General features: G+C 34.6%; 9 protein-coding genes and 2 pseudogenes across 9 annotated transcripts; 6 read left to right on the forward strand and 5 right to left on the reverse strand.

The window, feature by feature from the left end:
- The first annotated feature begins 8,268 nt into the window (after positions 1-8,268).
- Positions 8,269-8,928, forward strand: LOC120186504. The gene has a single exon (XM_039190408.1). The coding sequence runs from the start codon at positions 8,330-8,332 to the stop codon at positions 8,876-8,878; it is 549 nt and encodes a 182-aa protein (XP_039046339.1). The 5' UTR covers positions 8,269-8,329; the 3' UTR covers positions 8,879-8,928.
- A 521-nt stretch (positions 8,929-9,449) lies between these two features.
- Positions 9,450-9,902, reverse strand: LOC120186499 (ATP-dependent zinc metalloprotease FTSH 2, chloroplastic-like). The gene has a single exon (XM_039190405.1). It carries the CDS (start codon positions 9,853-9,855, stop codon positions 9,592-9,594), a length of 264 nt encoding a protein of 87 aa, XP_039046336.1. The 5' UTR covers positions 9,856-9,902; the 3' UTR covers positions 9,450-9,591.
- Positions 9,903-9,907: 5 nt separating this feature from the next.
- LOC120186478 lies at positions 9,908-11,171 on the reverse strand (annotated as a pseudogene).
- Positions 11,172-13,648: 2,477 nt separating this feature from the next.
- Positions 13,649-17,119, forward strand: LOC120186509 (leucine-rich repeat receptor-like serine/threonine-protein kinase At2g14510). Its single transcript, XM_039190412.1, has 9 exons — positions 13,649-13,872; positions 14,010-14,562; positions 15,287-15,747; positions 15,827-15,962; positions 16,050-16,121; positions 16,201-16,269; positions 16,397-16,468; positions 16,733-16,804; positions 16,890-17,119. Exons 1-9 carry the CDS (start codon positions 13,779-13,781, stop codon positions 16,927-16,929), a joined length of 1,569 nt encoding a protein of 522 aa, XP_039046343.1. The 5' UTR covers positions 13,649-13,778; the 3' UTR covers positions 16,930-17,119.
- A 1,771-nt stretch (positions 17,120-18,890) lies between these two features.
- Positions 18,891-19,369, reverse strand: LOC120186479. Its single transcript, XM_039190382.1, has one exon. It carries the CDS (start codon positions 19,335-19,337, stop codon positions 18,891-18,893), a length of 447 nt encoding a protein of 148 aa, XP_039046313.1. The 5' UTR covers positions 19,338-19,369.
- A 5,388-nt stretch (positions 19,370-24,757) lies between these two features.
- Positions 24,758-28,624, forward strand: LOC120186480. The gene is made up of 7 exons (XM_039190383.1): positions 24,758-24,775; positions 24,938-25,476; positions 25,574-25,655; positions 26,167-27,639; positions 27,876-27,974; positions 28,382-28,450; positions 28,536-28,624. The coding sequence occupies exons 1-4, from the start codon at positions 24,758-24,760 to the stop codon at positions 26,338-26,340; spliced, it is 813 nt and encodes a 270-aa protein (XP_039046314.1). The 3' UTR covers positions 26,341-27,639; positions 27,876-27,974; positions 28,382-28,450; positions 28,536-28,624.
- Positions 28,625-35,595: 6,971 nt separating this feature from the next.
- LOC120186534 (long chain acyl-CoA synthetase 6, peroxisomal-like) lies at positions 35,596-40,575 on the forward strand. Its single transcript, XM_039190432.1, has 24 exons — positions 35,596-35,750; positions 36,258-36,318; positions 36,407-36,484; positions 36,611-36,682; positions 36,771-36,852; positions 36,956-37,061; positions 37,157-37,233; positions 37,378-37,422; positions 37,522-37,608; positions 37,762-37,851; positions 37,952-38,031; positions 38,147-38,240; positions 38,339-38,427; positions 38,514-38,602; positions 38,686-38,815; positions 38,904-39,022; positions 39,098-39,221; positions 39,306-39,392; positions 39,479-39,582; positions 39,667-39,752; positions 39,858-39,944; positions 40,034-40,120; positions 40,214-40,307; positions 40,381-40,575. Coding segments are annotated over exons 1-24 (2,091 nt in total). The 5' UTR covers positions 35,596-35,629; the 3' UTR covers positions 40,383-40,575.
- A 1,844-nt stretch (positions 40,576-42,419) lies between these two features.
- LOC120186481 lies at positions 42,420-44,889 on the reverse strand (annotated as a pseudogene).
- Positions 44,890-46,493: 1,604 nt separating this feature from the next.
- On the forward strand, positions 46,494-50,699 carry LOC120186488 (stress-induced-phosphoprotein 1-like). The gene is made up of 8 exons (XM_039190390.1): positions 46,494-46,848; positions 46,970-47,063; positions 47,178-47,228; positions 47,318-47,491; positions 47,738-47,917; positions 48,078-48,197; positions 50,019-50,152; positions 50,403-50,699. Exons 1-8 carry the CDS (start codon positions 46,691-46,693, stop codon positions 50,476-50,478), a joined length of 987 nt encoding a protein of 328 aa, XP_039046321.1. The 5' UTR covers positions 46,494-46,690; the 3' UTR covers positions 50,479-50,699.
- Positions 50,700-50,901: 202 nt separating this feature from the next.
- LOC120186487 (perakine reductase-like) lies at positions 50,902-52,769 on the reverse strand. The gene is made up of 7 exons (XM_039190389.1): positions 52,655-52,769; positions 52,382-52,552; positions 52,076-52,279; positions 51,835-52,007; positions 51,656-51,752; positions 51,417-51,570; positions 50,902-51,303 (listed from the first exon to the last, which is right to left on the reverse strand). The coding sequence occupies exons 1-7, from the start codon at positions 52,706-52,708 to the stop codon at positions 51,119-51,121; spliced, it is 1,038 nt and encodes a 345-aa protein (XP_039046320.1). The 5' UTR covers positions 52,709-52,769; the 3' UTR covers positions 50,902-51,118.
- A 2,704-nt stretch (positions 52,770-55,473) lies between these two features.
- LOC120186498 (transmembrane emp24 domain-containing protein p24beta3-like) lies at positions 55,474-58,395 on the forward strand. Its single transcript, XM_039190404.1, has 4 exons — positions 55,474-55,753; positions 56,641-56,830; positions 57,664-57,771; positions 58,241-58,395. Exons 1-4 carry the CDS (start codon positions 55,544-55,546, stop codon positions 58,372-58,374), a joined length of 642 nt encoding a protein of 213 aa, XP_039046335.1. The 5' UTR covers positions 55,474-55,543; the 3' UTR covers positions 58,375-58,395.
- Positions 58,396-61,019: the final 2,624 nt, after the last annotated feature.

Raw genomic sequence — 61,019 nt, forward strand, 5'->3', positions numbered from 1 at the left:
TTTTCTTTTATTTTTGAATTCATTCTCTATCTCATTCATTCCAGTACTTCATTTCTAATTACTCTCAAAATTAGTTCTTGACCGTTCCGTGTGGGATATTATCCTCTCACACATGTATATCTTCTTCTTTCAGGTTCCCAGATAACGATAATGTGGGCACTGATCCAGAAGTGGATTTTGAATCAACCATTTGTCTTGGGGAATTTGATGAATGCGATAATGAAGAGGAGTACAACTTGCCTACCGAATTGTTGAAAATGATAGAAAAAGAAGAAAAGCAAATACTGCCACATGAGGAGGCGATCGAAATCTTGAATTTGGGCACTGAGGAAGATCGAAAGGAGGTTAAAATCGGCACAACTCTTTCGACTGAAGCAAGAAAAAACCTGATAGTCTTACTTCAGGAGTACGGAGATGTGTACGCTTGGTCATATCAAGACATGCCGGGACTAGACACTGATATAGTAGTTCACAAACTGCCAATCAAACCAGAATTCAAGCCTGTGCAGCAAAAACTGAGAAGAATGCGACCAGAAATGCTCCTTAAGATCAAGGAAGAAGTCAAGAAGCAATTTGATGCCGTTTTCTCCCAAGTGGCCAAATACCCTGAGTGGATGGCCAACATAGTGCCTGTGCCGAAGAAGGACGGGAAAGTACGTATGTGTGTCGATTACCGGGACCTTAATAAGGCCAGTCCCAAGGACAACTTTCCTCTGCCACACATAGACACTTTGGTGGACAATACGGCCGGGAACGCATACTTTTCGTTCATGGATGGATTTTCGGGGTACAATCAGATCAAGATGCATCCCGAAGACATGGAGAAGACCACTTTCGGATTAAAGAATGCTGGGGCAACATATCAAAGAGCTATGGTGACCTTGTTCCATGACATGATGCACCAAGAGATCGAGGTTTATGTCGACGACATGATTGTCAAGGCACAAACCGAGAATGAACATGTCGAGAATCTGAGAAAGCTCTTCCAAAGATTGAGGAAATTCCGATTACGTCTAAACCCTAGCAAGTGTACCTTCGGGGTGACATCCGGGAAACTATTAGGCTTTATAGTCAGCAGAAAAGGCATTGAGGTTGATCCTGATAAGGTTAAGGCCATCCAGAGTCTACCTCCTCCGCGAACACAAAAGGAGGTCCGAGGTTTTTTAGGAAGATTGAATTACATAGCCCGATTTATATCTCAGCTAACTGACAAGTGTGATCCGATCTTTCGCCTTCTCCAAAAAAACAGCCCTGGAACATGGGATGGAAACTGTCAGATTGCATTTGAGAAGGTAAAAGAGTACCTGTCCCACGCACCTGTCCTGATGTCCCCTATCCCAGGAAAACCTCTGTTTTTGTATCTATCCATATTCGAGAACTCCATGGGGTGTGTCCTGGGTCAACACGACGAGTCTGGGAAGAAGGAAAGAGCCATCTACTACTTAAGCAAGAAGTTCACCGATTGCGAGGTCCGATATCCTCCTATTGAGAAGGTTTGTTGTGCCCTGATATGAGCTACAAAAAGACTTCGACAATACATGTTGTATCACACCACTTGGCTGATTTCCAAGTTAGACCCACTAAAATACATGATGGGTGTACCTGCTCTATCCGGAAGGTTAGCCCGATGGCAGATGCTTTGTCTGAATTTGACATCGAATACGTGAGCCAAAAAGCGGTAAAAGGCAGCGCCATATCCGATTTTTGGCAAGCAGAACTGTGAGAGCTATGAGTCGCTGGACTTTGATTTCCCAGACGAACTTAATGGCCGTATCTTTAGAGAAGCAAGCACTTCGGCGGACAGTTCCTGGAGAATGCACTTCGATGGGGCATCAAATGCACTAGGACATGGCATCGGGGCAATCCTAGTCTCCCCAGAAGGGAGTCACTACCCATTTACCATCAGACTGAACTTTGATTGTACCAATAACATGGCAGAATATGAAGCCTGTCTTGGGAATTCGGGCTGCACTGGGCAAAATATAAAGACTTTACGGGTATATGGAGACTCAGCCTTGGTAATCTATCAGCTCCGAGGAGATTGGGAAACCAAGGATATAAAGCTGTTAGAGTACCGAAAACTAGTGTTGGATCTGCTCGAAGAGTTCGACGAAGTCACCTTCCACTACGTGCCTAGAGAAGAAAATCAAATGGCTGACGCTCTAGCTACCTTGGCAGCCACATTCAAGGCTGGCGGGGAGTCTGAAATGATGCCAATTAACATGCAGTCGTATGAGTACCCAGCTCATTGTTACTAAATTGAAGAAGTGAAAGATACTAAGCCTTGGTACTACGACATTCTGCAGTATATCAAGCATCGGAGTTATCCAGAAAAAACCACTGAAATCGAGAAGAGAACCCTTAGAAGGTAGCAGATATTCCTTGACAGAGAGGTTTTATACAAGAAAAGCCATAACCAAGTTCTGCTAAGGTGCTCGATGCTGAAGAGGCAAAAATGATAGTGGAAGAAGTACATGATGGAGTTTGTGGAGCACATGCAAATGGACATATGATGTCAAGACAAATAATGAGATGCGGATATTTTTGGTCCACACTAGAGAGCGATTGCATCAACTATGCTAGGAGATGTCATAAATGTCAGATTTATGGAGACAAGATAAATGTTCCACCCCATCCGCTTCATGTAATGACGTCACCATGGCCTTTCTCTGTGTGGGGCATGACGTTATCGGGCAAATCCATCCGAAGGCTTCGAATGGTCACCGTTTCATTCTCGTAGCAATTGATTATTTCACGAAATGGGTAGAGGCTGCATCATACGCCAGTGTCACTCAATCCACTATTTGCAAGTTTCTGAAGAAAGAAATTATATGTCGGTATGGTCTACCCGAAAGGATTATCACCGATAACGCAACAAACTTGAACAACAAAGATGATGTGCTGCTTGCGAACAGTTCAACATAAAACATCACAATTCCACTGCTTACAGACCAAAGATGAACGGAGCAGTAGAATCAAACAAAATATTAAGAAGATAGTGGAAAAAACAACTGAAACCTTACAAAGACTGGCATGAGAAGTTGCCTTTTGCTTTGTTCGCTTATCGAACCTCGGTACGAACTTCGACTGGGCAACTCCATTTTCACTAGCCTAGGAATGGAAGCAGTGCTACCCATTGAAGTCGAGATTCCGTCCCTCAGGGTCAAGCCATCATCATGGTCAAATCTATCAGAAACGAATGATCCGAGTACATGACAAAAAGGTGCGCCCGAGAATATTCCGTGAAGGGGATCTAGTGCTAAAAGAATTTGGCCAGTCCAGAAAGATTTCCAGGAAAATGGACGCCAAATTGGGAAGGACCTTATGTCGTGAAGAAGGCTTTCTCCGGAGGAGCCCTTATCCTGGCTGAAATGGACGGACCTGAGCTGCCACATCCATTAACTCGGACGCAGTCAAGAAATACTTCGCTTAGGATGAAAACCGAGAGGGCGTCCTAAGTTTGAAAAAAAAAGGGAGAAGAACGTTTAGGGTGAAAACCCGAAAGGGCGCCTTAAATTGAAAAAAAGAAAAAAGAAGAGAAAATAAGGTGGGTTCAAGATGAAAACCCGAAAAGGGCGTCTTGCAACTAAGGATGGGTCCAAGTTGAAAACCCGGAAAGGGGATTTGGATATCAACGGCGGAAACATCCGGCACATGAATCTTCTACGAACTCAACAAATCGGAGAAATGTTGCACCCTCCCAAACGTTGTCGCATTTTCAAAGATCCTTTGGCAAAGGCTGCATTCAAAATCACCAATCGGCTTTTCAGCTCAGAAGTGCCCACGTTATCGAGATCTAAGACATTCATTTACACATCATTGTGTATTCGTCTTCTAGAATGTTTGCCATGTATTATTTGTTCTTCTCCTCCCTTATGAATAAAGACCATCTTTCCCAATTCCTTTCGAGCATCTTGAATTAGATTTAAACCTAATGGTTTATTTATTTTTGAAAGATAATCGCATATTACTGTACAAAGATTCATTGAAAAGTACAGGTACCCAGAAGCCGATCAAGGCTCATGCACATGCTTGAGATGGTTGAGGAGCATCTCCAAAAAAAAAAAAAAAACCCCAGAATGGGCACGCCAGATTCAGACATTTGAAAAATTCAAGATCAGAGATCGGAATTTCAAGCTTTCAAAATCAAAAGTCAACAACGACAGGCCACCGGAAATCAAGATTTCTCTCCAGAGCCCATAATAACATATGTTGCCCATACATTTTAGGCATACCTAAGAGCATGACATCCATACCATCGCATATATGCATATCTTTGCAGGTTTTACCCAGAGCCAATTTCAACTTCACAACGAGGGATATTGGACTCCAGACAACGTAAGTTCAACTTCACGACGAAGGGACCGCTGGTTGTCAACAAACATTTCTTAAATTCAGAGCCAATTTCAACTTCACAACGAAGGATATTGGACTCCAGACAACGCAAGTTCAACTTCACGACGAAGGGACCGCTGGTTGTCAACAAACATTTCTCAAATTCAGGGCAATTTCAACTTCACAACGAAGGATATGGACTCCAGACAACGCAAGTTCAACTTCACGACGAAGGGACCGCTGGTTGTCAACAAACATTTCTCAAATTCAGGGCCAATTTCAACTTCACAACGAAGGATATTGGACTCCAGACAACGCAAGTTCAACTTCACGACGAAGGGACCGCTGGTTGTCAACAAACATTTCTCAAATTCAGAGCCAATTTCAACTTCACAATGAAGGATATTGAACTCCAGACAACGCAAGTTCAACTTCACGACGAAGGGACCGCTGGTTGTCAACAAACATTTCTCAAATTCCGAGCCAATTTCAACTTCACAACGAAGGATATTGGACTCCAGACAACGCAAGTTCAACTTCACGACGAAGGGACCGCTGGTTGTCAACAAACAACTTCTCAATTTCAGAGCCAATTTCAACTTCACATCGAATATATGGACTCAAGACAACGCAAGTTCAACTTCACGGCGAAGGGACCGCTGGTTGTCAACAAACAACTTCTCAATTTCAGAGCCAATTTCAACGTCACAACGAAGGATATTGGACTCCAGACAACACAAGTTCAACTTCACGACGAAGGGACCGCTGGTTGTCAATAAACAATTTCCCAATTTCAACTACACAACGAAGGATATTGGACTCAAGACAGTACCAGTTCAACTTCACAACGAGGATGTCATTTCATGAGTGACAAACCAGTTTCAACGTTGGACCTCAACCACGGAGGATATTCAATATGGTCGAAATTCGTGTCTTTTAATCTTTGCTCTATTGTCGTTACACGACAATGAGCAAAGAGGGGCAGCTGAAGACACTAAATTCATCAGATTTAAATAATGTTATTTCTATAATAATTTCTAACCACATTACATAATATACATACTTAATTTTTTTTTTTTTACACAGGCCCTTTACAAATAAATGATAACAAACGGCCCAAATACAAGTGACCCAGATCCAACGCCTCAGCAGCCCAAGGCACGTGACCAATAGGCTAGGGTTTCCAGAAACCCTAGCCGTTCGTTCCTTCAACTCCCCATGACTGCACGTTTCTTCTCTCCAACGGATCCGAGTTCTCCGGCACAAGACTCTCGGCCACCAAACGAACGCCAATGAACGTGTTTTCACAAAAACAACCAAGTCAGAATCGTGGATTATCACCACAAACAAACCGAGTTTTACTCAGATTAAAACTCTAAAAATAGCCTAGGATTATCACTATAAAGTCATGTAATTAGAAGCTTTTAGGAAAGAAAAAAGACACACAAAAATACTGGAAATCACGAGAGCACACACAGGAAATTACTCAGCAAAAAAACGAGCCTTGTAAACGTTTCAAGAAGAAATAAAAAGGTGAAAGTTTATACCTTTTTTACTTCTTTCCCTTGCATGCGTTATGTCCTTGTCGTTTTTCTCGAAAAAAAAACAGAAGATTTGGGGCCGATGAACACACGGGAACTGTGATATTCTCTCTTAGATCTACGGTTCCCCGAGGCTTGGTTGGAAAAAATACTTTGGTTTTTAAAACGTGCGGGCGAAGAGCTTTCAAAAAACCAGTTTTTTTTTAGTAGGTTGCTGCCGATGACCGGCGGCCGTCGCCGATCAACGACGGTGGCAAGGCGGCGAGAGGAGGCCAGGGCGGCCGATTTCTGGAATACATAGCCTTGTTCTTCGTTTTGAAGAACAAGGCAGAGGAAATGAAAGAGAGAAAGAAGTTCTCTCGTTTGGTGAAGAGAGAAATGAGCGAGATTAAAATTTTTTTAACTTTTATAGCGGCTCTTGACCCGCGCCTGGACCCGACCCGGTTTTGATGGACCCGCGTGTTTTTGCAAGAAGCGAGAGATTTGCGTTTTGGTTCTCCAGTTTCAAAAACCTTTAATTTGGTCCTCTGAATCGATTATTGAACCCGAAATCCTTGTAAATTGACCCTTGAGTTTATTTCGTTTTCAATTTAGTCCCTACTATTATTATATACTATATTTTCATTATTATTATATTTTTCCTTTATTTATATATATATATATTTTATGTATATTTTTATTTTATTTTATTATACATATATATACACATAATCATCGTTATTATTTTAAGTATTATTGATAGCGTATATAAACATATATTTTTTTTCTTTTATTATCTGTATATTTATTTCTATTCATTTGTTTTATTTAATAATATATTTGATATTTATATATTTTTCGTGTTTTTTTTACATCATTATCGTTTTCATTTTATTCTACTTTATATTTTTCATTTTATTTTCATTATTCCTTTTTTTATATGTACATATTTGATTATAGTTATTTATTTATTTTAGTTTTGTAGTTTTTATTTATTTATTACTATTATATATATCTTTTTATTTTTTCCATTGTTTATATCTTTATTATTATTACCATCATATATATTATTTTTATATTCTATTTTCCTCATCTTATTGTTTTCCATTTTACCTTAGGTGTTTTATTGCATTCCTTATCTAATATATGTCTTGATCTTTTAAGGGTACAATTTAAGCAATCTAAGGTAAGTAATTTGGATCGTCATTTTACATTTTAATTTAAATTTACAACTTTCTTAATTAAAGACAACTGGAAATTACGTAGTACCAAAAGGGCAGTTCAAGGGTGCTAATCCTTCCTTAGCTGTAACCGACTCCCGAATCGACATATCTTGGTAAGACGCAGATCAGGTAAGATATAAGGTATCCGATTAACCTATTTATTTTTAACTAAATAATCGGTGGCGACTCCAATCCATTTTTCAAGTCGAAGCCCAATTCCGGGGCTCAACCGAAAGACGGTTCCGACAACATGCATCTCATTGTATTTCACATTTTTATTCTTAAGCAAAATTATTCATAGATTTTATGTGAATATATATATATATATATATATATATATATATATAATATATATATAAATACTCATGTACGAAAGAGATAAAATTAACTATGTTGGTCATAAAATATAAAAGAGGTCACAAACGAACCCTAAATATGTCACAATACGTACAAAATCCTTACTCTAAACATGTCACAATTAATCAATTTATTATTAGAATTTCAAGCATATAACTTATAAATTCATCAAATAATTTTAGTAAATAAGGGAATGTTATTCTTCACAAGAGGTCTCGAGTTCAAATAATTATATATGTAAGACATATATTGTTAATTGATTAAGAAAATTATGAACAAATATTACCTTATAATCACCCTAGACTATTAAAAAATAATTTATTTTAATTAATAATGAACTTGTAATGAATAATAATGACTGATCATTAATAAAATAATAAGAAATAATTTCTCAGATTTTACATGAAAACTCAAAGCTGAAATCCTAATTACAACCTCTAAAATTTATTGAAAACATCACCTTTTTACCGACAACTAGTTGATCTAATAGAAGGATACTAGATTCCTCGTGCAAGATCAAATGTTCAAATCTTAACGATATGTACGGAATAAATTGGGTTGAAAGCGTCCCATAATAGACCTATGTAAAACACATTTAAATTAGTCAACCAATAAATTGAAGGTTAATTAAAATAAATAAACATCACCCTCTTTACCTACCTTGCCCTACCTTTTTCATAAAGTAACCTTCTCATACAAAAAAAAAAATAACCAATTTAAAAAGAAAGTGTAGAATCTCATGAATGTCACTAAAATATTCTTCTCCCTTTATTCTTCCTCCACTATATATCAACTCAATGTTGTCACCTTGTTGAATGTTGAGTTCTCTTATGCAAACCCTTTCTTTTAACCCTAAAAAATTCTCTGCAGAATCTTCAGCTAAGAGAAATTGCAATGAAGAAGCAGAAGAAAACCCAGTTTTCCATTCACAACGCTACCCTTCATTTGCTTGCCGGAATATTATTATTCACTTGCAGTTTATTATTCTTCCCCGATATTCGTTCTCCATGTTCATCCATGAAGCAGTTTCTTTCAATCTATCTCCCTAGCATCTGGTCTTCATTTTCCGACCCTAAGTGCTTGTTTATAGTGGTTAATGTAATTGTCCTCGTCCTCGTCGGTGAATCCGGGGTCGTCGGTTCGAACAAATCTCCTGCTGGCGGTGACGTTTACGACGAATATGTCGAACGGAGTCGGTTTCGAGTTCGGGGAACCGAAGCCGGCTCGAATGAAGATAAGGGGATGGATTGTGAAGAGGAAGTGGTAAGATGTGAGTCCGAGTCGGCGGTGGAAGGAACGAGTGAGAATATTGCAGAAAAGGAAGATGAACAAGCGGTTGAATTGCCTGCTGAGGAGCTTAATAAAAGAGTTGAAGAGTTCATTGCTAGGGTTAATAAACAAAGGTTGATGGAAGCTCAGTTATTGGTGTGTTGTAAGGCATAATTATTGTTATAAATTTAAATCTAAAATATATTATGTCTATTATATGATTATTTAAGATTTCGATTAAATTTTTTAAGAACATCATAGATTATATCGATTTTTCTGTTAAAATTTTGAGGTTAAATAGGAGCCAATTTATATTTATGCGATGTATAAAATAAAAAGTATATTATAATTGAAATTAGATCAAAATCAAGTGAAGAATCTTAATTTTAGGTCAAGGTTAGAATTAGGGATGATTATGAGTCGGATTTTTTACCACTCGAGTTTGATCCAAGTATAACACTTATCTACCCATCACAAACCGGATTCTCTACCATCACAAATCGAATATAGAGAAGTTTCACTTTGATAAGAGAGAAATATTATAACAATTATCTCGGAACATATAAAGATTAATTAAGATTAGTTATAGTATTATTCTATTTTTAGTCTTTAACTCTATACCTAATCTAACTTTATCCTTAAAAAATATCAAACCGAACTCGAACTTTTAAAAGAAAAGAATCTGATCCTATCGAGTCAAGTCAGATTAAAACTCATTAGATTCGGATCAAATATCCGTTTAGGGTCCAAAAATCTACACCTTCTCATTCATAAATTCAAATCAGTATACATTTTCTGATTACTTACATATAATGAAAGATTACAGATTTAGTGTGTAGTATACAAAGCGAAATACTCGTACAATACAACTTGTTAAAGACTCCTGCTTAAACCGAGACCGGAGAGGGTACCGAAGGAGGGACCCGGTTTTCAGCTGGGATTTCAACGAATTCCGAAAGGATTGCCCTGAATTCGTCCCTGCTCATCGTTTCCTTCTCGAGGAGAACTTCGACGATCTTGTCAATGGCTTCACGGTTGTTCCTTATGTGACTCAATGCGATCTCGTAAGCACTGTCTGATAGCCTCTTCACGGCAGCGTCGATATCTTCAGCAAGTTTTTCCGACATTGAGTTTCCTGCCATCATTCTCATAATGACATCTTGACTTTGGGCTGATGAGTCCGTACAGATAATCCGACGAAAGGGACTTGACCTATAATAAGCTTAACACAAACACCAAGCACCGGCAACTAGGCCATCTACTCGGTGGTGATTGAGCATTGTATTTGAAGAAAAAAGAATGCACCATGCTACAAAAATGCATATAATGAACTAATTGTGCACGATTTCTAATAAAAAACTGTTAAGCGGCACGGAATGACTCGTGAATTTTACGGATGTTCAAAATCGAGCTTGAAGTGGAAGGTTAGATATGTGCAGTTACCTGTTTAGCCAGACCGATAATCTGCTGCAAATCACCAGCCGCACCTGTTGTCACCTCGGGCTCACCAAATATGACTTCCTCTGCCGCCAAGTCCACCAACAATTCTTGCAAAGAGTCGCTGCTTCGAGATCAGGGTGGGATCATCTGAAGGAATGAACCAGGTAAGACCGCGTGCCTGGCCACGAGGAACTAAGGTGACCTTTTGAACAGCGTCATGACCCGGTGTCAAAGTTCCAAGACACGAAGGTAAAGAACAATAGTAAGTTTCTAAATAGTCATTCGAATATAAAGACTCGGTATTAACAGATAATACGAACAAGCATGCATAATGTGAAAATATAAACCCCAAGAGTAAATTAAGATGCTCTCATTTCACTCGCCCGCGTATGGCATGGCCAACCTCGTGGTATGCAACCAAGCTTTTGCTCTTTCCATCTGTCATAACCGTGCCTTCCATTCCGGCCAAAATCCTATCAATTGAATCGTCGATTTCTTTAGATGAAATCGCAGTCTTGCCGCTGCTCCATTAAAACCAGGTGTTCTCATGGCTATAACATCAAACAATACATCAGCATCGAACTTCTTATTGCTACCATGAACCTTTAGTATCTATGTTCTGCCTCTGATATCCGGAACATCGACAGTGACCTGCACCAAAGCATTATGTCGACTACTTTGTTCTCCAGATTATAAGAATGATACAGACAATAATTATATATTCTTACCTGTTTATCAAACTGTCCTGGCCTCAATAAGGCAGAATCAAGAATATTGGCCCTGTTGGTTGCTGCAATTACGATGATACCTGTGTTACCCCCGAAACCATCCATTTCGGTCAAAAGCTGGTTGAGAGTTTGCTCCCTCTCATCATTCCCTCCACCAATACCAGTTCCTCTTTGTCGTCCAACAGCATCAATTTCATCCGCAAAGACGATGCAGGGGCATTCTCTTTGGCCTTCTTGAAAAGATCACGGACTCGAGAGGCACCGACACCAATAAACATTTCAACAAACTCGGAACCTGAAATTTTTAACACTTCAAGCTCATATTTATATGCACGAAATCAGTAAAAACCAGCAGTTCAACAATTTACATACAACAAACTTGCAAAAAAAATTAACACTTCAAGCTCATATTTCATCAACAATGGGACTCCCATCTCAGTTCACCTGAAACACCACAAACAAATCCTGAAATTTTTAATTAGACCAAAGAAAATCCGAACTTTCTTCCCCAAAGCTTCAAATAATAGAAAACCCATCCGAGGGGTTCTAAATTCAGCCAGCTTTTCACAAAGCAAATGGGAATTCAGAGGCAATATCAAGAAAATATAAGATAGACCCACAAATTCAATCACTAGAAACCTTCATTCAAAACGTCGAACCATACAACATCCCAATTCCCAAGCAAATACTGCATCACTTTCCCTCGGAAACTTAGTACAGTCAAAGCATGAAGAAAGTTACCTTTGAAAACGGAGGACTGGAATGAATGATGAAAGGAAAAAGGGAACCCAAAACGAGACTGATGAAAAGCTTAGCTCTGGGTCGGTGTGGAGTGGAGAAATGGGTTAAGGGAAGCAATTGGACTGGGAAATAAAGGGTGAGAACCGAGAGCGGATGTGGTTTGGGAAGACAATACGTGGCGCTCTTAGAATGAGTGGGTGCTTCTGTATCTTTTAATTTTTCACATCTGGACTGATGTAAAGGAGTTATTTTTGCTCTTTTGTGCGGATCACAACCCAGATTTTATCGTAAATGACGGGGAATGCTGTTACGTATATAATTCCATATCAGTTTTATAAATTGGTGGGTATAAAAAATTGATTTCTTTTCCTTAGAAATTTGTTTTTAATTATATTTTTGATAATATACACAAATGGTCCCTGACCGTAAGGTATTATTTTATTACGTTATCGACTATTTAAAATTACAAAATGATCTTCAAATTATAAAGTGTTATTTTATTGAGTCTCTCAATTATTAAAAATTACAAAATGATCATCTGACTATTCATTATGTTCCAAATCTGTCATTTTTTTTGTTAAAAATTGATGGTAGTCTGAGTTGAACGTTAACTTGTTGACTGTGATATGATAAAATCTGATCCAAAAATCTCAAACGACCATCATATCACAGTAATCATGTTAAAAATCAACTTAGACAACCGATAATTTTTAACAAAAAATGATGAGTATGGAACATAATGAATAATCAGATGACTATTTTGTAACTTAAAAATCAACTTAGACAACCGATAATTTTTAACAAAAAATGATGAGTATGGAACATAATGAATAATCAGATGACTATTTTGTAACTTTTAATAGTCGAGAGACTTAATAAAGTAATATTCTATAATTATATGATTATTTTATAACTTTTAATAATCGAATGACTTATTGAAGCAATACCCTATAGTAGGGAACCATTTGTGTACTTTACCCTTATATTTTTAAGGAATAATGATTAATTTACTCCTAATATTTGATAAAATAATCATTTTAATATTTATTTTTTTAATTACTTTGACTCATAATATTTTATTTTAAGGTAAAATGTAACATGATTAAATAAAAATTATTAATTAACTAACCGTTAACTCTTCATACTGACTTGAGATATCCTTATGAATTCAAATGTTGATGTTATATATTCGGGTGTGATGTTATGTTAGTTAAAAATAATTCAATAGATTCATATTTGAGACGATAAAAGATTAATAGTGTAAATCATAAATGAATCGAAGATATACAATTAAATTTTGTAATTAATTTAATTTAATTCTTTTATTATTAATTTCATTTAATAAATTCAAGAAAAAAATTTATTATTGATGGACTTCCAAATTTTCAACTATTATTTTATTATTCTATTAACTTAATTTAAATGCTATAAAAGAATGGTCATATGATAAATTTTTTAATTAGATAAAAAAATATCACGTCTTTATAATTAAAAAAAATTCATTCGACCCTTGTATTATTTTTTTCTCAATTTGACTATTCAATTCAGAAAATAAATCGAATGTGACCCTTTGATCAAAGTTTTTCGTTATTAACCTAACATGGTAGTTCACGGTGCTGATGCGAGATTTACGATTCTGACATAACAATCCACAATAGTTGATAACGTGATAGATGACATGAAAGAAAGCTAAACTGGTAATTCAAACACGACAAATAGATTATCATATCAGCACTGTAACAGTTAAAAATCACAATAAATTCGTTTTCTGAATTTGATGATCACATTGAAATAAAAAATAATAAGAGATTCACATTAATTTCAATAAGGTAAGACCCTTCTGTAAGATTTGAATAAGGTAAGACCCTTCTGTAAGATTTTACTTGTGCTAGTGTATCAGCATTATGTAACAACTAAATTTAAATAATATACCAAATTCCCCAATCTCTGACCTGAGCTGGCCGCCCAAATTTTTCCCGCGTTTAAATAAATAAATAAATAGAAATTCCTTTCGTCTTCTCCAACTCCACCTCCACCTTCTCCCCGACTCTGTCTCTTTTCCTTCATATTCCTTTCTTCTCTCCTCACTCACCCCATTTTCTTATTCAAAAAGACGTTCCCAGAACACCCAAATCCCTAATTCTTTCATTTCCTCTCCTTCCACCATGGCCTTTCCCTTCCTCCTCTACCTTTCCTTCCTTTTTCTCTCCCTTCCCGCCCTTTCCTTATCCCAACAACAACAGCAACAGCCCCCCAAAGGTAAGGATTTGATTTGAATATTTTGTTTTTAGGAGGAGTCAAAAGTACAACCTTCCCGTTTATTTAATGGGAGACGAGGGCTTAATTTAACTTATTAGTATTCTGAGGTGCTAAAGTGGAAAATTACCATTTTTTAGGATATTTAATTGATTGCGGCGCGATCGGGAGTTCCATGATAGACGGCAGAGTATGGCTTACCGACGACGGTTTCATCTCCTCCGGAACGGCAAAAAACTTAACCGTTCCCAACCTCGTCCCAACTCTCTCCACCGTCCGATCTTTCCCTATTCGGAACGGTCTCCGGAGGAAGTTCTGCTACGTGGCACGCGTCTACCGCGGCGCGAGGTACTTGATCAGGTCAACTTACTACTACGGCGGGGTCAACGGGTTGGATTTCCCTTCGCCTCCCGTTTTCGATCAGATTGTGGACGGCACGTTCTGGAGCGTGGTGAACACGACGGAGGATTATTCAAAAGGCCTGTCGTCGTATTACGAAGGCGTGTTTGAAGCTAAAGGGAGTACCATGAGTGTGTGCATTGCTTCGAACACGTATACGGTGTCCGACCCGTTTATTTCGAGCTTGGAAATGCTGATTTTGGGGGGCTCGCTTTATAATACTACGAATTTTGATTCTCATGCTTTGAGGTTGGTTGCTAGGCACAGTTTTGGGCACAATGGATCCATTATCGGGTAAGTCAAAGTTTTATGGACCAGGTATTTAGCTATATTAATATATACATATATATATTGTCAGAATTTGACTCTTATTTTAGAAAAATTGAGAAGTTAGACCACTTGTTGATGAGTATGGGAACTTGAACGGTTTCTTTTTTGTTAATTTGTTGAGTATTGTTGAGGGTAACAAGTTTATGTTGTCCGCCGTGAGCGGTTCATTCCTTTTAGTTTGAGGGAGAATTACGGCCGGTCAGAAGACGGTCGTTAACTAGTGTTTCTGTATTACAGGATGATTGTCAGAGGTGCCAGGCCCCGTTTTAGTTGTGTTTAGGGGTATTTACAATAGATTTTAGTATGTCCGTCGTATGGTTGGATATTTGTAGGTCGGTAGGTTATTCCTATCATTCTGGCAAATCACATGGGTGTGTCAAAAGTCTTGTCCGGAGGTCTCGTCTATTAAACAGTAACTGCCTCGATGACTTATCCGGGAGAGTGGGGTTCTTTGGAGGTTCCGGTGGACGGAGGGATCGATGTGGCGGAGAACTTGTGATTTTCGGAGGTCGTTCTCTGGATAAATAACAAGTATAAATGGATTAACTGCTGTTTCTTTATCCGATCACATCGACGATTTATCGACAAAGTTTAACACTATTATCCGATTGCACTGACTTCTCGAATTATTGAAATTTGAAGTTGGAGTTGTTTATTGTACTTTTTTTGTGATTTTTTTGGCAACCAGATACCCTGATGACCAATTTGATAGATATTGGGAGCCATATGAAGAAAATGTGTCTGTTATAGCAAGCAATACGGTCCCGTCAGTTTCCGGGTTCTGGAATATCCCCCCTTCAAAAGTATTCGAAAGGGCACTTTCAACGGCTCGATCGGAATCCCTGGAGTTGAGATGGCCGCCTTTCTCGCTCCCAAGCTCGACTTATTACATTGCTCTGTATTTCGCGGACAATGGTGATTCGCCGGCCAGCTCCAGGGAATTCGACATACACATAAATGATATAAGGTACTATAACAACTTGATTGTGGGTTCGGAAGGGGCTGCCGTCTTCGCGACCAGATGGCCTCTTCGTGGTGCTACGAAGATAACTCTAAGTCCTGCTGCCGATTCGAATGCTAGTCCGTTGATCAATGCCGGGGAGATTTTCGATGTTCTCCGCCTTGGAGGAAGAACTCATACAAGGGATGGTATGTTTGCCAACTATTATTTCGTACTGTCGTGTAATTTAAATCATGAACTGATTGAACTTTTAATATCTTGCTGCAGTAATAGCTTTAGAAGGAATGAAGAACAGTTTGAGGAACCCTCCACTAGATTGGAGTGGTGATCCTTGTCGGCCCCGTGATTACTCGTGGACCGGAGTTCGATGCTCCGAGGGTGAACGAATTCGTGTGATTTCTTTGTGAGTTAACTAAGATGCAGCGTTTTAAAGCTATGCATTTATCTTATCGTTGCTCAAAATGGTTATTTTATCTTCATTTGTTTCCAGGAACCTGACTGGTATTGGTCTTTCGGGGTCACTGTCACCAAGCATTGCCAATTTAACAGCACTGAGTAGCATGTAAGCTGTTAAACTAAATCGCCATCGATGAAATTCGGAGATAATAACATTCTAACTGAATTTTCCGTTCCTTCGACAGTTGGCTCGGTAATAACAGTTTATCGGGAGTAATACCGGATCTCAGCTCATTGAAGCTACTGGAAACACTGTAACTTCATTATTCTATCATCTTTTCTCTCTTCGATTCATTTGGCAGCCCAAACAGTTGGTAAATGAGCATTCTATTATAGCTTTTTTATGAACATGTATCTAATATGCTCCACTTTCTGTTTAAGGCATTTGGAAGAGAATCAGCTCACTGGAGAGATTCCATCATCACTAGGAGACATTGAAAGCTTGCGTGAACTGTAAGTCATCCGCTCGATATCCGGCATTCATATCCTCGTGACTTTCCGTAGCCTGTTACATCTATAACTATCTTTACCTTTAAAGCATCATATGTTACCTTAAGCATATTTGTATTCAACACTCACCCGGAGTCCGGATAACATCGATGGCAGATATGCATGTGATTTTAAGTGTACCTCTCCATCTATACTGTTCTAGTGGCTAGCCCATCTGAAAACCTGTTTTGACCCTTTGTTCCCGACTCGGTTCTCTTCGTCTTGTAGGTTCTTGCAGAACAACAATCTGACTGGCCGGATACCCGATACCCTTGTCGGAAGACCGAGGCTCGAAGTTAGGTGAGTATCAATTTACAATAGTCTTGTACACTTGCATCTTTAAACCTTGACTTCAAACTAAAACTAAGCTCTGGATTCGTTTTAGGACTTCCGGGAATCAGTTTTTGACACCACCACCTTCTTAAGTATATTATACATGCGTCCAGAGGTAACTTCACACAACTCGAATGGTCGAAATAGTCGATTTCGGCCCACTCGAAAAACTAGTCGATATTCGAGTTGGTTTGGCTATACTCGAATATCGAAACCAATCGATATTCGAGTTGGTTTGATTCTTTGTTTACTTGAAATCTAGGTCGTTGTTCATCATACCTCACTAACTCTTTTCTTTTTGCATTGTAATTTTATGAATGTTTAATATTGTTTATGCATGGTATAAACACTTATGTAACATCATTTGGTTCGGTTTTTTCGGTTAATTCGATTAGAAAATAATTAAATGTAAAAATTCAGAAGAATAATTAAGTTTGTTTTTATTATGTTTCATGGTTTTCAAAAGTTGCAATAGTTTGCGCCATTTCTATTTTTAGCTTACCGGTTCAAGCACTCCGGTCGGACCGCCGACCATTACTTTGTGGGATTGTTGGGTGTTAACAATGACTCAATTATGATCAACAGAAGTTGGTTTAAGTGATAAGCAATTTGATATCGTTTAAGTAAATTTCAAATTCGAGTTCTTGTGTATGTAAAAAAATATTTGTTGAGCACCCATCAAAGTCAGGTGTATGATGCGAATCAGTTTCCAGATTAGTCAAGATGAAACTTTGAAATCAAGAGGGCAATCAAAACAAAATAATAATAATAATAATAATGACTCAATCATGAGTTTAGGATCAGAAGGGTGTTCATCTTCGAGAAATTTTAAATTCTTATGTAATTGATTATATAAAGTAAGGGTAAATTATATAAGTATTTCGATTATAGGGTATTATTTTATTAAGTGCATTGATTATTAAAAGTTATAAAATAATTCTTTAATTATAGAGTCTTGTTTTGTTGAGTTTTTTTACTTTTAAAAATTATAAAATGATCACTAGATTATTCATTATGTTCTAAATTCGTCTTTCTCGTTAAAAATGAATGGTATTTTGAGTTAAATGTTAATCTATTGACTATGATTTGATAAATTATGATCTTAGAATCTCAAATGACTATCATATCTTAATTGGTATGCTGACGCCAGCTTAAACAAATGCTAATTTTTTTAACGAAAATAACGAGTTTGGAACATAATAAATAGTCGAGTTTGTAACTTTTAATAGTAAAAAGATTTAACCAAGTAACATTGTCAAATGATCATTTTATAACTTTTAATAATTAATAAACTTAATGAAATAGTACCATACGATCAGGGATCATTGTGTACGTTACTCTTAAAATATTTTATCTTAATGGTTTAATTTTACTCTTATGAAAATTTTAATTATAACATTTGAAGTTTTCATCTTAAAAAAGGCAAAAATACATATATGAAAATCGAATATTAACAGTGGAACCCTAAAATTTCATGAACTCTGCACAATATTTAAATGTGATATGATTCAAATCAATATATTAAGAAATCTCATTTTTACTTATATTATAAACTGTAAATTTAGTATTTTTTTTGTCGGTTTTAGTATTTAAATTTTTTATTTTTGTAAAATCATATCTAAAGTTTATTTTTCATTTCATTTTAGTACCTATCGTTAAAAGCTTAATACGTTTAGTATCTAAATTATCAATTTTAATTCATTTTAGTACTTAAACTTACAAATTTTTAAAACGTAACATTAAATTTTGAACGGATTACTAAAATGAAATAAAAACTAAAATTTTCATCGGTTGAGTATTAAATGAATCAAAAACTAAATTTTAGGTATTGTTTTAAAAAAATAAAAAATCTAGATACTAAAAGATTAAAATTAATAATTTAGATACTAAACATGTAATTTAACCTTACTTATATAATCAGTATCTTATTAGTGAGAATCACACTGTGCTTGAGAAAGATACTCACAGACTCCAAACATGAAAAATATAAAATAAATCCGAACGAAAAAAAAAACTTTAAAATGTCGTATCAAACTCTACCTTCATTGATTTTTCACTTATGTTCAAATAACCATTTCCTCGTCTTCACACTGCTCCTCGAAGACGACGATGGCAACATAGAAGAAGCCCCCTGCTTCTTCAACCTCAGCAACTCCTTCCACAAAACCGTGCATCTCGGCGGCCTCGGTGACAACTCGTCATCGCCGACGACGAACCAACTCGCCCTCCTCTCCTCTTTCTTCACCGCTTTTCCCCCCTCCTCTTCGTTAACCTCTTTCCCTCTGAATCCGGTTTTACCGTCACGCTCCTCCCGGCACCGCCGCAATACTCGACAGAAAAGCTCGCCGGCACCACCACTGCCGCCGCCCTTCTTCTTCAGCTCCTCCTCGGGTCGAGAATGCGGGTTGATGGAGATGACGTTGCTTTCGTCGAGGAAGAAATCGCTGGAGAATGAGATCCGGGACGTCGAAATCGGTTCGGTGGTTGATTTCTGGGCCATTTGTTTCAGGATTTCTGGGGAATATATGAATATGTGATGCATGGGCTTTGTGATTTTATATAGGATAAGAGGCTCTTGTGCTTTAAATTCTCCATATTTGCGACTTTGGAAATTGGGGAGGACGATGAGATTATAACAATTGATTGAGTAATGTTGTCTGCTTAAGACGGAACAGGCTAGCTAATAGGATAAGTCGAAGGGTATAAAGCTTTGCCTTCTTCTTTCAAAGCAAACTGAATTTAAGCAAAGATTTAATTTTATAATCATCATTAATTGATTAATTAACTCACGTTACATAGATTTAGTACGAGAGAGAAAACTATGCGTTTAGTACTTAAACTATCAGTTTTGATCCGTTTTAGTATTTAAACTTTTAATTTATTTTCAAAACTATACATAATGTGACATTTTTATGAGTAAATTACATCATTCATCACTTAATTATATTCTCGCTCTTATTTTGGTCATTGAAGTTTAAAAATATTCAATTTAACCACTCAACTTTCAAATTGTTCATGTTTTAATCACTCTAATTTATTTAATTAATAATATTTTGTGACATTATACTTTTATTATTTTAGTAATATATAATTAAAATAAAAAATAAATTTGAAAGTTAGAGTGATTAAATTAGGAGTAGTTTAAAAGTGTAGTACTTAAATTTAAAAAAATAAACTTCAATGACTAAAATAAGAGTAAGCAGATAGTGATGAATGGTGTAATTTACCCATAAAAAAGTGCTAAGTTCTAATATTTATGTTGAGTTTTAACAGTGAGTACTAAAATGAAATAAAAACTAAACGTTAGACATTAAATGATATTTTTATCATTATATGTATTACCTATGAGTTCTCGTTATTGATATAAAATTTTAATGTTGATTTATATATCTAATAGTACACGGAATCAATGATAGTCCAAGAGAGGGGTCCTTTTATTCTTCTCGCTAAAAATTTTAAATTTTTTTATTTTTTAGATATTTTATTTACATCTTTAATTAATAATTTGTCTCCATCCTTAAAATATAATAAATTCATCCTCCCAAAAATAAAATTATATATTTATCACTACAAAATAAAAATAAAAATAAAAATATAATATTTAAAATTAGTTTAGTTTTTTTTTTAAAAAGTTATAATAAAACTATATGATTGAGAAAGTACATTTAAAAATTTATTTTTTACGTTTGATTTGAAAAGTGATTTTTAACTGTAATGTTAAATGGAATATATTGTTAATGTAATTGGATTTGTTAGCATCATGGATGATAGAAACGTCGTTTATTTATTATCATGTTGAATTTTTTTTTTTGATATTTGGATCAGATTTGGATATGCGATTTTGCATTCGTATATGATTTTCTCGCGTCACTTGATATTTATTTTTATTTATCGGTGGTATTTCAATAACTTGATCTTTTTTATTGTTTTTGCGTCGATGTCATCAGATTTATTCATATATACCTTTTATCGAGTTTATTTGATTAAAATTTTTAACTTTCCCCTTATACAATATTTGTATTATCTTAAGTTGTTAGTTTATTGTGTTAATGATTATAGAAAAATATCCTTAATACATGTTTAGTTTACGGTCGTGGTCGTAAAGATTCATTGTAACCTAAATATTTTTTACTTTTAATCATTGTTTTGAAAACGAGACCGGACCGGCCGGTTCAATCGAGAACCGTTGCCTAGTCCGGTTCAAACTAAACTGGTTGAACCGTTATTAGTGAACCGGCCAGAACCGTTGAACCGCTCGAACCGGACCGGGTGAAAACCGGGAAAAATCGGAAAAAAACTGCCAATTTTATTTTTTTTTAAAATTAAACCAAACGACGTTGTTTGTTAAACGAGCCAAGTCGAACTCGAGTATTGCTGAGCTCGACTCAAACTTTAAAAGTAAGCTCAACTCGACTCAAACTCACGAACTAAAAATTATAAAGTTCAACTCGAACTCGAAATATAATATTGAAACTTGAACTCGAAAATGCTTGAACTCAAAAAAAATTTAGAAGCTCGATTGAAGCCTAAAATTCGAGCTTGATTGAAGTGAAAGAATAGTCCACTCTATGCTCACCAAAAGGCTCCATGATTTTAAATATTAAATTACCTCTATTATTTATAGAAGTTAGTTGGGATGCTCTTCTATGTTTCTTAGCCATGTGGATTGTTTTGTTCTCATATTTTCTCTTTAGACTTTTGGAATATTCTTCTATGTTTCTTAGCCATGTGAGATTGTTTTTTTTTTAAATAAACCAAACAATATCATTTTGTTATGATTTTTGAGCCCCAAATTTATTTTTTAATTATAGTTATATAATTATATTTATTATTTAATATGTTTTATCTTAAATATTATATTGTAGTTAATTTGAATCATTTTGTTTCACTTGATTTTATGGTTTTTAACTCATATATGTTATGACTTGCTTTGAATATGACTTGTGATATACAAAATTATTTTTTATTAAATATTTTTGGTATTTTTATTTAATTTTTTAAATAATTATGACGTCGTCCGGTTTTTCCGACCGGTCGAACCGGTTCAACTGATTGAACCAGTGAACCGATAACATGCCTGGTTCGCTAACTGGTCCGGTTCGCTAACCGGTCCGGTTCTGAAAACTATGCTTTTAATAAAACTAGCAATTTTTATATTGTCAAAAAAATATACCATATTAGATATTTCATTAAAGTATAGGTACCAGTATTATCCAAAAATAATAATTTGATTCTTGATTGGCCCACAAACAAATTAAAAGCGTTTAACTTTGCATTGATTATTGCACCTAAAATCCATTTAAAATTACTTTATTTTCTCTCTATTATTTCTGACAATATTTTCAAGAAAGGTTGTCAATTAGGTATTTATATTTATCCACCATAAATTAAGTGTTTATAGAACCATATAATAAAATGGACGTGTGAGACTTTTGGCTACCACTAATATGTATGGGTCGGATTTCTCATTCGATTCGAAAAATATACAATTTTGTTTGGAATTTGACCCAATTCAGATTTAGGACAATTTTATCCCACTCGAAAACCAGTTTTTCTTATGAGGTAAAATCTAACTCCGACATGAACCTATTCAAAATAAATATATTTATAAAAACATTAATTTTCTTTGATAAAATAGAGGTTTAATTGAAAAATAATACATAGAGAGATATTATTATAATTATCCCTAAATATATGAGATATGATTATATTATTTTCAAATCGGGTTGAATCAAGTATTTTTCGTCCTAAAATCAATCCGATCCAAACTTATATTTAGAAAACCTAATTCGACCGGAACTCGATTTTTTCTATAAAAAACCCAACTCGATAACAAATATATTATTATACTTATATAAAATTTTAAAATTTAATAACTTATTCTTAGGCCCATTTGGTCACGGGGACCATTAACTTATTTTCGGCTGATTTTGGGGAAATAGGATTCATTGGGTCTAAAGTCATAGGCTGACAGTATGAACACTAACGCGGGTAAACGGTGCAAAGAACTGGATAAACTACACATTTAGTAATTAAAATATCAGTTTTACTTTGTTTCAGTATTTAAATTTTTAATAAAATTATATATAATATTTAATTTTTGTTTAATTTCCGTACCTATTAAAATTAACGTTAAATTTAAAAAAGTTAAAAGTTTATGTACTAAAATAAATTAAAATTGATAGTTTAGATACTAAATGCGTTAAGATGATGGGTATTAAAATGAAATAAAAACTCAATGTCAAGTATGAATTTGGAAAATCAATAATGTAGATACTAAAATAGATTAAAATGATATTTTAAGTACTAAACTCTGAATTTACCCCAAATTTTAATATGCATAATTTTTCATATTCAGATACATAATTATAGATAATAATTCTGTAAAGGCGTAGCTTCCAAGTCCAAAATTAAAATTAGTCCACCAAAATTCATTAAGTTATTTACGGCAGTAGAGATTTCTAATTAAGTCAACTCTGGATCATTATGGTTGGCGTACCTTACACATCGAACTCGGGGTCGAACTTGAGATATTTAAGAATAACAAATACCCATTTGACTATCGAGATTGTTTATTCATGACTCTATATTATTTTTGTTGTTCTTTTGGTTTTTAGGGTTTTGTCCCGATTAGGGATAGACATGGGACCGAACTTGATGGGTTTCAATCCGATTCGATCTAATCGGGTCAGATTTTTTTTAAAAAAATTCAGGTTCAAGTCGGGTCGGATTTTTAAGTTTATGTTCGGGTCGAATTCAAGTTTAGCGTAAAAAGTACCCGACCAGACCCACAAAAACTATAATTTTACCTTATATATATGTAGTGATAATTGCAATAATATATATCTATATATTATTTTCTTTTAATTAAATTACTATTTTTATTGAATAAAAATAATATTTTTTGATAAATATATTATTTTTGGTCGGATTGGGTCGAGTTCAGATTTTACCTCAAAAAACAAGGTCAGGTTCGGGTCGGATGGAATGTGTATATTTTTTAGTTCGAGTGGATTGAAAATCCGTCTCGACCCGAGCCATGCTCATCTCCCGACTAATCCGGACTAAACGACTTCGCGTACCTAACTTTGATCGGTGTGCCTCTCAGCGGTGTTTTTCTGTATATATAAAAACTCTAACTCGAAACTTATTTAAACGACATCAGCGTATTTTAATTTGATATAATAGAATTTCTTGATATAAATCGATATCATCGATATTGGCCAACATTATAAGACGAAAAACAATAATCGCATCAGTTATAATTTAATCACTTCATTAAAAACTAATGAAAATTAATTAAAAATAATAAACAATTTAACCGAAATGAACCATTGATTATATTAAACTAAAAGGGGTTAGGTTTCAAATTAAGCAAAATTATAAATACATACACTCCATATGCTTTGAAATCCTATTTTTTCCTCTCTCACCGATTGCCTTCCTTTTATTCAAAACCCCAACTCATCTGATTTTGGGATCTCAAATCACGGTTACTCGATCTTTTCTATTTAAATTCAGGTGATAATTATTTTAATTTTATCTTAAATTTTGTTTTCGTTTTGACGATTAATCGACAGTTTCTTTGGAAATCTGCGTGAAGAAGGTTGATTTTTGAATCCCGAACTTTGATATAATATGTACGTCAAGATTTTAAGATTTTTCTCATGGTATCAGCTTTTTCTTCAATGTTTTGGGTTTTGCGTGTGTTTGATTCGGATATTGTATTTTTTTTTTATGTAGAAGAAGCTTCGAATTTTTTGGGTTAACTTGGATCTTTTTTGTTTTTGGTTCCTTGAATTGTTTCATTATTAGGATTTAGGATGCCCTTCTTACTAGTGTTAGGTATGGTTAGAGCGAATGAAATTGATAAATATCTTCCATTAGAAGGGAAATATAGCAAGATCAAGCATCTGAGGAATGGATTTGCTTGGTAGGGTAAATTGATTGACCAAATTCTAACATGTTGCTTTTTAAAATGTTGTTTTGAGCCTAAAGGTTCAAACTTCTATTTTTATGCCTTAAAATTAAGGGAAAAAGTAAAACAGGTAAATGGGAGTAGCATAATTTTGCATAAAGGTATGGTTATGCCTTTATCAGGTTTACTTCAAAAAAAGATATAAGGAATTTCTTTTACACGGAATTGTCACTTGCAATAGAAATAACTACAATACCCACAGTTCCGATAACTACAGGAAAAGGAATGGGAACTGGAGTAGCGACACTACCAGGATTTTTAACCATGCCCATGAGTACTTTGGGCAGTTTGGGGAACATAATAGAGGTTATCAGCATGCACAACCAAATTGTGCTCCTTTGAAAAGAAGAAAGTTTTCTGATGCTTCTTGGGGAGACAGTGGCAGAAACTACCCGCCATATAGCAAGCATTGCCTGGCTGCTTCATTGGAATCCAGTAATTTCATTCATCCTCCTATAAGATCAAATGCTGAACCCTCTACATCTGTCAGCAATAAACGTGATAGACCATGGTTGGATGATGATGAATCCGTCTTCATGTCCAAGGATGAGATTGAGCGATGTTCACCTTCAAGAAGAGATGGTATCGATGCACTTCGTGAAACACATCTACGCTATTCTTATTGTGCCTTCATTCAGAACCTTGGTTTGCAGCTTGAATTGTGAGCCATCAATCTTGTATTCTATTTCGTTTACTTTGTTCTTAAAATCATTTATGAAATTTTCCTTGTCATAATCAATTATGTATTGTGTTTGCAGGCCACAAACTACCATTGGCACTGCCATGGTAATGCGTCATCGGTTTTTTGTTTGGAGATCACATGCTTGCCATGATAGATTTGTGAGTTTCAAATACTTATGCTTAAGGAATTTATTGCTCCCTTATTTATGAAAAATTATCCTTTACACCACAAGTTTAGTTTTCAAACTTCAAAAGCAGCAGGCTTTAAAGGTTAACAATGTTTCAAAATTATGTTATAAGCATAAGAAAAAAATTGTTGTTTGTGTAACTTAAGTTATGTTCCAATCTTTAGACACCTTTTTATTACTGAATGCTATTCTTAAACCTTTTGTAAGTTTGATGCTCTCTTGCTTGCTTGACCTTGTTATATTTTCGATCTTGATTGTTGTCACACATATATTCTTAAATATTAATTTATGAAGCTATTAGGGTTTAGGTCAAGTTGTATTTTGCCATTTTTTAACCTCAAGGGAAGTTTTCATTTATTTATTTTAATTAAAAAAACAAATTATAAGTGATTTGTATGTGCTAATTGTCTTAAAATGAAAATGTCAATGAGCATAAGCAGGGCCATATATGCTAGTTTATTAACACATTGCCTCTGTTGCAGTTAATTGCTACTGCTGCTCTTTTCCTTGCTGCAAAGTCTGAGGAGACGCCTCGTCCTTTGAACAATGTGTTGAGAACTTCTTGTGAAATACTCCATAAGCAGGATATTACATTCTTATCTTACGTGCTCCCTGTAGTAAGTAATCTGGAAGTTCTTCTGATTTTTCCTTGCTAAGAAATGTAGATAAGATTTAGCTCTTTAGCAGGGTAAAAGTGAAATGCTTTTAAATATATTTGCCTTTTTATTATTTTCATCCTTGAAAAACATATTCCAACCATGATTAGACTGCAGCTTAGTGGTAGTGAAGCAAATTTGGATGAAATTCATGTGCATCAGCTAAATGTTAGTTTAGACTCTCAGCTTATTTTCTTTAAGCATTAAATTGTGCATTTACAGTTCAAAACGTTTTAGAAACAGCTTGTGATTGATCCTGCATTAGCATGCTTCAGAAACATAAAATATTATGGCTTACATAAAAAGAGCTTACTATAGAAAGTTGGATAGAACACATTCCATTTATGCATTCTGATTCACATGACACCGTGTTTTAGTGCCTGCTATTTTTATGGAGGAATACTTTCCCCATAATCAAGAGTGCATCAGATATGCTTGGAAGTTATTTACCGTAATCCTTGTTGGTTCTTCCACTGCCATACCGAGATGAGGGGAGGTTAACCTTTTTAAATTTGAAGAAAAACATATTTATTGAAATTATTAATACATATATGAAATGTGCCTGCGTGTGTGTATGCAGCTGTGTTTTTACCCAGTCATCAACTATTTATTGCTGCCCATAGTAGGTTCCCCAGTTTCCATATTTTAAGTTTTTTTTTTTCAAAATTTTTATTCTTTTTGACCCAATTTCTTTTCTATCCCTTTCTATGTTTTAAGTTGTGGTTGGTTAACAAGGGGCATCAGCTTCGTTCGAAGCATTCTTTCGAAGCATTCTTTCGGGTAATACATATATATTATATGTTACAAGAGTAGGTGTCAAATATAGCCTATTGTGTCATGTCTTACCTTCCTTAGATTTTAAGATTTCTTCATTTTCCTTATTTTTTGGTTTCCCCTTGAGTCGTGGTTTACTAACAAAGGACATCTGTATATACTATTTTAAAATGGTGTACATAATAATACAGATATATCGCTCATAGCGTCATCTCTTGCCTGCCTTAGTTCTGTGTAATTGGTGTTGTGGCACGTATGCTCGTTAACCATGAGCAGTGACATGCTTGTTGACAAGCCTGTTCCGATGACTAATGGGCTAAAGAGCCTTGCTTGATATCTACATTGCGCTCTACTCTGTCCTGTGTTTTTTTGTGTGTATACTACTGGACTTAGAAGCACTGCAGATTGGACTGGAACTGATTTGTTCTCTAGATGGATGTAACATAGTTGCTATAGTTTTCATACTCTGTGAGCCATGGTGCCAGAGATTCTTGGAATATATTCTACCTGGTGTTGCTTCCATTGGTAAGGAAAAATGACTTGTTCTTTTTCACTTCAAATCACTGTTTCGATCATATCTTGTAGTAGTATTTTTTGTTGACGCGTGGTTGTGGTGATATGTGCCAAGTTCTTGAAGCCTTTGCCTGTTCTTTTCATTGTTTATGTCACTCCGCATCTAATAAAACAATGATCGATGTCATGCTCTAACTTTCTTTCTGTTAATTTTATTGAGGTGTTGAGGTGTGACATCTATTTTGCAGGCTCAGGAGCTCATTGTGGCTTCAGTTCAAGCCCCATCACATTGCTGCCGGAGCTGCTTATCTGGCGAGAATTTCGAACAACTCCGACTATTCTCCAAGGTAATCCTTACATTATATTTGCAAGCATGTGAGAATCCACAATGTTTTTAATTTCGAAGACTTTAATCGAATGTAACTCGAGAATGTCACGTGTAAAAGTTAAAATTACGTGAAACTAATCTGAACTTACGTGATTATCAACTCTAACTTTTTTGTATGCTTATAATAAAAAATGGTTGTCCATTGTTCACATGTGTAATGGGATAAGGGGAGGTAAGATAGTAGGCTGTCTCCAACACTAGGTTGAGAGCAGCTTCCGTAGGAGACCTCCGAATTATAAAATGCCCTCTATGGAACTCGATCCCACGACCTCAAGGTTAAGAACCTTTTGCTTTACTAATTGAGCTGGATGGTCATTTCCTATTGCTTATAATGCAATGTGATAAATCTCCGTTTGATGCTTGCAGATGTCGCGCAGCAGTTGATGGAGCTGTTCTAAAAGGACGATAGTGTACATCTACTTTTCGGATTTATCGGTTACGTAGCTTTCGGATTTATCGCTCACTTAGGTTTCAAAATTACCTTTTATATATATATATGATTTGGTCAAGGTATGTGCAGATAAATGTAGTGATGACTGTGGGGATCGAGCGTGCCCGTGTTTCTGTTGGATCTCGACCAAACGGCGCGCGGAGCGTCCGATGATAATGAATATAAAAACATTTATTAATTTGATCATAGCTAACTTTATTAATCTAATGATCATATTAATATTTTTTAAATTGTAAATAATTGTTTTTATTAGCTTTATCAATCACAAGTTATTAATTTAATAAAAATTTGAATATTTATGGGTTACAAATTATAAATATAAAAGTAAAAATATTATTTGATGATAATAGTTAATTATGTACCTTAAATAGTAAAAAATTATTTTTCCATATTATAATATAATAATAAATTTATAATCTAACAATTTCATCAATTACATTTGTAACTTACGAGTCAGGTGAATACCAAATCCGGTTAATATCAAATTAATTCAATAACAAGTTAGATCATTTATTAGTTGAGTCAATTATAGGTCAGGTTGATAACATATTAGGTAATATCAATCATTTATCATGTTATTTCAGGTTTGGGTGCATAATAGGTCGGGTTCATTTATCACATTATGAGGTTCAATTCGAGTTTAGGTTGTTCTTAGATAGGGTTTAGATTCAAAATTATCAGGACCAACTCAAGTTCAAGTCAAGACAAATTTGAACTCGAATTGATTTCGAATCGCCACTACCTCAGGTCACAACCAGTTCTGATTCAAATTGATTTCAATCAGTTTTATAGATGGGGTAATTTTTTACAACCCTGTACGGCTGTACCAAATGTATTTAACGCCTCGTTGCAAAATGAAAACGCGGCTAACGTTATTTTTTAAAAAGAAATTCGGTGAAATTTTATGAAGGTATGTAAAACTCAATTTTACTGTAGTGTAAGAGAATCCCTCCCAAACCTAAAATGACAACAATTAATCCCAAATGCTACAAGCATAGGTTAAATTAGACTGTAAAAACGTATTCTGCTGACGACCGTCATAAAAATTAATAATCTATTTTAATTTTAAAAGTTTTAAAACATCAAATTACTCATAATTTTAAAACTTAAATAGTGTAAATGTTAAAATCTCAACAACCCTCCGTTTACTCCCTTACTGCAAGACCTTCGAGGGAATTTAAAATATAACTTGTTAACGTAAAATTAAAAAGTGTAAAAAAATCGATTACAATGAAAAATATTATAAATTCGTACATTTTTTAGATTAGACAGGATAACATTTTAGGTTAAACTAAAAATATTATCTTCTCCGTGACGTTTTAACCGAATAAAAAGGCAAATCACAAAGAACACAATTTCCACCAGGTCTACTTTTTAGCAACAAATTAAAAAGGCATGCACAAGGAACAACTATTTCTTTCACCTCATCCGCTATTGCCCGACTAGCAAAAGTTTCTTAGCAGCTGCTCCTAATATTGAAACAGTTAGTTTTACTTCAGAACAACAGAACGTCTTGCTAAATTTTGGATCGGGTATAATTCGGGTTTCGGATCAAATTTGATCATCATGTTCGGTTATCGGGTATCGGGTTCGGGTCAAGTTTGTCAGGTCTAATTGGCACACTGTTTGCCTCAAGTTTAGCTTTGGGTCTGATGATACCTGAAACATCTCTCACATGCCTATCATCAACTGCATTATTGGTCAAACAAAAATATCAGAAACTCATCCAGCTAAGTTGATTAAAATCATGGAAAAATATGTGTAGTTTTCTTCAACGGAGAAGAATGACACCAAGAAGGGATTGGTTGACAGCGCGAGCAGCTAATTGTTCAGCCACTTTCTTTGTTCTACCATTTTGCCCCCTGCATTTCACACCCTTGAAAGACAAAGTACACACACAAAAAGGGAGGCGTCCCCCAAACTGAATGGCTTCGTAATCTGGCGATTCCAGTTCCATCTTGCTCGCAAATTCATACAAGACAGTCTTGCTAAGCTTGATATCCTAATGTACCGACCAGCCACAAACAGTTTAGCAAAACCCAAAAGCGAATATCAAAGTTTTGTACCTATTTAAGGATCCTTAGTTTCAGAAAACATTTTCCATTTCCTAGTTTCATTCACACTCCAAAGGTGAAAACCAAGGAAATGGAGATAAATATGTTTGAAAGTCAAGAAACAAGGGATACTAAATGCATTTTTAAAGGCTTAGGAGGTCAATTATAATGATATTTCGATATCCGTTCATAAACTGTTCGGCGGGAAGTTCGTTACAACATGAACAAGATTTTACGTTCGTTTAATTAAATGAACGAACACAAACAAAGGGCTAGTTCGTTCATTTACGTTTGTGAACGTTCAATTATATGTTCGTTCATTTATGTTCGAACAGAGGACAAGTTGAATATATTAAGAAGATTATTGAAGTTGTTTGGATTTCAAGAAGATTGCTTTGTTGAACAAATTAACTTTAAGATTTTATTATGTTCATATAGCTTATTATGATTTATGTATGTTTTTGTTGTATTCAAACAAATTAACTCTAAAGTTGCATGTTATATTAATGAATTTTAAGTTGTTATTCTTGTTGTTTACTTTTTTTTACATTCATTTGTTGTGTTTGAATAAGTTTGTTTTTTGTGTTTGTGTTGTTCGTTTATGTTCGTTCGTTTGTGTTCGTTTACGTTCGATTATCATTTAAATGAACGAACATGAACAAGCTATATTCCTCAATGAACAAACATGAACAAAAAAAATTTTGTTGTTCGTTTATTTATTAAATGAACGAACATGAACATACCTCCGTTCGTGTGCGTTCGGTTCGTTTACAGGCCTATCAATATCACAAGGATTTCCAAATTTAGTCGTTAATTATATATAATTAACAATGATAGTAGACAAAACATGATATCAAAGTCAAACACCTTATCAAACTTTGTCCTCTTTTTAACAATGGACCAAGATATGATAGATACAATGAGACTAAATATGTACCAATTTGACAAGTATGTTTCAAGACAAACAGCTATGAATAACCAACAAACATCTAAACAAAGGAAGATGAAAGAAACAGACCACATGATCAAGAGACCAACCTTCATCTTTCAATCTGATTGAGATCGAATCCAATGCACGCTTAGCAGCGGTGGCGGAACTTGGTGATAAAGTTTAGGGGTTGGCAACTTAAAACTTTAAAATATTTGGAAGTTTAAATTAAAATTTTCAAAATTTTTAAAGGGTTTAATTTATATTTCCCCCAAAAATATTAGGGTCTAACTAAAATGTTCAAAATTTTGAGAAACTTAATAAGAATTCTTTTAACAAATTATGAGAGGAGATTTAATTAAGGACATTAAAAAAATTTAAAATATAATCAGAATTTTTAAAAATTTAGGGGGACCAAATAACTTTTTTGAAAATTTAAAATGTCTAAATTATAATTTTTAAAATTTGGAGGGGCATAGCCCCCACTAACCCTGCTTATGTTCCATCCACAAACATAGTTGACTGAAACTTTAGTGCATGCAGAGGTCCTACGTCAGAAGTTTGATACAGTGAAAGCTGCATGGAGAATCGTTATGTCAATTCTTGTAACAAATTCTTATACATGATATTGGTCTTGTAGGTCCTAAACAAAATCAAGCATAAATTAGTTAGGGATTTTGACTTCATATAACTAACGATACCGATACCATTATTGCATGACTGCAATACTTGCAATCACTGCCATAGCTCCGACTAGAGGCACATAAAGTAAAAGAAGAAAATAAAACTTATTGTTATCAATACCAATATATATATAGAAGTAAGATACAAATACACGAACCAAGTTACTTTAGTAGTTAAAAGAATCGTTGTTGTTCCTAGAGGTCACATGTTCGAGCATCAATGACTGCAGTAGGGTGATTGAGAGTACTTAGAATAAATATTATTTTATAATCAATTTAACTTAATAAAAAAATAAAAACATAATATTACTATAGCATGTGAATATAACATATGATGCATACAAAATGAATTATGACGTAAATGTAACATAGAGTTGCACGTGTATATCACTACAACAAACTATAATAATATATCGCTGAGCTCAAATCGAAAATAAATGAATAAATAACTACAGCTCACCCACCAGTGACCAAATCACAAGTAATACAAACATATAAGCCCTCAACTTGTAAATAATCCACAAAAAGAAAGGCATGGGCTTTCAACCTAAACTGATCACACGCATATCGCAGAAGGATGGAGGGCAAAACGGCAGCGTATGGACTTTCAACCTAACATGAACTGACCCTCGTTTGTTTTTCTTCTTCTTCTTCAGCAGAGAACAAATACTTCCCATTTTATTTTCTTTTTGAAACCTAAAATCTAAAAAACCTCCATTCAAACTTTAAATCCTAGGGGGTTACATGGTTAGGGTATGCAGCAGCTTTGGGGCACCACAGAACACAGGCAGCGATATTTAAAGAAGAGGCAGTGATTAAAATGAATAAAAAATGAAAAATGAAGCTTGAAATGGAAACTTAACCAGCACTCCTCAATGAATCCTCCTTTTTCTTCATGCATGACACGTGAAAAACAACTCATGGAAAGCAAATAGCATTTAAGGGTATTTTGATGCTTATGGGAATATGAGAGCTGCATGGAATCTCGTCTGCATTAACAAGAATAGCCAAATTCAGTTCTGTTCTGGTTTTACTTTTTTTGAGTGATGTTTTGGTTTTACTTGTGTTTAGCCATTTGAAGTGATTCCCGCTGAGCAAATGTTTATGGCAGATTTAGTGGTGGCGAGTGCTGCAGAGGATAAGAAGATTATCCTTGTCTACAATTCTTAAACTGTTGAATATGGCAAACTTTTACCGGCCGTTAAGAGTGAGGGACCGATTTGTAATAAATCGATAATATTATGACCAATTTATTACTTTTAAAACTTTAATTGAAAAAATTACTCAAACATTAATGACCATTTGTGTAGTTTACCCGTTATTCCTGATGATATGTAAATTTTTTTATTCTCCTTAATAATTTAAATCAAATCAAATAATTTTCTCAAAATAATGCATATATAATATTCCTTTAAAAATAATGAATATGTAATTTTTCTTATTTTTTCCTTAATTAATTAAATTAAATCAAATTAAATAATTCTTTTAAAATAATGGGTACGAAGATACTTTCTTTAGGGGGTGTTTGGATAAAGGAATGTGGGATTCCTATAAGAATGAAATTCAAAATCCCATGTTAGGTTGGTCGGGAATCTCATTCCCGGTAATGTTTTATTACCAATAGTAGATTATTTTTGGATATATTATCGGGAATGTCATTACCTCCCGTTCTTAGGTATTGTTGGATTGCCGACGTTTTGGATTAAAATGCCCTTAAAAAATTCTTCAAAAATATCATTCTTCTATAATTGAATAATAAAAATTATACGAAGGATAAATTTGTACTATTTTAAATTTACAAAATATATATAATTAAAATTTTATATGAAATTCGGGGTTAAAATAAAATTTTACTCTTTCAATAAATCTTTTTATATTGTCAATTTTGTCAAAAAAAATATATATATAAATTTTATGAATTTAAATTTTTTAAATAAATTATATAAATATTTTTCAACTTGTTAAAAAAACAAATATATAATAAGGATAATTTGTTCAAATATACATTTCAATAATCTTTTATTTCTTTAACCAAACATGGTAATCTTACATTCCTGCTAAACCAACCAAACACAAAATACAACATTCCAGTAATCATATTCCCTGGTAATCTTACATTCCAAGTAATCTTATTCTCTGGTAATCTTACATTCCCAGTAATCCTATTCCCTGGTAATCTTACATTCCCACTAGTAATTTTACCTTCCGAACCAAACGTACCTACTACATATACCCCTGTGTGAACGATGAAGTAACACAATTGCATAAGATAACATCTCCACAAAATTGAAATTCCATTTTAAGTCCTTTAAATTTATTATCTTAAGTTAATATAAGGTAGAAATTACATTTTGCCCCCTCTAAAATATAAATTTTTATTTTAGCTACTTCAAATACTATCAAATAACTGTATTTTGAATCCCTAAAATTTTATAATTTAATTTTATAATTTTTTGAAAAATATTTTTTTCTCGTTTAAGTTTTATCATGTGTGGTTCTTATTCACACACACACACATATATATATATATATTGTTTTCAATTCAATATTATTTAAGTAAATTACATTCACGATCATGGCTGTTCAAATGTACCCTATTGACTGTTTTACAACAGTCGGCAAAATGGAAAAAAGTAGAGACAAAAGCAGCGGCGGCGCTAAAGCTTTCAGACAGAAAATAATTATTAATATATTGGGTAAAATATATTTAAAATCAAATGATTATTTAATCATTGAATTTTAAAAATTTATTAGATTATATAAAGTAATTATTAAACTTGATCTAATAATTATAAAATTATCATATGATATCATATCATTAAATAGTTACTACTATAACATTATAATAATTATTTTATAATAAATTAATATAACATTAAAGACAACATATTAACTATAATAAATATTTCATAAATATAAACAGATAATAACACTGACCAAAAAGGTATTAACCCCCTAAAATTTTAACATTTGCCCCTCAATTTGGAAAAAAATAATTTGACCTCTTTAGAAATTTCAAAATTTTAATATATAAAAGGTAAATTACGTATTTAATATATAAACTATCTGATTTGATCATTTTATATATAAACTTTTAATTTTTTAAAATCATACGTAAAGTTTAGTTTTTATTATATTTTAATTCCATATTCAAAATTTTAAGTTAAGTTTTGAAAAAAATTAAAAATAAACTAAAATTAATAGTTTAAGTACTAAACAAATTTAGTTTTTTAATAATAAGATATTAAAATAAAATAAAAATTAATTTTTAAATATAATTTTAAAAATTTAAATTTAGATATTAAAATAGGTCAACTAATAATTTAAATATTATATGAGTAATTTAAATGTAAAGGCAAAAGGCTCTTTAATGACGCTTTTGCCATAAGAAACCAAGACGACAATAATGTCTGAAAAAGTCTAAAAACCCGTTCATCTTTATCTGAACCATACTTTTGGGAAAAGAAAGAAAGAGACAGGTTTACGCTAAGCTCTCTAATGGATTCAAGCGTTGCTGAACGTCGACTTACCGCCATTCACGGCCACCTTGTTCCCGCCGCCGCCGCCTCTATTCATCCCGTCCTCCATGCTAATCCAACCGCCGGTGAATTCCTCTACGGTACGTGTGTTATAGTTGACCTGTTTTAATTTTTAAAAGTTGTAATTTTTTCCCTTCTTTTCAGCTAGTGTAAAACGGTCAATGGCTGAAAAGAATAGTAGATGCCCTTGGGTTCGATTGGTTGTTCTTAAATTTAAAAGGGGAAAAGAAGATTCTTACTCTTTTTTGATCTGGGAATTATTTCGTAGAAATCATAAAGTTGATTGCTTAAGCTGGTTCTTCTTATTTTGCTGATTTTGAGATTTGTACTTTTATGGGTTTTCCAATGTCGTTTTCCATGAACAAATCGAATTCATTTTGTGCTGGTGATGTGGGGGTAGAGTAATTAATTCATTAGAGGCAAAACTAATGCCATTTTCTTTTTCGGAGAAGTGAAACATGGTGTATAACATTTGTTTCTTTAATCCTTAGCTTTTATATATATCCGATTATCGATTGAAATGAACAATATGCATTAGTTTTTATCTGATTTTTAACTGATATATATCGATATTTATTTTCGAGCAGAGCAGGGTTATAGTGTCGTTCTGCCTGAGAAACTGCAGACTGGAAAATGGAATGTATACAGGTACAATTCTGCTACTATACTATGTGGTTTTTTGCTATGCATTGCCCCTTCTATTTTCAGCTGTTCTCATTTTGGTGCCAAACCGCAGATCTGCTCGCTTTCCATTTAATCTCGTGACTAGATTTCCAGATCATCCCAGTATCGGTACATTGCATGATAATTTCGAGTAAGCATCCTCGTTTTCCAGGCTGAACCAAGTTTAAATTTAGTAGTCTCTGGTCGTATTGCTATACGTTGCATGATAATTTCTACTAAGCATTCTCTTAATCCTTTTTCCTTTCTAATTATTTAGATATGCGGTTGATACCTTCTGCGATTACAAATATCTAGGTACAAGAATCGGCGACGATGGTAAAGTTGGACAGTAAGTTTCCTATTGTCAAAATGAGTGTCATAGTGATGGTTTTCAAAGTTCATTCATTAAATTTGATTTTTTCTTCTTATTCATCAAGCTACAAGTGGATGACATATGGAGAAGCTGGAACAGCTCGGGCAGCCATAGGTTCCGGCCTAATAAATCACGGAATACCAAAGGTGAGATTTCGGGAATAGTTATGTTCATCATGTAACATACCCGATTTAAGTTAAGAGATTGTTCATCATGTAGCATGTGGTTTTACTACTTCTATCATGCCAGGGCTCTTGTGTTGGAATATATTTCATCAATAGACCAGAGTGGCTCATTGTTGATCATGCTTGCTCTGCATATTCTCTTGTATCAGTTCCTTTATATGACACACTAGGTTTGCCGCTGGCCTTATGCTCTCTTTTCTAATTTAATGTTTGTTGAATTGGCCTATTATTAAGATGCTGAATAGAACGCTTTGTTTCTTTGCAGGTCCAGATGCAGTCAAGTACATTTCTAACCATGCGGATGTGAAAGCTATATTTTGCGTGCCTCAAACGTTGAATTCTGTTAGTTTAATCCGTGCTCGTTTTCCGGCTACACTAATTAATTTTACACTTGGGAACCTTTTTTTCCATTGTCCAGTTCACATTATTTTGAGAAATTTGTATTTGTTTCACAAGATTTATTCATCTTTCTACTTGGAATTGCAGTTGCTAAGCTTTTTATCCGAGATTCCATCCGTATGTTTGGTTGTGGTATACTTTCTTTCCGAGTCTTCGAATAAGAAAAAGCTTAGTATACCTACCTATTTGCCATTTTCTCAGGAATATATTTGTTTCTTTCTCTCGCTGTAGGTGGTTGGAGGAATGGAGAATGAAGTGCCTTCATTGCCAACTTCAACTGGCATTCAGATTGTTACATATGCAAGATTATTAAGTCTGGTAATTTGAAATCCGTTATGCCTACATCTTAGTAGTTTATAGTGACGTGATCTCGGTATTGTTGGGACCGATTCAAAAGTGCACTTTTATCCTATACAATTTTCCTTAACTGTCGTGTTGGTATAATTGCTTCTCATTTTATGGGTACTTCAGGGCCGAAGTAACCTTCAGCCTTTTATTCCACCAAAACCAGATGATACCGCAACCATTTGCTACACCAGCGGTACAACCGGAACGCCAAAGGTATATATCAGTTCCGTGAATTTTAACAGATCTGAATAATCATATTAAGTAAACATAAGTTCTTTCGTTCACCTACTTATTCTTTGTAAGTTTTGGCTAGGGAGTCGTGTTGACACACGGAAACTTGATTGCAAGTGCCGCCGGATGCAGCTCCTTTACAACATTTTACCCCTCAGACGTGTAAGATCTATAGGCTTTAAATGAATATAAATCATAATACATTTTTGTTGGGATTTATGAATGAATTCACTGTTTTACCTTAACTCCCCTGCTGAAATTTCCGTCCTATGTTCAGATACATATCATATCTTCCTTTGGCACACATTTATGAACGAGCTTATCAGGTTGCTTTACTGTATTTCGGAGTCGCCATTGGATTCTACCAAGGGGTATGACCGTATGAGAGTAAACCTAAACACCTTCACTCTTATATATGATTTTTTTCCGGCGTTTTCCCTTAAAACCGGTTCTTGATCTCTGTGTGCAGGATAACATGAAATTAATGGATGACCTGGTTGAACTACGACCGACATTATTTTGCAGTGTCCCTAGACTTTATAACAGAATTTACTCAGGGTACTAGGCTGATTGTTCAGTTGGTTGTGACTGATATATATTGATCGAACTCGAACCACTTTATCGGACTCTTTTTTTTTTTGCAGTATTATCAGCGCCGTAAAGTCATCCGGTCCTCTAAAGGAGAGACTTTTCAATGTCGCCTACAATTCCAAGAAGCACGCAATACTGAATGGTAAACCATTTTCATCTCTAGATTGATGTTTTCACCTTGATATTGCATTGATATGTATAGATCGTGTATAATCTTTTCTCAAGGAAAGAGTCCTTCACCCATGTGGGACAAATTGGTGTTCAACAAAATAAAAGCCCGACTCGGAGGACGAGTTCGTTTTTTGAGTTCTGGTGCTTCACCCTTGTCTCCCGATGTCCTAGACTTCTTGAAGATGTAAGTTAATATACTTTAAACATGTCGAATTGATACATCGGTGGTATCTGTGATCTCTCTTGTTAATGTTTCCTTTATGAATCTGCAGCTGCTTCGGTGGTCGGGTAGTGGAAGGTTACGGAATGACTGAAACTTCATGTGTTATAAGCAGTATGGACGAGGGTGACAACCTCTCCGGCCATGTTGGCTCTCCTAATCCGGCTTGTGGTGAGTTATTATATGGGAGCTTCAAGCTTTCGAATTCTTTTGCAACGGATTTATAGATTTGTCTGCCTATTTCAGAAATAAAGCTCGTGGATGTCCCGGAAATGAACTACACATCGGGTGACAAGCCGTATCCTCGTGGAGAAATCTGTGTTCGGGGTCCGATTGTTTTCCGAGGATACTTCAAAGATGAAGCGCAGACGTATGTTCCTCATATGTGGTCCTTCTCTTCTTTAAACTTTCTTATACTGATATTCAATGCGTTTAAAACTTAAAAATTCGACAGGAGAGAGGTACTCGATGAAGATGGTTGGCTTCATACCGGAGATATAGGGCTATGGTTACCCGGCGGCCGTCTAAAGATCATTGATAGGTAAGGTCAAATATTTACCAGAAATAAATTATCGGTCGGTGTTTGCATATCTCTATACCGTCACTCGAAGTCGTGTATTGGTGCAGGAAGAAGAACATCTTTAAGCTGGCTCAGGGAGAGTACATAGCTCCGGAAAAAATCGAAAACGTATACGCTAAATGCAAATTTATTGCTCAGTGTTTTGTTTACGGTAAGTGTAAGACAACGATATTCGACACTTTCCTGCTCTTCTTTCCCTTCTCTGTTTGACCACTCCGATCGTTTTGCTCGGTAGGTGACAGCCTGAATTCTACATTGGTAGCTATCGTCTCGGTGGACCACGATGCTTTAAAAGCATGGGCCGACTCCGAAGGCATTAAGGTGATCTATCAACTGCTGTTTTACGTTACCGCAAAACCAATGATAGTATGTTTTAACGATCTCGTTTAATCGCTTGCTAATGTTAACCGGAAACGATACGTACAGTACAATGATTTAGCACAGCTGTGCAATGACCCAAGAGCAAGGGCTGCAGTCCTGGCTGATATGGATGCTCTCGGAAGAGAAGCTCAGGCAATGTTTCTCGATGAACTCTCTGTTTTTTCCCCCGGTTATTTACATTTCACCGGCCTTAATTTTCTGATTAATCAACTTCGAAACAGCTGAGAGGCTTCGAGTTTGCAAAAGCCGTGACGTTAGTGCTCGAACCATTCACGATGGAGAACGGTCTGCTTACTCCGACGTTTAAGGCAAGTGACCATATTTTACGATCAAGCTCATAGCGAAGAACAAACCTAAACGGCACAATAAATTCTCATCTGTTTCCTTATTTTTGCGGCCAGATCAAGAGACCTCAAGCGAGGGAGTATTTCGCGAAAGCCATTTCGAACATGTATGCGGAGCTCGCGACATCGATCCGTCGCCTCGGAAGTAGTTTCCGAAGCCGGTGCAACAAGAATGCTGAGACAGTGAGCCTAAAGGGATGACCATATTTGTCAAAGGCTCTTCCGACATAAGTCTCAAGTATGTCCTAATCCCATAAATACACAGCTACTTCAACTGTTATTATTTCCTTACCTCGTAAATAAATATTACATCGTAATGTCCAAACACGATATGAATAATACATTTATAGGTTTTTTTTGACATTATATTGACCTTGGGGACCTTTTTATTCGTAATGAAAAACTCTATTAGTAGATCTGATAATCTGTGTATTCATGTCTTAATTAGGGCGGTAAACGAGACTTGACTGATTGTGAGTTACTCGAGATTAATTCGTTAAAGTTCGATAAATACTCAATTCGAATGGATTGACTCACGCTCGAGCTCAACTCAAATTCTAATGACCCGAAACAAGCTACTCGATATTCAACTCGAAAAAGCTCGCGGACAACTCGAAAATATAATATATTAAGATTTTATTTTTTTCAAACAAATAAATTATTAATATTAAGTTTATTTTTTTAAATGTAATAATAAGATTTTCATGTATTTAATGTTTAGGTTCGAGTTTGAGTTTAAGATTAAGTCGAGTTAAGTGTAAGCTTTTTCAAGTTTTTACGATCTTCAATTTATGAGTTCGAGTTGAGTTTGAAAATTTTAAACTCTCGAGTTTTTGAGCTGAATTGAGTTTCATTTTAGAGTTTTGAATTAAATTAAACTCAGTGATACTCAAATTCGATTCAACTCGTGTACTACCTTATTCGTTATATGTAACTGTTTTTAATAAGCTAATGTCATATAGATCATATCGTGATGTCGCATATTACATCATTGATTGTGTCAAGTTGAATTTGTAAAGATTTATTAATTTTTAGGTAAAATATCCAAATGGTCTATTGTTTATATGGTATTGTTTCATTAAGTCCATTGACTATTAAAAACTTAAATTTGATTATAGAATATTGTTTTATTGAGTCCCTTAACTATCAAAAGTTATAAAATAGTCACCCGACTATTCATTATGTTCCAAACTCATCATTTTCTATTAAAAATGACAGTATTCTGAGTTGAATGTTAACCTATTGACTATGAATGATAAAACTGATCCCAAAATCTCAAATGACTACCATATCTTAGTCATCATATTAACGTCTAATTTAGACAATTGTCAATTTTTAACAAAAATGACGAGTTTAGAATATAATAAATAGTCAACTGACCATTTTGTAAATTTTAATAGTCAAAGGACTTAACAAAACAACATTCTATAGTCAATAATCATTTTATAACTTTTAATTGTTGATAGATTTAAAAAATAATACCTTATAAGATGGACCATTTGTGTACTTTACCGTAACTTTTAATAAAATTTTGGTTTTAAAAGATTCTTCTAATTTCGTACTATAGAATATGAATTTTTGTTATTCCTTGAGAGTTTAATATAAAATGATTAAATTATCTTTGAATAGATAATATATTGAATTACTATTTACCCAAATTAATCGAAAAATTAACTATTAAAATTGATCTAATAATTTAATTGTTTTAATTTTTCAGTTCGAAAGAGTTTAATTGGTTATCTTATTTTTTAATTAAAGGGGTAATTTCAGCAAGCAACCCCAAACTACCTTACGGATTCTAGATTGGTTGCTGTGGTTTAAAATATTTTATATTAATGGGTAAATTACACATATGATCACTTAATTATGGAGAGATTCAATTTGACCATCGAGCTTTTAACTTATTCGATCAAACTATTTAATTATTTAAATAATTTTAGTCGAGTCTCGTACTCATTTGTCGGAAGAACTGACGTTGTAGTTAACAAAATTAGTATGATTATATATTTGATTTCTTTACTTACACATGTTATCAAATTAGTAATAATTTTAATTTAATTCAAAAAAAAATTAAACTAAAACCAGGACTAGAGCTAGAGCTGCAACTAAAATTAAAATTAGAACTGGAACTGCATTTTAATTAGATAATTTAATTAGCAGTTGTGTATGTGAGTGTGTGCTGAAGAAATATTACGAACAAATACTATCTTATAATTACCTTAAATTATTAAAAAACATATTACTGAGGCTAACCGTCTTCCGATTATACCTTTAACTAGTGATCTTTGTCTACACTCTTCTCCAACCCAGTGAGACCACCAAAAGCAATTGATAAATGCCTGTCATATTACAATACAATCAAAGTCGAAATGTATCGTGGCACGAAACCACACTAAAGCATACCTAATATGAACAAAAGCGTACCTAAAGGCGGGTAGATTAAGCTGTGATGAATTAACAACTAGTCCATGCTCTGATGTGCCAATCAAGTGATCATATCCACCCTGCGACGACATTATAGAAGCTATCTTGCTGTTGGTGGTTGTACAAAAAGAAGAAATTAGAAGGGAATAGGCAAGTTCAAACTATCTAATCGAAGTACGAGTACCTTGTACGGACAATCAGAGAATGCTGAACTGATATCAGAAGCATACCGCACTTTATACCCCCAGTATGTACCTGCGTCTTCCCTAGGCTTGGAAGAGGAGACCACCTGTCGAGGTAAATCTAAAGAAACAACTTTATAAGCTAACATATTTTCATCGGTATCAGCGCTTGTACTTAAGGAATGTAGACAAATTTGAAAAATGTTGCACCATCTTAAGTTATTACATTATGGATGTAGCAAAGGCATGTTAAATTTGCATTATCCAGTAACAGCAGTTCAAAGAAATAAATCAAATTAAAACCACATGTTGAATTAGGTTTAAATTCTCACACTTGATAACCATTTCATGACAAAGAAACATTATTTGATATCAGAATTTTTATTACCATAATCCATGTCTTGGTTAGTTCCCATTGCAACAGTGACTCGTATTCCAGGCTTAAGTGCTTGATCAACCACAACATTCTGCATAACGAACAATGAAATATGTTGGGCATGATTAATATATATTCTCCAATTTGAGGGGGACTGTTACATATTTGCAGGCTAAATCTTAGGATTAATATATACTGTATTTAATGTAGGATATTGCATAGTTAATATAGGATATTACTTTACATATTATAGGACCTTTATACTTGTATATATATACCCATAATGTTGATGAATAAATATATGAGAAAGCATTCTATTTCAAAATTCGACAATTACGAAGAAGGAAGTTGTGCAAGCAGCAGGCTTTAGTAAGACACTCAAACAAGAATGGGCGTACCTTATCTAAACCCACATCAACCATTGTTCCCACAGAGCTTGTCGGTTTTTCCTCGAGTGTGATACCTATAAAGTTATCGCAACAGATGAAGTTAGACAAAGATTCAGTTCAGGCTAATCATTGATCGGATCAAGCACATGTTCAAGTAGGCAACAAATTGCTAAGATTCCCCATGAAACCACACTCGAGCTCTTTACAAGCAGGAACCTAATATAAACTTATCACTTCTTCTCAAAAACCGGTAACCTCAGTTTCCATCAATTTCCCATGGAAATAACATATAAATCCATTTACATTTAAAATGAATACTTATCAGTGCATATCTATCTGTCCTACAATTCACTTTAAACAATTATAGACCTTGTAAGAAATCTATGACAAACATGATCATAGAGGAGCAAAGTTTACTTTGTGGTGTAAGCTAATTAGCCGAAAAAATCCAGACGGATGAGTGATCAAAAGGCAGCAGCTAAACTTTAGCTTCCCGATAGGGTGCCCATTCATGCTTGCGCAAATGATGTGGGGCATCAAGAGGAGGCAACATTCCCTGAAATATGCAAATAAATGTAAAAAAATCAACTTTAAATTCGCTTCCATCAAAAGAAAAACATCAGCAGCAGCAACAAAAAAAAAAAATCAAAACCGCGAATTCGATACTCACCACATATCTGAGAGTATTATGCTTAGGGAAAAGTGTTTTTCTTAGATATTGTGGCGTCTCAAGGTACTGCAAGATCCTAACAAGAAAAGGCGCCCCTCTATCACTTTCATTAGAACTATTTTGATTCGAAAAACACCATTATTCCTCGAGCTACTTTTATTATCAAACACCACAACCTGCTTATTCAAACAACTGAATTAATATGTCTAATTAACTACTTTACGGCTAAAGTGTAGGATCAAATAGATAAGAAATTAAGTAAAAAAATACCTCATCAATCCGAAAAATGGTTGCAGCACGAGCAAACTGACCTGCCAACTAAAAAACAATGGAAAAACTAAAAGGAAATGTGAAAAATGTTCTCACCAAAATAAAATACGAGAAAACAGAGTGGTTTTGTTACACGAGTGGCGAGCTCGAGAGATTGAGCGTTGTCGACGATGGAGCCGGCGATGGCTATGGTGACGGTGGGGATTTCGTCGGCTTTTTTGGTTTCGCCGTCGGTTACTTTCTCTGCTTTGGGTTTTTGCTTCTTTTTATTGTGAGAACCGGCAGCGTCGGCGTTGAGGAGACTAAGTCTAGCTAGGGTTTCATCTGGGCTATTTATTTCGGCTTCTCCCTTCTTATTCTTCTTTCCCATTTCTCAGTTCACTTCAATTCTTAGCTTAGGCTGCTGAAGTTATAATAGTAAAAACTGAACCACGATGGCGGCGAAAGGGCTTGGATGGTTTTTGAACAGAGATGCATTTTGTTTGGTCAATTTATGGTTTTAGTCCCTCTATTACGTTGACATTTGAGATATAATCCTCCATTTCTAATTTGACATAATTGAATCCTCCGCTTCTATAATAAATAATAGGGTAAACTACCTATTTGGTCAACCTATTCATGTATTTATGTTTTGGTTATCCAAATATTTTTGTTCAAAATCATATATAATATTATGTTTCGTTTTTTATTTAGTCTCCTATTGTTAAGTTTAACCGTTAATCTTGCAATGTGGCGGCTGATCAGTTGGCAAAGATGGCAATAGGGATAGGGCCGTTCAAATTCGGGTACTTCATTGCTCGACTCGCGTCTCGACTCGGATATTGTGGGTACCTGGGTACCCGTAATTCAGGTAATCGGGTACCCGCTTTTTATCATTTTCAAATTATTAATTTAAAAAAAACATATGCAAATTTAAATGTTTGAATTACATACTCTAACATCCAAACATAGAATTTAAAAGTGGTTTTTTCCACTGTGGGAGTTTTTTTTTTAATTTTAGTAATTTAATTTAATATATAAATTTATTAATAATTAAATATATAATATTATTATATAAAAAAATAAATATGATCGGGTACTTGAGAACCGGGTATCCAAAAAATTTAATTTTGTGACCCGAGCCCAACCCAGGAAATTCGAGATGGGTACCCGACCCAGAACTTAAAATTTAAAAAAAATACTCAAAATTTTTTATCGGGTAGACGGGTCGAGTTCTATAGTAGTCCAGGAGTATAAAGTGAACTCATAGGATTTGGGGTTAAGTTTTGGGAATGTTTGCACTGTGTATGATGTTTTTATCATAGTATCCTATTGTACTCGGATGCACTCTTTTTCTTCTATTTAGGGGTAAGATTTTTTTTAATGAGGCTTTGAGTTATGTGGTGGCCATTAATAATATTCTCCTATTTTTTTTAAAAAAAAAATTAAAATAATTTAAAAAATTATATATATATATATAAGAATTTTATCAATTTGATATGACACGAAATTCCCTTCCAAATCTTGATTTTTCCCAACACCTATTTTCTCAACGTCATCATAGTCTGTTCGCTCAACTATCATCTCTCACATCGATCACGTATGTGATGAAATGTCATTCTTGAAGCCTTTACAACCACCTTGTATGTTTTAAGTAAGAGATCAAAAGTAAGATTAAGTTAGGTATGTTTCTAAAACATACAAGGTGGTTATAAAACAAGTATGACAGTTTCGCACATAAGCGATTGATGTGAAGAGAAAACGATAACGATTAAGCAAATGAGTGATAATGAAGTTGAAAGATAGATTTAGAAGAAGACCGAAATTTAGAAGGAGATTTTGAAACCAGAATGATAGTTGGAAAATACAATGAGTGATCGAAATGAAATCAAAACGTAACATCAATGATGATTTTGAAGAAAAATAGTCGGATAAGCAAAATAAAACCAAAGTGATAGTTTGGTGACTAAATATGTAATTTATCATAAATAATATTATTAGTAAATCTAAATAAACAATTTATTTTAGTCCATAACAAAGCAAAAATCCTAGAGTACACCCTAGAGATTCTTTTACTTCGCCTAGGTTTTCATTATCAAAAACCAATCTGACTCCCCTTTCTACTCAAAAATCACCAAAGCCCAGATTTTGTACGCTGTTAAATACCTCCAAAAACATTCCCATCAAGAAGAAAAGCTTTGCTCTCCCATTAACCGTAAGCACTCAACTAGCTAAAAGCACAGTATGGCAGAAGCAGGGGTAGGATCTGGTAAAGGAGGGTCACAGGAGATATCATTGAAGGATAAAGGGAACGAGTTTTTCAAAGCTGGGAACTACCTCAAAGCTGCTGCTCTTTACACCCAGGCCATTAAGCAAGACCCTTCAAATCCCACTCTTTATAGGTATTTTTTTAAAAATCACTTTCGGTTTGATTCTTGAGGATTTTTTTTAGCTTTATAGGTAGTCCCCCCTGTTTTTGCACCGATTCTGTAGTTTAAATATGCTTATCTTTTATTGGACCAGCAATCGAGCGGCGGCATTTTTAAATTTGGTTAAACTTAACAAAGCACTGGCTGATGCCGAGACAACAATCACATTGAATCCTCAATGGGAAAAGGTAGATATCCGTATTGTCCCTTTGTTTGAAGGGTGGTGGTGGGTGTAGGGCGATTGCACTCAGACAGTCATGGAATTAGAACTGTTTAATTTGTGTGTTTTCGTTATGTTTCAGGGATATTTTCGGAAAGGATGCATTTTGGAGGCAATGGAACGATATGACGATGTAATTTCCTATCTCCCTCCTTAAACTTCGATAAATAGACAATGCTATTGGCTTATGATACTGATATATCGAATTCTAAATTGTTATAGGCTTTAGCTGCCTTCCAAATATCTTTGCAATACAACCCACAAAGTGCAGAAGTCTCGAGAAAAATTAAGAGGCTTTCCCAGCTTGCAAAAGATAAAAAGCGAGCCCAAGAAGTGCAGAACTTGCGATCCAATATAGATATAGCAAAAAGCTTGGAAACATTGAAATCTGAAATGGTGAGTTCCTTGAGCAAAAGTGTTGTATTTTATCTGTATATAAAGTTTACTAATTATTTTCTTTATTTCTATATTGATTTGTGGTTTGATTACGGGCTCTGTTTTCTTTTCTCATTTGCTAATGTTGTCAGGTAGCTAAGACCATTCTAGTAAGATTTTTATGGGCTTATATAAAAAATTTGATATAATTAGTAGGTTTCTTTTCGGTGTTCATGTTGATGAAAAAAACGGCCTTTCTCTTTGCAGTCTGAAAAGTATGTAGCTGAAGATTCTTGGAAAGATATGTTTTCTTTTCTTGTCGAGACAATTGAAGCAGCTGTAAAATCATGGCATGAGACTTCAAAAGTGGATCCTAAAGTCTACTTCCTTCTTGATAAGGAGAAGACCCAGAGCGATAAATATGCTCCGGTCGTCAATATTGACAAGGTATTATTAGACCTTCAAAACTGTCTACATACGATATTGTGATTACATTCGGTTCAAGAAATAGGAACTAAATAGCTATCTAATGTATGTTTCAACCATTTTCAAAAGAAAAATTTTCCCAACCATATTTAATGAAAATTTCATCTTTCCTCTGTTGCAGGCCTTTGAATCACCTCATACGCACAGCAACTGTTTTTCATTTCTTAGGCAGTATGCTGAAGATTCTTTCTCTAGAGCAGCTTGCTTGGTTGCTCCTAAAAGTATTATAGCTTATCCACAGGTAACTTCTTCATATTTGCTCCGTGTTGTTGTGGACTTTGGACAACAACCAAATGCTTTTTGATACCCTTAAATACTATAAATTTTGCAAAATCTTCCTGTGTTGTGCACGCTTTTCAATTTTCTCCAGTGCAGGGAATGTAATTATGGTATAATATGCATCATTTGTATGCTAATTTCGATAAATTGAGAAAATTTAAGTTGCTACACTTGGTCTAAGACGTGAAGTGTTGGAGAGGTTGGCTTTTGATCTATCTATAATAAAAGGAAACAGAAAAAAGCTGTTATCATGCGTTGCAGTTTATAAGCCTTAAAGATTATTGCTAATTGTTCTAGCTAGTACGTCTTATTTTCCATGTTATGTTTTGTCTTCCATTTGCTCTTCAAGGAATGCATTAGTGCTTTAGTCATTCCTTTTAGTAGTAGTAAGGTAGCATAGGCCGATTCACAATTGTTACTGTGTTAACAAAACCTAGCCTTTCAATCTACTTACTGTCTTATCACAAATACCAAAAATCTTTTTGATGAAAATTCAAGTATTAGTGCTTAATGATAGAAACTTATCTTCATGGGGGTTAGATTTTCTGATACGAGCCAGCTATGTTTTAGCAAGTCCAAAGGTCGCGGATTTTCTTTGCCATCAGTGAATCTAAGTTGTGCTTGAAGGATCTAGTTCAGTGTGTAAAAAGGCGCAACTGAGGCGTGCCTAGGCAATAAGGTGAGGCGAGGGTGAAGCGCCAGCCGATTTCAATGAAGCGCAACAAGGCGTGCCTAAGGCGCACTAGGCATTGAAGCTCCGAGGCGCAGAAAGGCGCTGTCTTTTCAATTTTTTTGTTTTTTTGTTTTTTGTCTTTTTTATTATGTTTTATGTACCAACTTATATATCAACAACAAAAAAGAAGTAAAAATGAAATTTCAGTGAAGAAAAGAGTAAAACATGGTGGGGGTGATTAGAAAGAGAGTTTCATGGGAGACGTATGGAAATTTAATACAGATAAAGGGAGGGTGCTTTACCTTATATAATTACTGTTTGTCTTCAAATTTGACAGAGAGAAACAAAGGGGATGAATAGGGGCCATATTGGTGTTAAAAAAGACAACCGACTGAGCAGACAAAATGAGAGAGAGGCATGCATGCACGAATTGAGAATCGGGGGAGGAAAAGATAGGTTTCAGTGAGTTTTGTTGCATAGTGATGGGTTCTTGAGCAGCACTTTTAGCACATGGTGAAATTTGAATCCACGAGAAAGAAAGAAAACCTTGGAAACACAATTTAGAAATACGAAAATGGAGGATTAAGGTGGATAGAAGTGGGGTTTAGGGTGTAGGTGGTGTTAACAAGGAGGAATACACATTTGTTGAGAGGTGCGAGGGACAAGAAGGAGACAAGTAAGAAGTTGATGCCAACTCACTATTAGACTTTTATTTATTGTTTCAGTTTCTTATGTGGAATTGTGGACCAAGGAAGGAATTGGGGTTTTGCTTCGGTTCTCAAGGTTCAATGGTTGATGGAACAAAAGTGATGTTTAATACATAAAATGTTGATACTGAATACTCTTTGATATTTATATTGCACGAACTGTTCATTTTGTTTGATTATACAACTGGAAAAAACTTTTATATCTTTCATTTTAAAAAAGTGCGCCTCACTTGAATAAGGCGCTCGCCTTGCGCCTTGGCTATAAAACCCCTATCGTCTTAGTGCATCTTACACCCTTTTTAACACTGATCTAGTTACATGTTTACATTTAGTTGATGGCTTATTCAGTGCATAATACAAGATTCAAGGCTATGGGACCTTTGATTCAATTCTATCTTTGTAGGTATGGAAAGGCCAGGGTTCGAGGAAGTGGAAACATGGGCAACATGATGGTTTCTTTGTTCAATTTGAGTCACCACTCTTGCGAAAACTATGGTTTATTTCAAGTTCCAATGAGATGGGGAAGACATTGTGCAGGTTCCTTCATTCTCTCTCTCTCTCTCTCTGCATGCTCACAGTCTTATCTATATAAAGGTGTAGGCGATCAGATCCAATTTTGGTACTTTAAATTGCTAAAATCTGTTTGACTGTTGACAATTTGTCTTGTTGCTTGTCCAATGAATGCAGTCCCCTGAAATTTTATTTGGTGAAAACGTGACACCGATTTCTCCCTCCTGATTTTCTGTCAAGTAAACGATTTCAGTACGGACATCTTTGTTTATTTCAGGGATCCGGAGGTTCTAGATATAGGCGCACATGAAGTACTTCCACGCCTTTTCAAAGAAAAGATGCCCAATTCTTGATGAGCTTTTATATTAGGCTGAAGGAAATAGCCAGACGAACTGGTGGGACTTTGATTGAAGGTTTACTTAAAGGTACCCGACAACATAGCGTGCTTGTTGCTTTGAGCTGGATATGAATTTCCTTTTATATGTGAAAAACTCACCAACTAGGTACCTTTTTTCCGAGTCACGTAGCACCCCTGTTCTTGGTTTTGGAAATTTTCTAAAGAAGTTTACTGGCCTTTTCGAGTGATTGCATTTTATGGGCGTTTCTTGAAATTTGTTTTCTTCTTTCGGTGGATTCATGAGTTTCGGTTCTCGAATGGGTTTTATGATTAATTCTCGTTCTAAACTTTGTGTTATATGCTGGAAGAACAGCAAAGCTAGTTGGTGTAGTAACTTATGATTTTGTTTTCTGTTGTAATTATATGTAGAAACTCATCAAGAATGGCCTATGTAGTTGACTCATTTATGCATGAAGTGTTTTCTTAGCTTATCTCCCTCGTGCTACAATACCTCGGCTATTATTCACTTATTACATATGCTTATAATTTCATGGACTCTTAAACAGTGGTTGCCATGCCCCTGTCCAACATCTATACAACACGTAATATGCGTAAAACGAGTCTCAAATGCATATATGAAGACACAACTTATTCATTCACACACAGCTCTTCGATGGGGTATCGGCAAACTTCCAAGCATATTTAGCTATACTGGCGGCTTCTCTTGGGCCACTCACATCATCGATGGGCACAGCATCACAGATTTCTTTCAAGTCCTCTTGTGTAAGCTTCAATGCCAAGGATCCGATATTGTCTTTGATGTTCTTAACTTTAGTTGTCCCTGCGTAAATTGGCCATCGAAAAAACAAGATTTTTAAGGTTCAATATGTGCAAGAATATGTGTCATCAATTGATTTTCAGAACATAGACTTCAGCTTTAAGCCCCAAACATACCAGGGATAGGGACTATGTCATCTCCCTGGTGCATAAGCCATGCTAGAGCTAGTTGAGGAACCGTGGAGCCATGCTTCGTAGCTAGATCGGAAAGTCGATTATAGATGATCTTGTTTTTCTCTAAATTCTCCCCCTGGAACCTCGGATGCATTCCCTGTAACATACACAAATGTCGCTTGTAGGATTAAGTTGAAGAATGGCTCGATGTGTCGTTAAAAAGCCTGTTGCTAGTCATTTACCATTGAACTTCCATCGGGCAAGCTCTCCACAACTGCCTTCCCGCCGAAGAAACCGTGACCTAGAGGACTATATGCTACTATCCCAATTCCGAGTTCTCTGCACAAAGAGATTCGGAGACAACTTGTAGACACGAAGACTAGGAAGAGAAATCATCTTTGAAATCGAGTTTCAAGCATACCGACAAAGTGGAATTATCTCGTCTTCGATTTCACGAGTCCAGAGAGAGTATTCCATTTGCAAGGCAGTAATGGGATGAACTGCATGAGCTCTCCTTATGGTGTCAACACTAGCTTCCGACAATCCAATGTACTTTATCTTTCCTTCCTCCACCAGCTTCTTTAGCTCGCCCATCTGCCATTGAAAAACCCAAATCAAGACAAACAGTTAAAACTCAATCGGCAAAGTCCGTTGAAACTTACAGTCTCCTCTATCGGAACTGAAGTGTCCACGCGGTGCTGGTAGTACAGATCGATGTAATCCACATCGAGCCGCTTAAGACTAGATTCGCAGCAGTGCCGGACGTATTCTGGGGTACCCTTGATTTCAAATTGAAGTCCCTCTAACACAATAATACCGAATTTTGTAGCTAGTTGAATTTGATCTCTAGGAAGCCGCTTCAAGGCCTAAAAGTGTAAGTGGTTTAGTACATGGATATGCTGTACATACATATTTGTACCGATGAATAACAATTATCGGATTCGGCTGTATCGTTTAAGCGATGTTACCTTGCCAACCATGATCTCGTTATCGTGGTTTTCACCATAGAGATCCGCCGTATCAAAGAAGGTTATGCCGTTGTTAAAAGCTTCTTTAATGACCGAGCATCCATCTTCATGTGTGAGAGGGGCGTTTAACATCCCGGAAAGACCTCCGCATCCGAACCCTAACCTCGAAACCTGCAAGCCATCGTTAAAAGAGTTAATTGCGGAATTTCGAAACGTTCTATCAACTGATAGATATATAAACATGAAAAGCGTGCAGGATTTGATTTGATTTACCTGCAAGCCTTGATTGCCTAGTTTTACTGTTTCTATGCGGCGGATTTCTTCCATTTTCAGACAGACGAAACCGAAATTCTCAGCCTTTGAATGTTCTGTAGTATAGGTCCCAACACAGATATAAGGATCAAGAATTATTTTTCTGCGCTTTTAATTTTAGGGTAAACTACGTGTTCAGTACCTAAACTATCAATTTTGATCCGTTTAAGTACCTAATTTTTTTTTTAAAAAAAAATCTAAAATCATACTTAAAGTTTAGTTTTTGTTTCATTTCAGTATTCCATTCAAAATTTAACGTTAAGTTTTGAAAAAAATTGAAAGTTTAGGCACTAAAACGGGTCAAAACTGATAGTTTAGGTACTAAACGAGTTAAGTTTTTAACGGATCAACTGCTAGGTATGGTTTTGAATTTTGAATATTCGAATCAATTTTGAATTTTGAAAATTCTAAAAATTTCAAATCAATTATTGAAACAAACAATAAATGCTAGGTACGGTTTTGAAAAAAAAAGTTTAGATACTAAAATAGATCAAAATTAATAGTTTAAGTACTAAGTACATAATTTACCCTTAATTTTAAAGGGTAAAGTACATTAGGTGTAGGGATGGTATGGGTGGGTCGGATTAGGTTTTTGTCTACTTGAGCCAACTTGAGTATCATATCATCCACTCATCACTTGATTTAACTTGAATTTAAGAAGATTTGATCCGACCATAAATTTAATTTATTTTTTAAGCGAAAATATATTCTCGGCTCGATTCAAAATATATATATAGATATAAGAATATCTTATTTTATTGGATAAAATAATGACTTAATTCAAAAGAATATAAAAAGATGAGTATTTTTACAATTATTTTCATATATATAACGAATAATTATACTATTATTTCGGGTTGAATGGAAAATTTCCCCCTAAGTTCAAACTCGACTTTATCCTTCTAAAAACTCAACCCGACTTGACTTCAACTTGAAAAAAAAAACCTTATAAGGTCAAAATTCTTCGGATTCGAGTATTATGACCATCCTTAATTAGGGATCATTGTACTATATAAAAGTGATCATTTTAGTCGATTGATTTTTAGGGATCATTGTACTATATTAAAGTGATTGTTTTAGTCGATAGATTTTTAATGTTACAAAACAATCATTAAATTTCTCAAATGATTATAAAACAATAATTAAAATTTATCTAATTACTATAAAATAATTAATAAATTTATCAAAATATTATAAAATGGTCTTTAAATTTTTTGATCATTACTATATTATAACATGCATGGATCATTTTGTAATAACTTGATAAGTTTAATGACCATTTTATAATGTTTGAAAGTTTATTAGCCATAAAGGCTATTTTAAAACAGTTTAGTGATTGCTAATGTTTACCCACTATGAGAGTTAAAATGTAGGCATAATTTAAATTTGATCCTTGATGTTTATATATTTTTATCAAATTAGTCTTTATTATTCAAGTTAAATTGATCATTCATATAAAGAAAAGTTAAATTGATCACTCAAATGAAAAATTAAATTAACCTTAACCTTTAAAAAATATCAAATCTCTCCTTCCCCACCCCTAAAATATTGATTTAATACTAATTTCTAAGGTATAATTGCACTTTTGCTCCTAATATTTGCATGGCTTTCGATGTCTTTAAGTTTTTTGTGAGTGAACTTTTGTAATATTCAATCATGATTATTTAATTAATAGATTAAATATTAGTAGTCAAATTAAAAAATAACAAAAATAATATTTTTAATCATCATTATCTAAATTAACTTTACATTTGTAGATAATATATTTATCATTCGAAACTCCACTACACTATTATATAAATAATCGATTTGAATTTTGGATATTCGAATCAACTGCTTAGTTTTGGGTAAACTATGCCTTTAGTACCTAAACTATTAGTTTTGGCCCGTTTTAGTATCTAAACTTTTATTTTTTTTAAACTACACCTAACGTTCAATTTTTATTTCATTTTAGTACTCTGTCGTTAAAAACTTAACGGACGGGCTGACGACCAGGGCCGTGGCTAGGTTTTCGGGGGCCTTGTATAAATTCTTATAAAGGGCCCCTATTTTCTAGATATATTCAATTTTGGGGTAATAATAGTGGCATTTTATGACAAACACCACAATAAATTCATCTATAGTTGTGTTTTTTCAATAAACCGCAACAATAGTGACATTTTTTTAAAAAAATGCCACAATAGATCCATCTATAGTGGCGTTTATTGAAAAACGCCACTATAGATATACTTTTTTTGGGCCCGCATTTTTTGGGGGCCCTGCGCCGTCGCGCAGTTCGCACTGCCCCAGCCACGACACTGTTGACGGCACATAGCTGCGGTAGACAAATAATCGATCCAAGCGGTGGATCACGAAAGAATGACTAGTCGACCAACATAGTCCAGTTTTAGGCCCATCGGACGGTTGATGACGGAGATCAAAAGATGAAGAAATCGAATAGTCCATCGTCGATTTGGAAAGACTGAAGCGTTTTCCGGCAAAAGGAAACAAAAACTAAACACTAGGCATGATTTTGAAAGATTAGATAGTACAACGGTCTAAAACTGATTGTTTAAATACTAAATACATAGCTTATCCTATTTATTTATTTATTTTTTTTTTGTTATATGCTAAATTCAAATATCCAATCTATCAAAATCCAACCAGTAATTCCATCTAAATATGATAAGAACAATGCTTGGATTCAATCCATGTAGAATAGGGATCGTGAATTTTAGAGTAAATATGCAAATTTAGATTTGATTATTACAGGACGAAAACGATTCATTTCCAACCCGATGCAATTCCCATTTCGAAAACTGATTGACCAAAGAAAAAGAAAAGAAAATCTCTGAGTCAGAATCCTAAAAGATGGAGAGGGAATGTGGGAAAATGTGGGCTTTGATTGGATTGCTCCTCTTGAATTCCGTGACTGATGTTTCCTCCCTCTCGATAACCGTAGACAAACTCGAATGCGTGTATGAGCCCGTCAATTCGGAAGGAGACAACATTTCCGGCAACTTCGCCGTCGTCGATCACCAGATCTTCTGGTCCGCCGATCACCCGGGCATCGATTTCTACGTGAGTTTATCATCATCCCGATCTCTACGTTTCGTCCTCCTTTTCGTCAAATTCCGCTTGATTTTGATATATGGGCATTCAATTTCAAAGAAAAAATTGATGTTGGAATAATTGGTACTTTTATCATCCAATAGAACTAAGGAAATTGCTCTGTTCAAACTAGTAGCTTATTCACACCTTGGATCATCACACATTATTCACAAATTTTTGGATGTTCAATTCTATTGAGAAAAATCGGATTTCAGTTTTTGCTTATTCAAACATGAGATCAAATATGATTAAACATTCAATTCCATCTGAATTCCATCTGATTTCAATTTCGTTTATTATATAAAATCTTTTATATAATGCGTACAAACTATTCAGATAGTGCAAGTTCTTAAATCATATGATAATGTACGTTTAAGTACGTTCTAGTTTATAATTCTTCTGCATGAACAAAATGAATTTGGTGGTAGATGAATTGTTGCTATTGTTTGAGGTTCTAAGTTTGAGCATTAGGAATGTCAGGGGCAATGACGGATCTAGAAATATTTTTCAGTGTGGATACACATATATTAGCAACATAAAATTTTTAAAGGGGATGAGTACAAAAAAAATTTCAGGTGCGCATCGTCCGTTATAACAAGTAACTAATCGAAGAAAATTCAGATTTCAGCTGAGCACGAAAAATTCCAGAGAGGGTATTATCAGTAAAATAAGTAATTAATCGAAGAAAATTCGGATTTCAATGTCCACCCTCACCAAGCTGTGGATCCACCACTAGTCAAGGATGTGAGCATTTAATGTCAAATAGTTGAGAGTTATATTTGAACATATACTTTCTTGTACTCGTCTTAGATTAATAAAAAATTCGAATCTTACCAGCATTTTGTTGATTAATGCAGGTGACTGCTCCTGGGGGTATGATCGTTCACACTGAGAAGGGGACAGCTGGGAATAAGTTTGAGGTCAAGGCCCCATTGCGTGGAATGTACAAATTTTGTTTTCACAATCCTCACGGTAGTACACCCGAGACAGTTTCCTTCTATCTCCACATCGGCCACATCCCCAATGAGCACGATCTTGCCAAAGATGGTAATCTTACTTCAATTTCCCCATCTCTTTTTTGGCCAAGCTTTCATTTCCATTAGTTGGACTTTTCAAATTTCATTTCTTTACTCAACAAAAAAATTAAAATTTTTATTTTAATTCGTTAGAATCTAATCCTTATATTTACGAAAACTGATTTTTCAGTTTTCATGTGATACAAGAACCACATTAGTAGGGTTAGTCATTTATGTTATTATTGATGTTAATTGCGTCATACGACTTCAAATTATGATTTAGATTCTAAGTTGGTCATTAAAGTTTGAAATGCTCTAATCGAGTCTTCAAGGTATTATTATTGTGTCAATTAAGTCTTTTCAGTAGTTCGATAATTAATTTAAGCATTGTCAATTTAGATTTAATTTGAAGCATATTGTTACACTCAAATTGATGATTAGACTGGAGAAAAATCTCATGGGCACCAACGACTATTATAGAGGTGATTGAACTTTTATTGTTAAATAATTGAGAGTATTTAGAATATATATTATTTTGTAAGCACTTTAAGTTGATTAAAAAAAATCACTAAGAGCGGAGTTTGGGGAGGCATTCTCCTTGCCCATCCCACCTACAGTGGATAAATTGCACTTTGACCCTCCAAAAATTTTATGATTTTGTTCTGGCCCTAAAATATCATGGTTTCACTCTTAGGATCTGATTAATACCGCATTGGTGCTTGAAAGTTTATGGATCAATTTAACAAATGAAAGATAAGTTGAGATATTTGATGCAATTTACTCCTTTTCCAACAGTTGAGTTGGTTTTGTAGACCCTTTTTGTGAAGCTAAATTGCATGTTTATGTTTGATTTCATTGTCACAGAACATTTGCACCCAATCAATGTTAAGATCGCTGAGCTGAGAGAGTCTTTGCAGTCTATTACAGCCGAACAAATTTACTTGAGAGCACGTGATGATCAACACCGTCATAGTAAGTGCTTTTTATTTCTTTGCTTAATTATAGACACAAACACACACACACATATATACCCACATTAGGATATACAAGCATTTATATTCAGAGTGTTTTTCAAGATCATTGGATGAGAGAAATCAATGGTTGTGATTAATAATAAAAAATGGGAAGATTCATTAAAAAACAAGGAGTTAATATCAGTTTTTGATTTTCCTGAATCTAATGGTCTTAGAAAGGTGTAAAACTCTTTTTATACCGGGTGTAATTGGCTTCTAACCATGGATAGAGGCATGAATTTCGTTTAGGAGGTACGAATTTAAGAAGTTATATTATAAAGAAAAAAAAACTTAAAATATAATATAATTTGAAAGTTTTCTACGAGATCTGACCGCAACCCAAACACCCTTACGATCCATTCTTGATTCTAACCCTATATATGTATATATGCATACATTTGTCGATATAATTGATTATTGGGGTGCAGCAAATGAGAGCACAAGGAAGCGTGTTATAGGTTACACAGTGGGAGAGTACATTCTGCTAAGTCTGGTGAGTGTGCTTCAAGTTGTATATATCCGACGTCTCTTCAACAAATCTATCGGATACAATCGAGTTTGAGCTTCAATCATTTTGTTATTCATTTTTATTTTGTCTTTTCCATCTAACCAATGAGATAATCCTAATGCCAGGATGATTTTGTATAATGCATATTCTAATATTTATTTATTTATTTTTGTAAAATTTGAATTGCATTCAAATTTTGATATTCTAATTATTATTTGAATTGGATACTACAATATTTAGATATTTATTATCCGAATTTATTTTACTTTTTATAAATAAAATAGTATTTTTCAAACAATCAGTTGGTTTAATGAGATAATATACTAGATTTCTTAAGTAATGTCAAAGGTTTAAACCCAGAGGTTTGTGAATGTAGCAAATTGAGTTGGAATGATTGTTCCTAAGGATGGGCATGGGTTGGGTAAGATTTTTGGTCCACCTGAACCCGACCTGAAAAAATATACACTTTCCACCTTACCTGAATTCGACCCAGTTTTTAAAATAAAATCTGAACCTGACCCGATCCAAAATAATATATTTATTAAAAATATTATTTTTATTCAATAAAAACAGGGATTTTATTGAAGGAAAATAATACATTGAGGGGTATTATTATAATTATCCATAAGAATATAAGGTGAAATTACAATTTTTTCAAGTTGGGTCGGGTCGATTATTTTTCACCTTAAAATCGAACCCGACCTGATCTGAACATAACCTTAAAAAATCTGACCCGACTTGCCACGAACCCATTTTTTTTTAAAAGTGACTCGATCAGGTTCAGTTGAAACTCGTTAAGTTCGGGTCTCATGCCCATCCTTAATCGTCCCCATAATAGACCTCTGCAAAACCTTATTCGAATTAATATATCAATGGATAAATATGTATATTAATTACCAACGAAGTGGTAAACAACTTGATATCGCTTAAGTATGTATCGAGTTTGATTCCTTGTTTATCTCGCATGAAGACTCACCCACCGAGACCATGTGTGCAACACGAGTCATTCAGATTAGTCAGGGACTCAGGGGAAGCCTAGGAACCGGGAGGGAAACAAAAATAATATGCATATTAATTGATAACAAAAGTAATCAAAACAAAAGACGTAAGCTGAATTTCTTCCCGCATGTTGTTTCGCCGCCGGTAGAGGTGTTTGATCGATCAGGTATGAAAACATTCTTTGGTTTTTCAATTTGTTGATAAAGTTTCCAATTTTTATTCTCATAAAAAAACTATTAGGGATTTTGTGGGGAAAGCTAGGGGCGGTTTCGGTGAAGCCGATGAGTAGGAAAGTGTATATAGTTCAGTTTACCTCTGATAAAGCTCGTGAATGGGTTCTTGAACATGGCCCTTGGCATGTTCTGAATATGCTATTGGTTGTGAGGAACTGGGAACTGGGTATGGCTTCGCTTGAATTCACGCTAGATGATAAAGAAACATAGGGGATGTTTGTTTGGCTCTGAATGGAACCATTCAGCGCTGAATGTTGAACGTTCAGCATTCAGCGCGTTTGTTTCGCACCTCTGAATGATTCAGTGTTGACTGATTTAGCAAAACAGTGTTGAATAATTCAACACAGAAGTACATTCTGAATGATTCAGAGCCATTATCAAACAACATGTCACATTCAAAGTTAATTCATACAGAGCCTTTGAATCATCCAACATTTGAATCATTCAGCGCTTAATCATTTTGAAGTAAACAAATAATCCCCTAGTTTATAAACAAAAGTTAAATAAGAAAAACTATTATTTTTTTAATTTTTGAATGTTTGTTAAAAAATTTAAATGATAAAGAAACATTGATTCAAAAAAGTGAATAACATATCTTAAAATTAGTTTCTCCAAATGATCGTCGAAAGAGATCATAGTTTTAGAACGTCAAACCTCTAGACGAATTTTCATCGATTTTGAGTGGATTTCATTTATAACCATTCCAAGAAGATGAAAGAAGAGTGTCACGCAAACATTTTTACCGATATTTTTTTTCAAATAACGATCTATAAAATGTAATGATTGATCAACAATGACAATCGAAAGAGTTGATATTTTCTACGAGAATCGAAATATCATGTAAATTGAAATTAAATATTTAAAATAAAATATTTTAAAATTCAACGACATAATTGATCACATTGAAAGTTTATGAAAAAAATAGTAAATGTGTCATCATGTTATTAATAAGTTAACGATCTAATTCTTACATCAAAGTCAAAACCGAAATTCGATAATACAATTAAAATATTTTATTTTTAAAAATAGATACAAAATCTAAATTTTAATAAAATCTTTAAGTAATTTACTTAATTTAATTTCTATTATTTTTTTAATTTAATAAAAACTATATTTTTAGCTTTTAAAGATTGGCGTTTTTCCCGAAAAATCACCGATGATCGGTATATTTATCGATCTAACACCGGTCAGATTATATTTCTCGATCTAACACCCGTAGCAGTAAAGTGCGCCCCCTGCCCCGCACTATATGCTGATTTGGCACCACGTGGGGTATAGCGCGCCCTCTTTACCGCGCTATACGCTGACATGGGTTACACGTGTGTATAGCGCCCCCGTAATCCGCGCTATACGCCACGTAGGGGTATAGCGCGGATCAGGGGCCACGCTATACCTGGTTATCTGATATGTGGGGTATAACGCGGTACAGGGGCCGCGCTATACCTTTAATTACCCACCCGTTCACAC

Source organism: Hibiscus syriacus, unplaced genomic scaffold (assembly GCF_006381635.1).
Source record: "Hibiscus syriacus cultivar Baekdansim isolate YM2019G1 unplaced genomic scaffold, ASM638163v2 tig00113548_pilon, whole genome shotgun sequence".
In the NCBI taxonomy this organism is placed as follows: domain Eukaryota; kingdom Viridiplantae; phylum Streptophyta; class Magnoliopsida; order Malvales; family Malvaceae; genus Hibiscus; species Hibiscus syriacus.

Coding starts and splice junctions, on each gene's coding strand:
- LOC120186504 (XM_039190408.1), top strand. CDS start 8,330: ATGAAGAAGCAGAAGAAAACCCAGTTTTCCATTCACAACGCTACCCTT.
- LOC120186499 (XM_039190405.1), bottom strand. CDS start 9,855: ATGAGAATGATGGCAGGAAACTCAATGTCGGAAAAACTTGCTGAAGAT.
- LOC120186509 (XM_039190412.1), top strand. CDS start 13,779: ATGGCCTTTCCCTTCCTCCTCTACCTTTCCTTCCTTTTTCTCTCCCTT. Junction 13,873..14,009: donor ACAGCAACAGCCCCCCAAAG/GTAAGGATTTGA, acceptor ACCATTTTTTAG/GATATTTAATTGATTGCGGC. Junction 16,270..16,396: donor TTGAAGCTACTGGAAACACT/GTAACTTCATTA, acceptor TTTCTGTTTAAG/GCATTTGGAAGAGAATCAGC.
- LOC120186479 (XM_039190382.1), bottom strand. CDS start 19,337: ATGGCCCAGAAATCAACCACCGAACCGATTTCGACGTCCCGGATCTCA.
- LOC120186480 (XM_039190383.1), top strand. Junction 25,477..25,573: donor CTTGGTTTGCAGCTTGAATT/GTGAGCCATCAA, acceptor TTGTGTTTGCAG/GCCACAAACTACCATTGGCA. Junction 25,656..26,166: donor ATGCTTGCCATGATAGATTT/GTGAGTTTCAAA, acceptor CCTCTGTTGCAG/TTAATTGCTACTGCTGCTCT.
- LOC120186534 (XM_039190432.1), top strand. CDS start 35,630: ATGGATTCAAGCGTTGCTGAACGTCGACTTACCGCCATTCACGGCCAC. Junction 36,853..36,955: donor TAAATCACGGAATACCAAAG/GTGAGATTTCGG, acceptor CTATCATGCCAG/GGCTCTTGTGTTGGAATATA. Junction 39,393..39,478: donor CGTCTAAAGATCATTGATAG/GTAAGGTCAAAT, acceptor GTATTGGTGCAG/GAAGAAGAACATCTTTAAGC.
- LOC120186488 (XM_039190390.1), top strand. CDS start 46,691: ATGGCAGAAGCAGGGGTAGGATCTGGTAAAGGAGGGTCACAGGAGATA. Junction 47,064..47,177: donor TGAATCCTCAATGGGAAAAG/GTAGATATCCGT, acceptor GTTATGTTTCAG/GGATATTTTCGGAAAGGATG. Junction 47,918..48,077: donor CGGTCGTCAATATTGACAAG/GTATTATTAGAC, acceptor CCTCTGTTGCAG/GCCTTTGAATCACCTCATAC.
- LOC120186487 (XM_039190389.1), bottom strand. CDS start 52,708: ATGGAAGAAATCCGCCGCATAGAAACAGTAAAACTAGGCAATCAAGGC. Junction 52,008..52,075: donor CAGTTCCGATAGAGGAGACT/GTAAGTTTCAAC, acceptor TTTCAATGGCAG/ATGGGCGAGCTAAAGAAGCT. Junction 51,571..51,655: donor TGCCCGATGGAAGTTCAATG/GTAAATGACTAG, acceptor TGTATGTTACAG/GGAATGCATCCGAGGTTCCA.
- LOC120186498 (XM_039190404.1), top strand. CDS start 55,544: ATGGAGAGGGAATGTGGGAAAATGTGGGCTTTGATTGGATTGCTCCTC. Junction 55,754..56,640: donor ACCCGGGCATCGATTTCTAC/GTGAGTTTATCA, acceptor TGATTAATGCAG/GTGACTGCTCCTGGGGGTAT. Junction 56,831..57,663: donor GCACGATCTTGCCAAAGATG/GTAATCTTACTT, acceptor TCATTGTCACAG/AACATTTGCACCCAATCAAT.